At 39.0% G+C, this 72,089-nt stretch overlaps 3 protein-coding genes across 3 annotated transcripts; all 3 read right to left on the bottom strand.

Annotated features, from left to right (window-relative positions):
• Positions 1 to 7,285: 7,285 nt before the first annotated feature.
• LOC114471892 (uncharacterized) lies at positions 7,286 to 12,598 on the bottom strand. Its single transcript, XM_028460881.1, has 4 exons — positions 11,617 to 12,598; positions 8,375 to 8,482; positions 8,234 to 8,271; positions 7,286 to 7,393 (listed from the first exon to the last, which is right to left on the bottom strand). The coding sequence occupies exons 1-4, from the start codon at positions 12,596 to 12,598 to the stop codon at positions 7,313 to 7,315; spliced, it is 1,209 nt and encodes a 402-aa protein (XP_028316682.1). The 3' UTR covers positions 7,286 to 7,312.
• Positions 12,599 to 42,885: 30,287 nt separating this feature from the next.
• Positions 42,886 to 62,971, bottom strand: LOC114471891 (uncharacterized). The gene is made up of 3 exons (XM_028460880.1): positions 61,990 to 62,971; positions 43,077 to 43,165; positions 42,886 to 42,993 (listed from the first exon to the last, which is right to left on the bottom strand). Exons 1-3 carry the CDS (start codon positions 62,969 to 62,971, stop codon positions 42,886 to 42,888), a joined length of 1,179 nt encoding a protein of 392 aa, XP_028316681.1.
• Positions 62,972 to 63,164: 193 nt separating this feature from the next.
• Positions 63,165 to 68,755, bottom strand: LOC114471889 (uncharacterized). Its single transcript, XM_028460879.1, has 5 exons — positions 68,709 to 68,755; positions 65,888 to 66,033; positions 64,929 to 65,049; positions 64,708 to 64,837; positions 63,165 to 63,662 (listed from the first exon to the last, which is right to left on the bottom strand). Exons 1-5 carry the CDS (start codon positions 68,750 to 68,752, stop codon positions 63,165 to 63,167), a joined length of 939 nt encoding a protein of 312 aa, XP_028316680.1. The 5' UTR covers positions 68,753 to 68,755.
• Between the last annotated feature and the right edge of the window lie 3,334 nt (positions 68,756 to 72,089).

Here is a 72,089-nt window from a genome sequence, read left to right as displayed (position 1 = left end):
TTCAGCAATACCTTTGATATTTGCCACTGTTTCGTCTTTGTCAATAGAAAGATGCCTCGTTCCTCCACCACTTACAGCCTTCACCTGTTTGTACCTTTCCTCTTCCTCATCAAAATCCATCCAGCCAACCTCAATTCGTCTCAATTTCCGTTTGGCATTTGTATTTCCTGCCCACTAAGATGATTTCTTTTTTGGAGGCATCCCCTCAGCTCCAGACAGTCTTTGTCGTAGCTTTGAAAGTATGGATTCTTTCCTGGATGGTGATTTTTGCGACAGTGCTGCTTGTCTGCAGAAGGCCACAGTAGAGACTCTATCTCCAATGACAGTTTCATCAATCTGTAAAAATAAAATATACTCCAAGTCAAGAAATAAATGAATTAGTACATACAAATGCACAATATATCAATCAATCTTTTATCTGTATAGAGCCAAATCATAACCAATGGTATCTCAAGACACTTTACAGTAGAGCAGTCTTAAGGACGGACTCTTCATTTTATGGATACACACATATGCATATATACGTTATACACATACATATGTATCCCACACCCAACATGAATTCATTATGGCGGCAAGGAAAACCTTCTGTTAAGCAGCAGGCACCTTGTGTGGATCCCATTCCTATGATGAACAGCCATCCACGTTATGCTGTGTTGGGTGTGTGCAGAGGAAAGGGTGGAGACAGAGTTGTTGAGACTCTGTAGCTCCACACTGAGGATCCCACGGACCTGCAAGACAAAAGCCAGAAGGAGTACAGGAGAAAACACACAAGGGAAGAAGCAGACATAGAGGGAGTGTTAGAGAGAGGAATGGGACCCTCTCCGGTCCCTCTCTAACCTAAATGACCTCTCTCTTAACGCCCTCTCCAACCTCTCTCCAACCGAGCATGCCAGACCCCCCCCCCCCCCGGCAGTCTATGCCTATTGCATCTTAACTATGAGCTATGAGCTGGTTCCTAACTAAAAGCTTTACCAAAGAGGAATGTTTTGAGCCTAACCTTAAAGGTAACGAGTGTGTCTGCCCCCCGAATGGGAAGCCAATGCAGAGAGGCTAATAAAGGAGTAATGTGATCTATTCTCCTAGTTTTAGTCAGTACACGTGCTGCAGCATTTTGAACCAGCTGAAGTGTCTTAAGTGACTTGCTCGGGCAGCCTGCTAAAAGAGAATTACAATAATCCAGTCGAGAGGTAACAAAAGCATGGACTAGCTTTTCGGCGTCAGGATAGATCTGATTTTAGCAATGTTACGGAGTTATTTAGAAGTAAATTACATTTGATATGTAATGTTAGGGTAATACAGTCCTCCCGACTTGATAAGTATTAATCAATATAGGATGCAACATGTTCTCTTGTTGCTCAGCAACCATCTAACCATGCCTTTATTTTGTGACTTTGCCTACCTTCTCTCTCTATATATATAATTATCAGATTTTATAATATATAATTATTATGGCAAGCCGTTCAGAAAATTATATATATACTGTATATGAAAATGTATTAATATATATGAAAGTGAATTAATATATATGTATATATATGTACATAGTCAGCCACCAAATTGTGCAAGTTCTCCGACTTATAAAGATGAGAGAGGCCTGTAATTTTCATCATAGATATACCTCGACTATGAAAGACAAAATAAGAAAAAAAATCCAGAAAATCTCATTGTAGGATTTTTAATGAATTAATTGGTAAATCCCTCAGTAAAATAAGTATTTGGTCACCTACAAACAAGCAAGATTTCTTGCTCTCACAGACCTGTAACTTCTTCTTTAAGAGGTTCTTTGTTATCAGTATAAAAGACACCTGTCCACAACCTCAAACAGTCACACTCCAAACTCCACTATGGCCAAGACCAAAAAGCTGTCAAAGGACACCAGAAACTAAATTGTAGACCTGCACCAGGCTGGGAAGACTGAATCTGCAATAGGTAGCAGCTTGGTGTGAAGAAATCAACTGTGGGACCAATTATTAGAAAATGGAAGACATACAAGACCACTGATAATCTCCCTTTATCTGGGGCTCCACTCAAGATCTCAAGAACAATGAGCAAAAATCCCAGAACTACACGGGGGGACCGAGTGAATGACCTGCAGAGAGCTGGGACCAAAGTATCAAAGGCTACCATCAGTAACACAGTACGCTACCAGGGACTCAAATCCTGCAGTGCCAGACGTGTCCTCCTGCTTAAGCCACTACATGTCCAGGCCAGTCTGAAGTTTGCTAGAGAGCATTTGGATGATCCAGAAGAGGATTGGCTGAATGTCATATGGTCAGATGAAACCAAAATAGAACTTTTTTGGTAAAAACTCAACTCGTCGTGTTTGGAGGAGAAAGAACATCATACCTACTGTAAAGCATGGGGGTGGTAACATCATGCTTTGGGGCTGTTTCTCTGTAAAGGGACCAGGACGACTGATCCATGTAAAGGAAAGAATGAATGGGGCCATGTATCGTGAGATTTTGAGTGAAAACCTCCTTCCATCAGCAAGGGCATTGAGGGTGAAACGTGGCTGCATCTTTCATTACGACAATGATCCCAAACACATCGCCCGAGCAACGAAGGAGTGGCTTCGTAAGAAGCATTTAAAGATCCTGGAGTGGCCTAGTCAGTCTCCAGATCTCAACCCCATAGAAAATCTTTGGAGGGAGTTGAAAGTCCGTGTTGCTTAGCGACAGCCCCAAAACATCACTGCTCTAGAGGAGATCTGTATGGAGGAATGGACCAAAATACAAGCAACAGTATGTGAAAACCTTGTGAAGACTTACAGAAAATATTTGACCTCTGTCATTGCCAAAAAAGGGTACATTACAAAGTATTGAGATGAACTTTTGTTATTGACCAAATACTTATTTTCCACCATAATTTTCAAATAAATTCGTTAAAAATCCAACAATGTGATTTTCTGGATTTTTTTTTTCTCATTTTGTCTCTCATAGTTGAGGTATACCTATGATTAAAATTACTGGCCTCTCTCATCTTTTTAAGTGTGAGAACTTGCACAATTGGTGGCTATATATCAATACTATAATCTATACTATCTATACTATAATTCAAGGGAGGTCTGTGTGGATGTGTGTCTGGATGTGTATGTGTGGAGCAAATATCTCCCCGACGCGGTGCCAGTTCGACCTGAAACTCGGTCGACGAGTTCCAAATACCCCGATTCTGTGTATCTGTTATTTTGGAGACGACATCCGGCATCCATTTTGAAGAATTCATCCACGTTCCAAATACCCCGAGTGTGTGCATCTTGGTGACGCAAAATGGTCAAAACATTAATTTTCTAATTATGGCTGCCTCGGTAAGAGCGCGCCACTTCCGTTTCCGGGTTCATGACGTCACCGTGTCACCGGGTTAAAAAAAAAAAAGGTCGATATTGAAAAACGTTTTTGTACCGCTAAAAGTCATTTAAGTTAATATTTCATGGTTATTTATTGTTATTCCCGTGACTCCAAACTTACTTTAAATCTGGGGTCACAGACTTCACTTCCTCCTTCGTCTCCATGAGTGTGGGCGGTGCCTGTGCTGATGGTCGTTACCTTATCGCAAACATTCTGCTTCTTCAGACAGATGAATGTAACGTTTTTGTGAGCGGATGGGTCCACTATGATTATTGTTTGTTCTGCGCAACGGTGAGTGTTTCTTCTCATATTCTACTATGTGCTAAGAAAGATGCTAGCAGCTACAATGTAAACAAACACACACGGCTGATGCGCGTGCGTGCACTACATCGGGATGTACATGGTGAACTCACACATAGGGCTTTTCCACCAAGAGCGCAGAGGTTTTTTTGGAGCTGGAGTTGGTGCCAGAGCTACTTCAGAGCTAGACCTGTTTAGCTGAAGAACCGGTTTGGTTTTCCACCGCAGCAGCGGCAAGTTGGAGCCACGTCCTTGCGTCACCACAATACGTCTGTACGTCACTGATTACGTAACAGTTTACCAATGAGCACTTGCGCCATAAAGAAGCCCATGTTTTGACTGTTGACATTGTATGAATACTGTCTTATCCTACGTAAAGATTCTGCTGAACAAATGTAACCATCTTCATTGGAGTCACAGGAATCTGCGACAACATTTGTGAACACAGGTAATTATCAAAGATGTTTTATTGCTTAACAATGACCGTGTTAGCATTTGCTAAGCTACTTAGCTTCAACTACGCCTGCATAAGTACAGCAGATAAAGACAATAAGTTGATTTTGATGTTTGTTTATCATTATAGATGCTCTTAATGCTGACTGTGCACGTCCGTGAACATGCTGCTACTGGGACTCAATACGACCGAGATCTGTTATTGTTGTTAATTACAGTTGGAGCCCAGTCTAAAAAAAAAGCACTTAAGACTAAGCTGACTAAAATGTTAAAAGTGGTTGTTGATAAAAAGCTAATTTGCATAAGCAATGTTTTGCTTTGTTTTTTTTTTTTTTTTTTTAAATGTATACTTTAAAGGGGACATATCATGCTAAATCCACTTTTTTAGCCCCTAAATGTATTTTGTTGTATATTTAGAGTGCTTAGAAGTACAGAAAAAATCAAATTAGTCTCTTCAGGTGCTCCGTAGATATCTTTATATTCTGTTTTGCTCATATTTTTTAATCTGTTTTGATTTTTCTATTCTCTATTACATTTTTTGAACTATTACATCACAGTATTTGCAGCGGAACTGCCAAATTAGTACATCAACTCCAGGTCCAACACTTTGAGCAATCCGCCATTTTTTTTTCTTAATTTTATTTTGTAGTCCAAGCTCAAGGATGCCGAAGTTACGAGAGGATAAGTCAAAATGTTCGGTTGTTGGATGTAGTAACCCACACGCTTCATTACAACATCTCCCAGCATCAGAACCTTTTCGAAGTGCTTGGTTGAGTTTTATTTTTCATGGAAATGTACCCACACCTGTGGGTAAGGTCATTTTTGTGTGCGCGAAGCACTTCAAGGATGACTGCTTCATCAACCTCCGCCAGTATAAAGAAGGATTTGCCGAAAGACTTTGTCTGATTGAGGGTTCAATTCCTTCTATCTTTGGAAACGACGAACAGAGTACTTCGGTAAGCTGTAAATAACGCTAAAAAGTTTGATGATAAGACGTCCCTGTCATTGTTTTGTTAGCATTAGCAGTTGCACCGTCTTCAGACTTCATATGTTAGCGCTGTGTGCTCGTTTTAGATCCTTGATGATTTGGCCTACGTGATTTAATTTAAGTCTAAAGTTTTCATTAGTCATTTCATTTTGCCGTTTTTGTCTCTGAAAAGACTGTATTAAAATGCATTTCGTGAGGATAGCTTGGCGCTAGCGTTAGCTCGGTGCTTGTGTTAGCTCACTTGTTAGGGTTCTGTAGGTTCATCATCTTCATTTTCATCTCGCTCCGCCGGGTCCGACTCTGGCTCGAACATGTAAAGCTGGATGGACAAGTCTTCCTTTGTTGACATTTTGTAAATAACCTCTGAATAAAAAGTTTATGCGCCGCTACATAGCCGTATCGCTTCTACCAAACTACAAAAATGGCCGAGCAGGGTGAAGTTGAACCGAGTGTCACCTGAAGAGGGGGCGGGGTGTGGAGTGTCTCATTTGCATTTAAAGAGACCGCACCAAAACGAGTTGCTCTCAGAAGCACATCAAAAAAGGGGTAGAAAAGGGGTGGAGCTATAATAATGAGGAATTCAGACCCAAGTATTGCAGTTCCGCTTTATATAGACCACAACTGTGATGATTTATATGTAAAAAGGAAGGATTTAAAACCATGATATGTCCCCTTTAAGATAAATTTGTTATGTTCAATGCCCCGAATTTAGGTTAAGGTTTTTGATTTATTTTTAGTTTTATTGAACGTGTACCTGTGTCAACCAATAGGAGAGAGATGGGCGGAGCCAAACTCAGCTTTAAGCAATGAAGTAGAGCAGATGTGAGTGAACCAGTCCGGTAAAAAAACACTATTTAATCCAGTGGATGCAGAGTCTACCAGCTTGGATTGGATTTTGTTGATGCGTTTGAATGGACCAGAGACACCCTCTTTGGACCCTACTGTGAAGTATAAAGAAGTTTGTACATCGTTGGATCTGCCTGTTGTTCCGGTGAGGCCCTGCTGTTTCAGTGAAGGCCTGCTGCTCAGGTGAAAGCCTGTTAGCTGAACTCAACACCGCCATCATCGAGGTTTGGGCCTCGTGCGGCTGCAGCCTATCTCAGCCCATATCATCACTTCTAATCCAAGGTTTTGTGAGTACACTTCAAGGCACAAGGTGCACGTGCTATTATTTTATTTTATTTTTTCCAAAGCTTGCTTGGCAAGTGAAGAGGCCATTTTTATGTTTGTAAGGCCACAACGATCACAAGCAACATCAGGCCTGCAACAAAAACTGAACTGAGATCTATTAGGTTGAACACAAAAACAATAGGGGAGTATTCAAAAACTGATTTTAAAATTGACCAAAATACCTGAACCATTGTTTTATTCATTTTGTCAATTTATTTATTTTTGTACTAAACTTCGATTGTTTTTGCAAGTTATTTCCCTGTGAGTGTGTGGTTTATTTTTTGTTATTTTAGAGGTTACGTTGATAGTTAAATGTGTATACTTTAATATAGATTTTTCTTAGTAAAAGTTAAAAAAAGTATAGTTAACTGGGTTTTTCTTTTGCTGAGTGGAGGCACCTTTAAAAAATATTTAGAAGCTGTAGGACTATTTCTTTGGTTTTTTGTATCTCCTGTTTACTATTTTATTTATTTATTACAAAGTAAGAGTACCCAGGACCCCGCCCATTGTTTACCACCAATCTAAATAGAATTAAAACAGTGGTTACCTGGGACGGGTGTTACACTTACTTAAAATCATCGCCCTAAATGAAAAAAAGGAATAAAAGATCATTTAAGACAATGTAATTTTCAAATTTTTTTTTAAATTGTATGTATGCAATTTATCAAACTGGTTCCAAGTACAATTAACATCAAACAAAAGGGCTGATATGTTCTCATTGTCACACACAGTCTTTTTACTTTGTTTAACTAAAGTGGTGCAGCATTAGCATTAGCAACACTTGCTACATCAGGGCTCTACACTAACTTTTCCAGTGGTGGCACTGGTGCGACTAACTTTCTCAGTTGGTCGCACCAGCACAGAATTTAGTCGCACCTTTATTTCCTTTCTTTGAGCGGGGGTGGGGGTAGTGTACAGCATAGCCATGCATGCTGATGAATAGTTGACTTAACTGGCCTACTGTAGTTTTGTATGAAGTAAAGACTGACAATGACTAGAGATATATTTGCTGTTTAATTCTTAAAGTGTGCTCTGAAGCTCCACAAAGAGGAAGTCAGACTTTCTTCCGGGCTGGAGGGCGGTGGTTAGCTGAAGATGTTTGACGCTGGTTAAGAACACCTTTCACATCTCCTTTCTGAACAAAAACAATAATACATGTGAGAAATATTAAACTGTTACATGGGTACTTTAAAATGATGCTATTTATTTATTATTTTACATTCTACAACTTTTTAGATCTATTATTATTGTTAATTACAGTGATTTATAATCAATATATTATTATTATTAGTTTGTGTCTGGCAACAAATTATTACTTGAATGATCACTTTGATATGGTGCTATTTATTTATTACTTTCAAATTTATATATTTTTTGTCTTTTAAAAGAACAATAATAATATTATTAATAATAATAATAATAATTATTGTTATTAGTTAATTAATGGATCATTGAAATAACTTATATGTATTGTTAATTTATTATTAATTAACTAATTAATAATAATAACTTTTATTTCTTAATTTATTAGTGAGGATGCGGGAGGCATCCTTGCTAGGCTAATGCTAGGCTAACACTATTGTTAGGCTAACACTAATGCTAGGTTAGTGCTAACATTGTTGTTTGGCTAATGCTAACTTATGCTAATGCTAGCTAATGACATTTATTGGTAACTAATGCTAATACTAGTTATAGCTAAGCTAATGCAGTGCAGCGCACCTGCATCTTCACTTGAATTTTCATGGGGAAATGCAAATATTCTAGTTTTTATTAGTTCTTATTTTGGGGTATACACCATGTAGAGAAGTTAGAGAAATGAGGAACTTTAAATTACTTATTACGTTTTTTAATCTGTACTGTAACTATAAAAACTCTTTATTTATTTATAAATAATTGTCCCTCTGTAATGATGCAATTCTTGTAAACCTTTGATTGAGTGTTTCAAAATCAAAAAGACCTTTTTAGAAGTACTTACACATGATGGAGTGGGTACAAAACAACGTTTCTGCACACCTGCAATGAAAAAAGAAGCAGAGATTCTTATTTTTCAGTTGAAATGTCATCATATAACATTTTAAAACTGTACATTGTTTTTTCTATGTATACAATCACTTACACTGCAGCTCACGATTGAGTCTTTCTAGAGAGAGGAGGATTTCCTGCTCCTCAAAGGAGATGTCGATGACTGGCTGCCTCTGTGTTTCAACACTTTCCAGGTCAGACCCTGTAAATCATACGCACATAGGTTATATAGCACATGGAATACTGGAAATGACATTGTATAACTTTATAGAATATATGTTAAGAATGTATATAGAGAAAAACCTTCCTACCTTCATTTCGAAAGTCCCAGCCGTCTATATTTGATGACTTGAGTTGCTGTGCATTCAGGTTTATTGGCTACAGGAAATAAAGAAAACATATTATTAATATTATTATTATTATTGCTATTAACCACAATATAGACTGTAGAGTATCAATGCAGATTATACAGCAATCATCTTTTATCACAACGGTGTCACGAAAATGTGATTGACTGATAATCCGAGGGTGACTTTCATGTCAGAATTTAGAATAATGAGCAATTGGTATATTTAAACTCTGATTTCATCAGTTCCTCATTTTATTATTGTTTGGTTTAAAGCGTTAATGTGTGTATTTTTGTTGCCATTTTGTGATCATTGTTCTGTGCTTTTGTGGTCATTTTGTACACTTTATTTGACTCACATTTGTTGTCAATTTAGGTGTGTTTTGGGGATTATTTTTGGGTGCTTTTGTTTTCATTTTGTGTATTTTTATTGTCATTTTGTGTATTTGACCCTCATTTGTTGTCCATTGGTGTGTTTTTGAGTTATTTATATATTTCACTGTCACTTTGTTTGTTTTTGGGGTCAATTTGGGCATTTACCCGTGGCCACCAGTTGCCCTTGTCTGTTCAAGGCCATTCACATGTATAAATGGGGATGTAAACAATAACAGTGAGCACATACAGAAGGTTTCTCCCATTTATTAAGTATGAAAACCTGCTCTGTAAAGTTGAGCCACAATATCTTGTCTTGAGAAGCGTTGCTGATCACTTTTATAAACAAAAATGCACAAAGAGGCTTCAAACCTGACTCTACAAGTTCAAACTCACCCACTGAGACTGACTAGGCTTTTGCAACTCAACACACACACACACACACACACAGTGGTGCCGCCAACCGGAATCCTGTACGCACTGTTCAAGGTGTGGAAGAAAAGTATAATTTAAAGGGTTTTTTTTATTGTTTGTGGGAGGGGATAATACAGTTGCATGTTTGTAATAGGCTAAACATGCTGAGTGCACCTGTTTTTTTAAGCCAATTATTTGAAGCCTAACATAAAGGCCAATGATTGTCATTTATGACATTAGGTTGCTTTCATGTGACATCACATTGCTGCATTGCGAGAGCGCAAAATTCAGATGGAGGGCAGGAAGTGAAGTAGCTTGAGAATGTGAAATAATCAAAATTCCCATGTTTTGTGTAGTTTACGGCTGCTCCAATCGTTCTAACCAAGAAAAGGAAAAGAGATTTTATAGAGAACCAAAGATTGTCGTTCACAAAGGTGACAAATTTAAAAAGCTCACAGAAAAAGTGGATTTTAAACTTAAGTCTGCGGTCAGGAGAAGAAGAATCTGCTAATGCCAGTGTTTGTAGCGGTTGTTAAGTAGGTAGCTTGTCATTAAAAACTCATTTTCTAAGTAATGATAATTGTTAGTATGTGACAAACAAACCTCTTGTATCCTTGACTGTCAGGCTAATGTTTGAAATCTAATCCTGGCAGCGCCACTGCACACACACACTTACACTGACATACAGGCATCTGCATGCATGTACCTGAGGGGTCAGATGTCTGTTCCCTGGAGGCCAAGGCTGAGTGCAAGGGTTTCTAAAGCCGCTTCCTGGTGGTTTATATCCTTTAGTTGATGTTTTACCTACAAAAAAAAAAAAAAAAATTATTTCAAATTGTTAGTACCTCGAGTTTCCAAAAACAAAACTATAAATCATTGAATATGTTTGTCAGTATTGTGTTGAACTTGCTTGCAGTGAAGGCGTATTGTGAGTGCAGTCTAACAGGTGCTGCTTACATTATGTCATGCAATTCAAATTCCTAGAATCATTTTCTTTTTTACCTTAGGGGTCTTTTACTTTGAAAATGTTTTTTGTCGAACATCTACGAAAAATAGTAAAAAATGACACAAATGTGCCTAACGAAAACGAAATCAACCCAATGATGAGGATATAGATTTTAAAATAGGAGGAAACAAAAACAATAATACTGCATTTCTAAATTAATATTCTAAATATCATGATATCAGTATTGTATATAAAACAAACCAAGGCAATTGTGCAGTTACAGTAATACAATGTCCCACTCTGTACTATACACTACAAACTCACTGAGTTTATATACTCTCTACTATATATGACAAGTATGATTAGGATGATCGTTCCCACTGAAGTATATTTCCAAGTTTCCCAGGATGCATTTGGAACTTACGACGACAAAAACCTGAAGTACACTGAAGCTAAATATCTCTGTTGATTCTCCACTTTTGAAAGTTCTGAAAGCATTTTAAGTGAGAAAGTGACCAAAAAGAATATCAACATGTGCTCATTTGTTACATAAAACCTGCGTAAACACATTTAATGCCGACCCTCCATTGTTCTACTGACCAAGCTTCCGGTTAACTTCAAAACAAGAGCCCTATTTACAAAAGCGTTGAAATAAATGGTAAATGGACTTGATTTTATATAGCGCTTTATAACCACACTGAAGCAGGCTCAAAGCGCTTTACACATCAGCTCGATTACCAAATCACTCTCACATTCACACACCAGTGGGACAGGACTGCCATGCAAGGCGCTAGTCAACCAATGGGAGCAACTTAGGGTTCAGTGTCTTGCCCAAGGACACTTTGACACATTGTCAGGTACTGGGATCGAACCCCCAACCTCTCGATCAGAAGACGACCCACTACCACCTGAGCCACGGTCGCCCAAATAAACTAATGGAAGAAAAGAAGAGATTCTTTTATTTTGAAAAGGGGATGTTTGATTTTTAGCTTGAAGCCGATCCCAGGACCATTTTACTGTCTGTTCGCAATGCATCATGGGACTGTTGAGTATGACGAGTGTGTCTACCATGCATTCTTAAAAAATGTCCCAATATAGTTTACATCTGGGTATTTCTCGTGTACTTAATCTTTCCATACTATCTAATGTGAACACACACATACTAAATTTGACGTTAGACTTAGTATGAGTAGTTTCCAACACAGCCCTTGTCTGCTTTGCTTTTAGTTGTTGTGTAAATAACTAAGATATACTTTACCTTCCTTTGGCGTCAGGCCTCTACGAAGTCCTTGCCAGAGCTGAGTAACCTCTTCGTCTGTGGGAGTGAGCTGTAACTTCTTTGAAGATGTCTCTCTTGCTCTGCTGTGGGCGTCCTGGTGTAACGAGGTGTGTGGGGTCTTAGAGTTGTCCTCTGAGAATGTGGGGGTGAATGCTGATGGTAGAGGTGCATATGCAGCATGGCTTCTGTCTGCTGGGGTTACATATGATGCTTGAGCCGCACCATATGGAGCCTTTGGATCACATGCTGTCCATCCTTTCACCGCCCTCGTTCGAGGTGGTAGACGGGGAATCATGCACTTCCCTTTGCTTTTGGCAATCCGACTCAGCTCGGCGGCGGATTGAGGTCGTACCAGAATGCGCTTTGGTGTTGTGGAGGAAACAGGAAATGCTCTGGCTGCGGCGGCATGCTCTCTCCGGGGGACCTCAAGGCCAGCTCTCCTGTTGCAGTCCTGTGGCACCGTGACCTCATTTGTTTCATCTAGGACCAAGCTGACTTGAACCTCGACATCTGTCAAGGTATTTTTTGTACGGTGAGAAGCCGTGGAGTCTGCAAGCCTGGGAGCTCCTGGGGGTGTGGTCGCAAGTGGCTGGTGGTCCTCGTAGTCGTTTCTTAACTGAATAAATTCAGCCGACTTGTTGGAGTTCTGCTTCTGAGCCTCTTCCTCCAAATGCAGCCAACGAACCTTCTTTCTCACTGCATTGCTGCCTTCTGTTTTCTTAAACTTTGCTTCTGTTATTTCAATGCTGTCCCTTATTGTCTCTTGTTTTTTAAAGCCCAAATGTCCTGACTTTTTTTCAGATTGATTTATTTTAAGGATTCCTTTAGTGCACCCGACCTCATCCGATATATCCGAACATCCCCCTGAAATCTGACTCACGTGTGATTCCTCCTCAGGACCAGCAGCAGCGTCCGAGTGTGACTTCAACGTGCTCGCACTTTGTAGCGATTTTGAGTTCATTTCTGCTTGGGGTTGTAAGTTTGAAATCTTGTTGAGGTTATTGATGGATGCACTGAGGTATTGCTGCTGAGTTAACCGATGATGCTTCTCTTGTGCCTTTTGCTGATCGTTCTCTTCTTTTACAACATTGTTTGTCAGGCTGTTGTTCAGGAAGATATTTGCAGCCCTGTTTTGCGCTGTTGCCGGCTCTGCTGATCACCTACAATCCCATGTACTTTACCCTACGTCATCTCCGATACTTGCTGTTTGTTCCACTCTGAGAGCGGTTGTGTTCACGGCGCTCCTAAACAAACTAATGCATTTTGTTCTACAAATAGGAAATGTACCAATTACACAAATACATAATGCTTCAGAAACAAACACAGCATGTTTCACACATACAAAGAAGCATGTCTTCAAGTACAAAAGCAACAACATACAACTACAAAAAACTCGACTTTGGCCACTAATTTTCTCACTTTGCAGATCCACACATAAATGCCAGTAAATTTTCTAAGAAATGTCCTGTTTTTTAGTTTGTACTTAAAGGATTTTTTCCACTTGCTGTATTTGGTTGATTGGTGTGTTTTTTATTTGCAAAACAAAACAGTATAGCATTCGTTTGTAAACAATGTTTTTTGCAAACCACACTGAGTTTGTTAGTGAATCTTGAGTAAAACCCGTTTTATGCATTTGTGAGGTTTGACATGACTTTAGAACGGACACGGTACCTGTGGGCTGGGATCCTGTTCTGGTTTCGTTTTGTTCTGCTCCTGAACAACGTCAGTGTTGGACTCCACAGCAGAAGGCAATGGGTAATGATGGGACTTAGAAACAGTGGCTGGTTCGATAGGAATTAAGCTGCTTGATGAGAAAAACAAAGAAGAGTTATGGATTAATCAATCCATAATCAATCAAAAACTTTAGTGAGAATATTAGTACAACTGCTCACCTGGCTCTGATGGTTTCCATAGACATGAAGGAGGACTGGGAATGGGGCATATTGAAAGACCCTGTAATTTGTTTCATTGCATCGTCCAGATTGATGACCTTTCCACTGAAGGCTGGAATAGCTAAGAATAATAATTAATAAAAAAGAAAAGACATCAGTGAGTAGATATGCATGACAAAGTGCAAAAAACAGGTGCGTTTCGGATGCGACACCTGCAATTTAAAAAAAAAACTAAAATTAATCTTCCCAGTTTTTACAGAGGGATTCATTTTTAGATTGATTGAATGGTGATCAAGCCAATCATAGCCAGCCATTTGACAAAACCGTCATTCTGAGAAGGTAAACAAAGAGTTACAGTAACAGTGATGAGTAAAGTGTAAGTAAATTGGCAAAAAATTTGTAACAGGTGGCAAAAAAATGGTCCAAAAGTGGCAAGAAAAGAGTGAAAAGTGACTGAAATGGGCCAATAGCAGTAAAGAGTGCCAGAAAAAAATTGACAAAAAGAAGAAACGAGTGGTATGTAATGGCAAAAGGTACTTATATGGATGAAAATTGACAAAAATTGGATAAAAGTGTCAAAAAGAATTAACAAAAATGACAAACAATTAGGAAAAAGTAATATGTATTGACAAAAGGAAGCTAAAATTGAAATCTTCCAAAAGAGTTTGGCGTAAAGGGGCAAAAACGGGACAGAGGAAGTTGCAATAAGGGCCAAAAAAAGGTAAGATGTTAAAAGGTTTCTAAATTTTAAGGTTTTCTGTGGGATTTATAATTAAAATTAAGACATGAGGAGCCACATGTTGAGTATCCCTGACTAATAACAGCTTCATCATGGTTTTAGTAAATTAATTTAATAAATTAAATTTGACGGTAGCCCTGCCCTTAGAACACCCTCACTTTTAAAATCACTGCTCCACCCCTGGTAAGAGATCGACTTTTTAAATTTCAAACGACTCACTTGGTCTACGTTTCTGTGCAGGAGGCTGATTGGCTCTCCGGCAGCGCTCGGTGGCGTCCTGGATCTGCTCCCGGCGTTGCTGTAGGATCTTTTCCTCTCGACGCCTCTCCTGCATGTTCCACTGTCTGCGTCTATCGTCCAACTTCCTGTGAATAAAGGAAACAACAGACATTTGAATTTGAATTTATTGATTATTTCAAAGGGACGAAGCACATTAATAAACAGACATGCTGTAAATTATGGGGCAATGATTGTAAAGTTGTGCATTCTAAAATAAACAAATTTATAGCAACAAACCATATTTAAAAAATGTTTACTTTTGACCAGATTTACAGCCATATTTGTAATTTTTTCTGGTAAAAATATAATGTCAATGGTAAATCTAAATATAATCTTAAATCTAAACCTAAATGTTAAATATTAAATCTAAACGTTAAATTTTAAATCAAAATGTTACATTTAAAAATAAATGTGAAATCTAAATGCTAAATGTAAAATTGTGCCGTTAGATTCAACATTCAGATCTAACATTTAGATTTAACATTCATAATGAAATGTATCATTTAGATTTAACATTTGGATTTAATAATTAACATTTAGATTTAATATTTAACATTTAGATTTAACATTGACATATATTTCTTTTACAAGAGAGAAATATCACAAATTTCACAAATATTTCTGTAAATCTAGTCAAAAGTAACATGAGAAAATTCACACGTTTTTAAAACGTTTATTTTAGCATGCACAACTTTACAATCGACACCCCATACTTAATGAGCCAGAGTTAGCCAAAAGAGGCTCGTTTTCAACTGGTGTTTGTGGCAAGATTTTAAAAGGCAAACTTGAATATAAAAGGTATTCAAATAAAGAGAGAATACAACATGATTAAAAAGAACAGACAAAATATTTACAGATAAAAAAAGAGCACCAAGCCTGGACTAAAACTCTCAGAATTGCCAAATTACACCTAATGTGGCCAAACTTTATAGTGAGAAACACCAGTAAAGCCCTGAACCAGAACTAGAGCACTACAACATGCAGCACAGCATTGTTGATTTACACAGTAATCATTTAGTCTTATGACTAAAATTTAGTTTCAGCCACACTCCAAACTCCACTATGGCCAAGACCAAAAAGCTGTCAAAGGACACCAGAAACTAAATTGTAGACCTGCACCAGGCTGGGAAGACGGAATCTGCAATAGGTAAGCAGCTTGGTGTGAAGAAATCAACTGTGGGACCAATTATTAGAAAATGGAAGACATACAAGACCACTGATAATCTCCCTTTATCTGGGGCTCCACTCAAAATCTCACACCGTGGGGTTAAAATGATCACAAGAACAATGAGCAAAAATCCCAGAACCACACGGGGGGACCTAGTGAAAGTAACAAAGACTACCATCAGTAACACACTATGCCACCAGGGACTCAAATCCTGCAGTGCCAGACGTGTCCTGCTTAAGCCACTCCATGTCCAGGCCCGTCTGACGTTTGCTAGAGAGCATTTGGATGATCCAGAAGAGGATTGGGCGAATGTCATATGGTCAGATGAAACCAAAATAGAACTTTTTGGTAAAAACTCAACTCGTCGTGTTTGGAGGAGAAAGAACATCATACCTACTGTAAAGCATGGGGGTGGTAAGATCATGCTTTGGGGCTGTTTCTCTGCAAAGGGACCAGGATGACTGATCCATGTAAAGGAAAGAATGAATGGGGCCATGTATCGTGAGATTTTGAGTGAAAACCTCCTTCCATCAGAAAGGGCATTGACGGTGAAATGTGGCTGCATCTTTCAGCACGACAATGATCCCAAACACATCGCCCGGGCAACGAAGGAGTGGCTTCGTAAGAAGCATTTAAAGATCCTGGAGTGGCCTAGTCAGTCTCCAGATCTCAACCCCATAGAAAATCTTTGGAGGGAGTTGAAAGTCTGTGTTGCTTAGCGACAGCCCCAAAACATCACTGCTCTAGAGGAGATCTGCATGGAGGAATGGACCAAAATACCAGCAACAGTATGTGAAAACCTTGTGAAGACTTACAAAAAATATTTGACCTCTGTCATTGCCAAAAAAGGGTACATTACAAAGTATTGAGATGAACTTTAGTTATTGACCAAATACATATTTTCCACCATATTTTCAAATAAATTCGTTAAAAATCCTACAATGTGATTTTCTGGATTTTTTTTTCTCATTTAGTCTCTCATAGTTGAGGTATACCTATGATTAAAATTACTGACCTCTCTCATCTTTTTAAGTGTGAGAACTTGCACAATTGGTGGCTATATATCAATACTATAATCTATACTATCGATACTATAATTCAAGGGAGGTCTGTGTGGATGTGTGTCTGGATGTGTATGTGTGGAGCAAATATCTCCCCGACGCAGTGCCAGTTCAACCTGAAACTCGGTCGATGGGTTCCAAATACCCCGAGTGTGTGTATCTGTTATTTTGGAGTAATTTGGTCATTTCAAAATGTTTATTTAAATTTTATTTCACTTCTGGACGGCCCCGAAATGAAACCTATTCAACTTTTGACCTCAGGGTGTGAGGGGGCGCTAGCGCACCATGTATTGAGAGACGACTTCCGACATCCATTTTGAAGAATTCATCCACGTTCCAAATACCCCGAGTGTGTGCATCTTGGTGACGCAAAATGGTCAAAACATTAATTTTATAATTACGGCTCCCTCGGTAAGAGCGTGCCACTTCCGGTTCCGGGTTCATGACGTCACCGTGTCAAAAAAAAAAAAGGTCGATATTGAAAAACGTTTTTGTACCGCTAAAAGTCATTTAAGTTAATATTTCATGGTTATTTATTGTTATTCCCGTGATTCCAAACTTACTTTAAATCTGGGGTCACAGACTTCACTTCCTCCTTCGTCTCCATGAGTGTGGGCGGTGCCTGTGCTGATGGTCGTTACCTTATCGCAAACATTCTGCTTCTTCAAACAGAACGTTTTTGTGAGCGGATGGGTCCACTATGATTATTGTTTGTTATGCGCAACGGTGAGTGTTTCTTCTCATTTTCTACTATGTGCTAAGAAAGATGCTAGCAGCTACAATGTAAACAAACACACACGGCTGATGCGCGTGCGTGCACTACATCGGGATGTACATGGTGAACTCACACATAGGGCTTTTCCACCAAGAGCGCGGAGGTTTTTTTTGCCACGTCCTTGCGTCACCACAATACGTCTGTACGTCACTGATTACGTAACAGGTTACCCATGAGCACTTGCGCCATAATGAAGACCATGTTTTGACTGTTGACATCGTATGAATACTGTCTTATCCTACGTAAAGATTCTGCTGAACAAATGTAACCATCTTCATTGGAGTCACAGGAATCTGCGACAACATTTGTGAACACAGGTAATTATCAAAGATGTTTTATTGCTTAACAATGACCGTGTTAGCATTTGCTAAGCTACTTAGCTTCAACTACGCCTGCATAAGTACAGCAGATAAAGACAATAAGTTGATTTTGATGTTTGTTCATCATTATAGATGCTCTTAATGCTGACTGTGCACGTCCGTGAACATGCTGCTACTGGGACTCAATACGACCGAGATCTGTTATTGTTGTTAATTACAGTTGGAGCCCAGTCTTAAAAAAAAAAGCACTTTAAACTAAGCTGACAAAAATGTTAAAAGCGGTTGTTGATAAAAGCTAATTTGCATAAGCAATGTTTTGCTTCTTTTTTTTTTATTATTTTTAAATGTATACTTTAAGATAATTTTGTTATGTTCAATGCCCCTAATTTAGGTTAAGGTTTTTGATTTATTTTTAGTTTTATTGAACGTGTACCTGTGTCAACCAATAGGAGATAGATGGGCGGAGCCAAACGAGTCCTCAGCTTTAAGCAAAGAAGTAGAGCAGATGTGAGTGAACCAGTCCGGTAAAAAAAAACATATTTAATCCAGTGGATGCAGAGTCTACCAGCTTGGATTGGATTTTGTTGATGCTTTTGAAGTGAGTATTGATTGTATTTAGATGCTCAGACAGAAAGTGTGTGCAGAATGTGGATACTGATCACGGTGTTTCATATGCTAAAGCGGCTAACGCTAGTTGGTGGTACGGCCTGTATGAAGTGTATGGACGTGTTAAGTTTGTGAAAGACTAAGGAGAGTTTTTTTTAATATATGCAGTGGACCAGAGACACCCTCTTTAGACCGTGAAGTATAAAGAAGTTTGTACATCGTTGGATCTGCCTGTTGTTCCGGTGAGGCCCTGCTGTTTCAGTGAAGGCCTGCTGCTCAGGTGAAAGCCTGTTAGCTGAACTCAACACCGCCATCATCGAGGTTTGGGCCTCGTGCGGCTGCAGCCTATCTCAGCCCATATCATCACTTCTAATCCAAGGTTTTGTGAGTACACTTCAAGGCACAAGGTGCACGTGCTATTATTTTATTTTATTTTTTCCAAAGCTTGCTTGGCAAGTGAAGAGGCCATTTTTATGTTTGTAAGGCCACAACGATCACAAGCAACATCAGGCCTGCAACAAAAACTGAACTGAGATCTATTAGGTTGAACACAAAAACAATAGGGGAGTATTCAAAAAATGATTTTAAAATTGAACTAAATACCTGAACCATTGTTTTATTCATGTTGTCAATTTATTTATTTTTGTAAGTTAATTTCCAGTGAGTGTGTTTATTTTTTGGTATTTTAGAGGTTACGTTGATAGTTAAATGTGTATACTTTAATATAGATTTTTCTTAGTAAAAGTTAAAAAAAAAAAATAGTATAGTTAACTGGGTTTTTCTTTTGCTGAGTGGAGGCACCTTTAAAAAAAATATTTAGAAGCTGTAGGACTATTTCTTTGGTTTTTTGTATCTCCTGTTTACTATTTTTTTTTATTTAATACAAAGTAAGAGTACCCAGGACCCCGCCCATTGTCTACCACCAATCTAAATAGAATTAAACAGTGGTTACCTGGGACGGGTGTTGCACAGTGATTTATAATCAATATATTTTTATTATTAGTTTGTGTCTGGCAACAAGTTATTACTTGAATGATCACTTTGATATGGTTCTATTTATTTATTACTTTCAAATTTATATATTTTTTTGTCTTTTATAAGAACAACAACAATATTATTAATATTATTAGTAATTATTATTAGTTAATTAATGGATCATTGAATTAACTTATATGTATTATTAATTTATTATTAATTAACTAATTAATAATAACTTTTATTACTTAATTTATTGGTGAGGATGCGGGAGGCATCCTTGCTAGGCTAACACTATTGTTAGGCTAACACTAATGCTAGGTTAGTGCTAACATTATTGTTTGGCTAATGCTAATGTTAGGCTAATGACATTTATTGGTAACTAATGCTAATACTAGTTATTGCTAAGCTAATGCAGTGCAGCGCACCTGCATCCTTACTTGAATTTTCATGGGGAAATGAAAATATTCTAGTTTTTATTAGTTCTTATTTTGGTGTATACACCATGTGGAGAAGTTAAAGAAATGAGGAACTTTAAATTACTTATTACGTTTTTTAATCTGTACTGTAACTGCAAAAACTATTTATTTTATTATAAATAATTGTCCTTCTGTAATGATGCAATTCTTGTAAACCTTTGATTGAGTGTTTCAAAATCAAAAAGACCTTTTTAGAAGTACTTACACATGATGGAGTGGGTACAAAACAACGTTTCTGCACACCTGCAATGAAAAAAGAAGCAGCGATTCTTATTTTTCAGTTGAATTGTCATCATATAACATTTTAAAACTGTACATTGTTTTTTCCATGTATACAATCACTTACACTGCAGCTCACGATTGAGTCTTTCTAGAGAGAGGAGGATTTCCTGCTCCTCAAAGGAGATGTCGATGACTGGCTGCCTCTGTTTCAACACTTTCCATGTCAGACCTTGTAAATCATACGCACATAGGTTATATAGCACATGGAATACTGGAAATGACATTGTATAACTTTATAAAATATATGTTAAGAATGTATATAGAGAAAAACCTTCCTACCTTCATTTCGAAAGTCCCAGCCGTCTATATTTGATGGTTTGAGTTGCTGTGCATTCAGGTTTATTGGCTACAGGAAATAAAGAAAACATATTATTATTATTATTATTACTATTGCAATTAACCACAATATAGACTGTAGAGTATCAATGCAGATTATACAGCAATCATCTCGGCCAGGGAAGGGCAACTTTTATCACAACGGTGTCACAAAAATGTGATTGACTGATCATCCGAGGGCGACTTTCATGTCAGAATTTAGAATAATGAGCAATTGGTATATTTAAACTCTCATTTCATCAGTTCCTCATTTTATTATTGTTTGTTTTAAAGCGTTCAAATGTGTGTATTTTTGTTGCCATTTTGTGATCATTTTTCTGTGCTTTTGTGGTCATTTTGTACAGTATTTTACTCACATTTGTTGTCAATTTAGGTGTGTTTTGGGGTTTATTTTTGGGTGCTTTTGTTTTCATTTTGTGTATTTGACCCTCATTTGCTGTCCATTGGTGTGTTTTTTCAGTTATTTATATATTTCACTGTCATTTTGTTTGTTTTTGGAGTCAATTTGGGCATTTACCCGTGGCCACCAGTTGCCCTTGTCTGTTCAAGGCCATTCACATGTATAAATGGGGATGTAAACAATAACAGTGAGCACATACAGAAGGTTTCCCCCATTTATTAAGTATGAAAACCTGCTCTTTAAAGTTGAGCCATAATATCTTGTCTTGAGAAGTGTTGCTGATCACTTTTATAAACAAAAATGCACAAAGAGGCTTCAAACCTGACTCTACAAGTTCAAACTCACCCACTGAGACTGACTGACTAGGCTTTTGCAACTCAACACACACACACACATAGTGGTGCCGCCAACCGGAATCCTGTACGCACTGTTCAAGGTGTGGAAAGAAAGTATAATTTAAAGGGTTTTTTAATTGTTTGTGGGAGGGGATAATACAGTTGCTGGTTTGTAATAGGCTAAACATGCTGAGTGCACCTGTTTTTTTTAAGCCAATTATTTGAAGCCTAACATAAAGGCCAATGATTGTCATTTATGACATTAGGTTGCTTTCACGTGACATCACATTGCTGCATTGCGAGAGCTCAAAATTCAGATGGAGGGCAGGAAGTGAAGTAGCTTGAGAATGTGAAATCAAAATTCCCATGTTTTGTGTAGTTTACGGCTGCTCCAATCGTTCTAACCAAGAAAAGGAAAAGAGATTTTATAGAGAACCAAAGATTGTCGTTCACAAAGGTGACAAATTTAAAAAGCTCACAGAAAAAGTGGATTTTAAACTTAAGTCTGCGGTCAGGAGAAGAAGAATCTGCTAATGCCAGTGTTTGTAGCGGTTGTTAAGTAGGTAGCTTGTCATTAAAAACTCATTTTCTAAGTAATGATAATTGTTAGTATGTGACAAACAAACCTCTTGTATCCTTGACTGTCAGGCTAATGTTTGAAATCTAATCCTGGCAGCGCCACTGCACACACACACTTACACTGACATACAGGCATCTGCATGCATGTACCTGAGGGGTCAGATGTCTGTTCCCTGGAGGCCAAGGCTGAGTGCAAGGGTTTCTAAAGCCACTCCCTGGTGGTTTATATCCTTTAGTTGATGTTTTACCTACAGAAAAAAAACAACAAATTATTTAAAATTGTTAGTACCTCGAGTTTCCAAAAACAAAACTATAAATCATTGAATATGTTTGTCAGTATTGTGTTTAATTTTCTTCCAGTGAAGGCGTATTGTGAGTGCAGTCTAACAGGTGCTGCTTACATCGTGCAATACAAATTCCTAGAATCGTTTTCTTTTTTACCTTAGGGGTTTTTTACTTTGAAAATGCATGAAAATATTTTTTGTCAAACATCTACAAAAATTAGTAAAAAATGACACAAATGTGCCTAACGAAAACGAAATCAACCCAATGATGAGGATATAGATTTTAAAATAGGAGGAGGAAACATAAAACAATATAACTGCATTTCTGAATTAATATTCTAATTATAATGATATAAGTATTGTATATACAACAAACCAAGGCAACTGTACAGTATTAGACATGGGCATCTTTGATCAAAGTGGAAATGTCCCACTCCGTACTATACACTACAAACTCACTGAGTTTATATACTCTATACTTTAATTGACAAGTACGATTAGGATGATCGTTCCCACTGAAGTATATTTCCAAGTTTCCCAGGATGCATTTGGAACTTACGACTACAAAAACCTGAAGTACACTGAAGCTAAATATCTCTGTTGATTTTCCACCTTTGAAAGTTCTGAAAGCATTTTAAGTGAGAAAGTGACCAAAAAGAATATCAACATGTGCTCTTTTGTTACATAAAACCTGCGTAAACACATTTTATGCCGACCCTCCATTGTACTACTGACCAAGCTTCCGGTTAACTTCAAAACAAGAGCCCTATTTACAAAAGTGTTGAAATAAACTAATGGAAGACAAGAAGAGATTCTTTTATTTTGAAAAGGGATGTTTGATTTTTAGCTTGAAGCCGGTCCTAGGACCATTTTACATTCCGTTCGCAATGCATCATGGGACTGTTTAGTATGACTAGTGTGTCTACCATGCATTTTCAAAAAATGTCCCAATATAGTTTACATATGGGTATTTCTCGTGTACTTAATCTTTCCATACTATCTAATGTGAACACACACATACTAAATTTGACGTCAGACTTAGTATGAGTAGTTTCCAACACAGCCCTTGTCTGCTTTGCTTTTAGTTGTTGTGTAAATAACTAAGATATACTTTACCTTCCTTTGGCGTCAGGCCTCTACGAAGTCCTTGCCAGAGCTGAGTAACCTCTTCGTCTGTGGGAGTGAGCTGTAACTTCTTTGAACATGTCTCTCTTGCTCTGCTGTGGGCGTCCTGGTGTAACGAGGTGTGTGGGGTCTTAGAGTTGTCCTCTGAGAATGTGGGGGTGAATGCTGATGGTAGAGGTGCGTATGCAGCATGGCTTCTGTCTGCTGGGGTTACATATGATGTTTGAGCCGCACCATATGGAGCCTTTTGATCACATGCTGTCCGTCCTTTCACCGCCTTCGTTCGAGGTGGTAGACGGGGCATGATGCTCTTCCCTTTGCTTTTGGCAATCCGATTCAGCTCGGCGGAGGATTGAGGTCGTACCAGAATGCGCTTTCGTGTTGTGGAGGAAACAGGAAATGCTCTGGCTGCGGCGGCATGCTCTCTCCGGGGGACCTCAAGGCCAGTTCTCCTGTTGCAGCCCTGTGGCACCGTGACCTCATTTGTTTCATCTACGACCAAGCTGACTTGAACCTCGACATCTGTCAAGGTATTTTTTGTAAAATGAGAAGCCGTGGCATCTGCAAGCCTGGGAGCTCTTGGGGGTGTGGTCGCAAGTGGCTGGTGGTCCTCGTAGTCGTTTCTTAACTGAATAAATTCAGCCGACTTGTTGGAGTTCTGCTTCTGAGCCTCTTCCTCCAAATGCAGCCAATGAACCTTCTTTCTAACTGCATTGCGGCCTTCTGTTTGTCCTGACTTTTCTTCAGATTGATTTTTTTTAAGGATTCCTTTAATGCACCCGACCTCATCCGATATATCCGAACGTCCCCCTGAAATCTGAGTCACGTGTGATTCCTCCTCAGGACCAGCAGCAGCATCCGAGTGTGACTTCAACGTGCTCGCTCTTTGTAGCGATTCTGAGTTCATTTCTGCTTGGGGTTGTAAATTTGAAATCTTGTTGAGGTTATTGATGGATGCACTGAGGTATTGCTGCTGAGATAATGGATGATGCTTCTCTTGTGCCTTTTGCTGATCGTTCTCTTCTTTTACCACATTGTTTGTCAGGCTGTTGTTCAGGGAGATATTTTGAGACTGAAACAATATTATGTTGCTGTTTTTGTCAGGCAAATGATCTTTTTCGGCTAACTGATCAATCACCGGTTTGTCATCAAGGATCACTTTCTGTTTGAGATCTTGCAAAGCTTCTAGTTTGGGACTTAAAACCTCAGATGACCTGGCGTGCATCACAAAGGGCTCACCAATATCTCCACAAAAGTTGTAGTTGTGTGGAGCTTTCTGAAACTCTTCATGACTTAGTGTTTCAAAGGGCGTAAACTCCCATGAAGGTTTAGAAACAAGGCGCCATTCAGTTTTGTCTTGGTTGTTGTGATTGCGTTTTGTCGGTTTCTTTGACGCCTCAACGCCGACAAGGGTCAACCCTGCATAGGGAGCTAAGTCCAATGTTGGATTGTACTGGCTGTGCAGGTCTGAAGAGGCTTTCTCCGTGTTCATTAACGATGAAAAGACCTGCTGATCTTTGTTTGTGTCGCAGACATCGTCCTCACACTCCAAACTGTCTTTAAACAAGCGGCAGTCTGACTGATGAAACAGAAAGCAAAGCCAAGATGATTAGAGAAAAAGTAATTATAGCTAATTATTCATATTGTTTTTCCTTTCTATTATTCATTAACACAGCTAATTTGGACAGTTGGATAGAGCTTTGGTAGACTGTAACATTCAAGTTAACATCAATGTGTGAAGTTGGTTTTACAATGGTTTAGTCCCGGACTCGGTCCGAATGGGTAAAGGACAAATGATAATTTTATTAACTTGTTTTGGCTCGGTTTGCATTAGAAACTGATCTTCTGATTCGTTCAAAACAACCTCTGGTGCAGTTGCATGAACTAACTGCTTGAGGGCGCCATTACTAGAGTAGAGACTTCTCTCTGCAGAAAAATAGAAACCTGAAGAAGAGGCTCTCATCTATGTGTCAAAGCGAGCGCTTAAGAGTGCACAGAAACTTGTGCCGTCTCTGTTTGTTCTTTCACAACATTCAACAATGAAGCAGCAACAAGTTGACATGCTTTTTGGTGGTTTTAAAGCCCTGTTTTGCACTGTTGCCGGCTCTGCTGATCACCTACAGTATTAATGTTTGAGCTAACACATTTTCATTATTTATCTCACTTTTCTCATATTTAGCACATTTTCTTAACACATTTAACCACATATATAGAGGTTAAAAAAAAGCATTAAATCTAAATATTTAAATCTAAATATAAATGTGATATATAACATTTAGATTTAAATATTTAGATATAGATTTACCATTTAGATTTAAATATTTAGATTTAATGCTTTTTTTTTTACCTCTATATGTGGTTAAATGTTGTGCTTAATGTAGGAAAATGTGCTAAATATGAGAAAAGTGAGATAAATAATGAAAATGTGTTAGCTCAAACTTTTATGCTACATTTTTACACTTGGCACCGCATGCTTTTTTAACATGGCTTTGGCCTGTTTTAACGTTTATTTCTACCTTAAGACTGAGGTCCTCACCTCCATGCCAGCAGCTCTTCCTGCACTGTAGCCTCCTAATGCCAGTTTTAATTAACCATGAATTTGAAATGAAAATTAACAAGAATTTTGACAAAATACATTTGTCAATATTTCATTTCAACCCACTCTCCATCATTTGTTTGGGGACATGTCTCATGTTGTAGGTGTTTGTTTCAGATGTTGATGGCTTGATGACAAAGGCAGGGGGCTCCCACTTAAAACACTGTGGCCCAAGGCAGTGCTACCTTTACCTCAGCTCTAATTGTCTGCAACAGAAAGGTCATTAAAAGTTAATCATGTAAAAAATATTAAAAATTACTATTACATACAAAAATAATCAAATAAGAAAAGTTCAAATGAACATCAGATTAGACAAGGCATTTGTTTCATTTACTATGTATTTATGCTGATATAACCTACAAGTGCAAATCAGCTCCTAGCAGTGTTCATAACACTGCTAGTAGCTGAATAAGAGTTTAAATTAATTTAAGTTAATGTCTAGCACAGACACACACGTCGGCGTGGACGATATGAGGGAAAAAATCATATCACGATTTATTCTTTGTAAAATCACGATCACGTCGTGATTTTTTTCCTTCAAATCATTTAGACTATTTTAAAGTTATTTACCAATAAAACAAACCAATTCACTTACTTAAAATCATCGCCCTAAATGGAAAAAAAGGAATAAAAGATCATTTAAGACAATGTAATTTAAAATATTTTTTTTAAATTGTATGTAAGCAATATATCAAATTGGTTCCAAGTACAATTAACATCAAACAAAAGGGCTGATATGTTCTCATAGTCACAGTCTTTTTACTTTGTTTGACTAAAGTGGTGCAGCATTAGCATTAGCAACACTTGCTACATCAGGGCTCTATACTAACTTTTCCAGTGGTGGCACTGGTGCGACTAACTTTCTCAGTTGGTCGCACCAGCACAGAATTTAGTCGCACCTTTATTTCCTTTCTTTGAGCGGGGGTGGGGGTAGTGTACAGCATAGCCATGCATGCTGATGAATAGTTGACTTAACTGGCCTACTGTAGTTTTGTATGAAGTAAAGACTGACAATGACTAGAGATATATTTGCTGTTTAATTCTTAAAGTGTGCTCTGAAGCTCCACAAAGAGGAAGTCAGACTTTCTTCCGGGCTGGAGGGCGGTGGTTAGCTGAAGATGTTTGACGCTGGTTAAGAACACCTTTCACATCTCCTTTCTGAACAAAAACAATAATACATGTGTGAGAAATATTAAACTGTTACATGGGTACTTTAAAATGATGATATTTATTTATTATTTTACAATCTACAACTTTTTAGATCTATTATTATTGTTAATTACAGTTGGAGCCCAGTCTAAAAAAAAAAGCATTTTAGACTAAGCTGACTAAATTGTTAAAAGTGGTTGTTGATAAAAGCAAATTTGCATAAGCAATGTTTTGCTTTGTTTTTTTTTTTGTTTTTATTTTTTTGAATGTATACTTTAAGATAATTTTGTGATGTTCAATGCCCCTAATTAAGTTAAGGTTTTTGATTTTTTTTTTTAGTTTTATTGAATGTGTACCTGTGTCAACCAATAGGAGATAGATGGGCGGAGCCAAACTCAGCTTTAAGCAATGAAGTAGAGCAGATGTGAGTGAACCAGTCCGGTAAAAAAACACTATTTAATCCAGTGGATGCAGAGTCTACCAGCTTGGATTGGATTTTGTTGATGCGTTTGAATGGACCAGAGACACCCTCTTTGGACCCGACTGTGAAGTATAAAGAAGTTTGTACATCGTTGGATCTGCCTGTTGTTCCGGTGAGGCCCTGCTGTTTCAGTGAAGGCCTGCTGCTCAGGTGAAAGCCTGTTAGCTGAACTCAACACCGCCATCATCGAGGTTTGGGCCTCGTGCGGCTGCAGCCTATCTCAGCCCATATCATCACTTCTAATCCAAGGTTTTGTGAGTACACTTCAAGGCACAAGGTGCACGTGCTATTATTTTATTTTATTTTTTCAAAAGCTTGCTTGGCAAGTGAAGAGGCCATTTTTATGTTTGTAAGGCCACAACGATCACAAGCAACATCAGGCCTGCAACAAAAACTGAACTGAGATCTATTAGGTTGAACACAAAAACAATAGAGGAGTATTCAAAAAGTGATTTTAAAATTGAACAAAATACCTGAACCATTGTTTTATTCATGTTGTCAATTTATTTATTTTTGTACTAAACTTCAATTGTTTTTGCAAGTTATTTCCCTGTGAGTGTGTGGTTTATTTTTTGTTATTTTAGAGGTTACATTGATAGTTAAATGTGTATACTTTAATATAGATTTTTCTTAGTAAAAGTTAAAAAAAGTATACTTAACTGGGTTTTTCTTTTGCTGAGTGGAAGCACCTTTAAAAAATATTTAGAAGCTGTAGGACTATTTCTTTGGTTTTTTGTATCTCCTGTTTACTATTTTATTTATTTATTACAAAGTAAGAGTACCCAGGACCCCGCCCATTGTCTACCACCAATCTAAATAGATTTAAAACAGTGGTTACCTGGGACGGGTGTTACACTTACTTTAAATCATCGCCCTAAATGAAAAAAAAGGAATAAAAGATCATTTAAGAAAATGTAATTTTCAATTTTTTTTTAAATTGTATGTATGCAATTTATCAAACTGGTTCCAAGTACAATTAACATCAAACAAAAGGGCTGATATGTTCTCATAGTCAGTCTTTTTACTTTGTTTAACTAAAGTGGTACAGCATTAGCATTAGCAACACTTGCTACATCAGGGCTCTATACTAACTTTTCCAGTGGTGGCACTGGTGCGACTAACTTTCTCAGTTGGTCGCACCAGCACAGAATTTAGTCGCACCTTTATTTCCTTTCTTTGAGCGGGGGTGGGGGTAGTGTACAGCATAGCCATGCATGCTGATGAATAGTTGACTTAACTGGCCTACTGTAGTTTTGTATGAAGTAAAGACTGACAATGACTCGAGATATATTTGCTGTTTAATTATTAAAGTGTGCTCAGAAGCTCCACAAAGAGGAAGTCAGACTTTCTTCCGGGCTGGAGGGCGGTGGTTAGCTGAAGATGTTTGACGCTGGTTAAGAACACCTTTCACATCTCCTGTCTGAACAAAAACAATAATACATGTGTGAGAAATATTAAACTGTTACATGGGTACTTTAAAATGATGCTATTTATTTATTATTTTACATTCTACAACTTTTTAGATCTATTATTATTGTTAATTACAGTGATTTATAATCAATATATTATTAGTTTGTGTCTGGCAACAAATTATTACTTGAATGATCACTTTGATATGTTGCTATTTATTTATTACTTTCAAATTTATATATTTTTTGTCTTTTAAAAGAACAACAATAATAATATTAATAATAATAATAATAAAAATAATTATTATTAGTTAATTAATGGATCATTGAAGTAACTTATATGTATTGTTAATTTATTATTAAATAACTAATTAATAATAACTTTTATTACTTAATTTATTAGTGAGGATGCGGGAGGCATCCTTGCTAGGCTAATGCTAGGCTAACACTATTGTTAGGCTAACACTAATGCTAGGTTAGTGCAAACATTGTTGTTTGGCTAATGCTAACTTATGCTAATGCTAGCTAATGACATTTATTGGTAACTAATGCTAATACTAGTTATTGCTAAGCTAATGCAGTGCAGAGCACCTGCATCTTCACTTGAATTTTCATGGGGAAATGCAAATATTCTAGTTTTAATTAGTTCTTATTTTGGTGTATACACCATGTAGAGAAGTTAGAGAAATGAGGAACTTTATATTACTTATTACATTTTTTAATCTGTACTGTAACTGTAAAAACTATTTATAAATAATTGTCCCTCTGTAATGATGCAATTCTTGTAAACCTTTGATTGAGTGTTTCAAAATCAAAAAGACCTTTTTAGAAGTACTTACACATGATGGAGTGGGTACAAAACAACGTTTCTGCACACCTGCAATGGAAAAAGAAGCAGAGATTCTTATTTTTCAGTTGAATTGTCATCATATAGCATTTTAAAACTGTACATTGTTTTTTCCATGTATACAATCACTTACACTGCAGCTCACGATTGAGTCTTTCTAGAGAGATGAGGATTTCCTGCTCCTCAAAGGAGATGTCGATGACTGGCTGCCTCTGTGTTTTCCATCAGAATCCAGCTCATCTTCATCACTGGGATGTTTCTTCATCAGTTCTTCATACAGACTGACACAGCTCACACATGGAGAAGATGATTTATGGAATATGACATTTAGACTTTTCCTTTTCTAAACAGTATGATGCATACATCCCAACCCAAATTTCAAGTATTTTTTAGTTTAACTTGAGGTCATTTCTGTCAATAAATTGCTAATGTATTATTATTATAACTATTACTATTATTATTTTACATCAGGTTTTTGTTATGGTTCATGTTGATTTATTGATCATTTACAACCTAATGGTTCCCAGTGCTCTCCCAGTAGGTGTGACGTGGACATCTGCACACATAATGGTTTATAAGTGAATGCACTCGTTCATGTGTGTAGTTATGTGTGCTAAGCATAACTACATACATACATATATATATATTGTACAGTGTAATAAAATGTTATTTCTTGTCTATACAGTGTGAGTATTTATTAGTGGAGTACCTATACCAGGCTTAACTCTTAACTACACTCATCCATGAACCCTCACCAATTCATTTAATTTAATTTGGAACATAAAGACAACAGCAGTGTATTTACTACAATGAAAATGCTAATAATAGTAATTTAGAAAACAATCAAACAAAGCAAAGTGAGAATAAATGATTAAAATCCTGCACATGAAGCCTGTACATATTAAAAAAGGAGTAGGAGGAAGTAGAAACGTATATGATCATAACCCTTGTACTAACAAATAACTTTGGGCTTTAAAGTGAGGCAGTAACAAAGCTTTACTTCACTAAATTTGGCCCTCAAAGAGTTGTACATTTCAAAATGTGACCCCATGCTGTGAACAATTCCTGGTGCGAACGCTGATTATGTTTATATATATATATACTATAGGATGTTTTATGTTCTGTTTTATTTATTTGTTGTTTCAAGGGCTCTTACAGAAAAAAACTAATAAACAAATGAATACCAAAAGCAGAAACAAATCTATTGGGAGTAAATATTTTTTTACTGTATTTTTTTAAATATTTCAAATAATCAAGACACTTTAGCCCTTCAGAATGTTAATTGTTATCTTGTTTAAAATAATTTAGTTGGTTTAAACATGGCATTAAAGGCTTGTTTCTTGTTCTATTTAGATTGTTAAAAAAATCATTATTTGCTTTTAGTCTTGGTATTTTATTTTTTAATAACGTTGCACGGTTTAATGTAGTTTAAACGAAGAATTTGAACTCGCCGTTTTGCTTCTTTTTACTTTAAATGAGCCCAAAAAGTAATCAATTTATCATGTTTGACTTTGTGTCGGATTTCTTCTGTTTCACAATTTATTTCATACCCAGTAACTCATTTTTTCTGTGCTAAAAAAAAGTAGGTTGGTAGGTTTTTTGTTGTTATACTGTAATTTCTCATGAAATGCACTAGGTGACAGCAGATCTCATTATATCCTCAAAGGTTTGCAGTGATTCTGTAAAAAAAAAAATTGTTTGGGTCTCAATCCAAAAACACAGGAACCTCATCAGCGAGAGAGATACTATATATACTTTTCTTAATTGAAAGTGTGCCAAAGTGTCAAATAAAAAAGATCCACAGTGCTTCTAACACCAACAAGGGCAACATGTGGCTCAGGGGCCACATGTGGCCTTTAGTCTAATTTTGTGCGGACCCAAAGTAACTCTACAAAATAACATAAACCACAGCAACACAAAATTACACAAAATGACTCTAAAAATTTAAAAAAAGACAACAAAACTTCACAAAATGATGACAAAAATCAGCCAATCAACCCACTCCAAAGACAGACGAAATCACAAAAAAAAACAGAAATACACAAAATGACACAAAAATAAGTTTAAACTAGACAAGACCTGTATTTGCAAGGCGAATGCGTATTTGGCAATTAACAATTGGCAAAAATAACAACCTGTATCTGGATTTGTTGACAAGTTATATAATGCAGGAAAAACAAAAGACTGACCATGACCTTGAATATGACCTTGAGCGAAGGTCAAAGCACACAAAACGACTACAAAAATAACAGAAAAATACACAAAATAGTCCGTCAGCGCACGTTTCTCAAAGATCCTCTGGAATTTATCACGACTGTACTTGGTCAGCGTTATAAATATCATTACTAGTAGTATTGGTACACATTCAGAGCCATAAATGCAATGGTACTAATAATTTGCCAATTAACTTCTTTCGGTGTTTCAGTTTTTGGCAAGAATTTTAATTTGGGTGCATCCCTAGTATTCAAGGTGCAGAATAGAACACACTGGTAGTTTGGTTCATCTGCTATGCAGGATTCTTTGGCCACGAGCACTAACCAGTAACTACTAATGGAAAAAGTGCTGAATCACTGCATGCCATTTGTATTTTTATAATGGAATTACATTAAAGCAATAATTGGAAATTCTGTGATATGTGTCTTAATGGTTCTTTGTATTTAACACAAGGATTAATTCCACTATGTTTGTTATATTTTCTATCTCTCCAGGATGAACTTGATGAAGTAGTGAAGACCTGGAATTCTCACCCAATTCGTGCACAATCAACACATGATTTGGTTACAGGACGACCAGCCATTATGTATTTATACCCAGAAATGCATAATGCTGAAGACTGACTGAAGCCGGTTTGTGTGGAGGAGATCACTGTTTGTTTGGAGGAATGTACTCCAAACAAACAGTTTCCATGTGATGACAGTGTTTGAACTTTGCTGCCTCTTGGTGTCAGAAAATGAATGGGATGCTCCAGCTGATGCTTATGCTGCATGTGATTTGTACATCCAGTTAAGAGAAAAAATGATGCAGACTGTGTAAAATATACAACTATAGTTCTCACACATTGGAGACTATAAAATAAAAAATGTTATACTTTGTGGTCAGCCAGTGTCTGTAAAAAGATGCATTAATAGGGAACCTACATTATTTGATAATAAAAACTTAATCTTGATTTGCATTGCTGCTATTGTGTGTTATGTTCTGTTGGGAGTTTAGGTATTCTGTGTCTTTGTTTATTTTAAGTCTGTCATGAGTCTGCTTAGTTAGTCATTGTTTACCTCCTTATTCACTCCCTGTTCCTTGATTTTGCCTGTTCCTGTTCATGTTTTTCTGCCTGCCCAGTTTTTCTACTCTCCACAGCTGCTCCTCATTTTCTCGTCAAGTCAGAGGAGGTTTTATATACTCCCTCAGTTCAGTCAGTCGGTTGCGGGATCTGTGTGTGTTTGTTTGTATGGTGTCTCTCCTCCTCGTGTCCTGCTGAGTTTTGTTCCCTGTACCTCCTGCCTCGTTGGATTTAAGTTACTTTTGTTTGGTAAATAAACATGGACTGGTTCCAAGAACGCTATTCCTGCATCCTGCCTCCATCTTTCCCTGCATTTGGGTCCATACCCACAACTAACCGTGACAGAATGATCCCGCCTCAAGTGGACCCAGCGGAGATAGATTTGGCTGAGATGGACACGGCAGAAAGGACTGCCTACTGGCAGAGCTACCTGCTGGAGGCCAGGGAGGCGCTGTTGTATGAATGGGAGGACGAGCCTGTTAGGGATTCCTACTGGGGAACTCGACTGGCTTTGGGAGGACCCCGGAGCTTACAACGAGGTAGAGGTCGTTCGAAAAGGAAGGGTCAGCCCCGCCAGTCTCGAAGTTCCCAGGTTAGCATCCCTGTATCCCCTAGCTTCCAGGCTAGCGTTCCTGTGTCTCCTAGCTCCCAGGCTAGCGTTCCTGTGTCTCCTAGCTCTCAGGCTAGCGTCCCTGTGTCTCCTAGCTCTCAGGCTAGCGTCCCTGTATCTCCTAGCGTCCGGGCTAGCGTCCCTGTATCTCCTAGCGTCCGGGCTAGCGTCCCTGTATCTCCTAGCGTCCGGGCTAGCGTCCCTGTATCTCCTAGCGTCCGGGCTAGCGTCCCTGTATCTCCTAGCGTCCGGGCTAGCGTCCCTGTATCTCCTAGCGTCCGGGCTAGCGTCCCTGTATCTCCTAGCGTCCGGGCTAGCGTCCCTGTATCTCCTAGCTCCCGGGCTAGCGTCCCTGTATCTCCTAGCTCCCGGGCTAGCGTCCCTGTATCTCCTAGCTCCCGGGCTAGCGTCCCTGTATCTCCTAGCTCCTAGTCCCGGCTCCCCGCACCCGGCCGCCGCCTGCCCTGCCGCCAGTCCCGGCTCCCCGCACCCGGCCGCCGCCTGCCCTGCCGCCAGACCCGGCCGCCGCCTGCCCTGCCGCCAGTCCCGGCTCTCCGCACCCGGCCGCCGCCTGCCCTGCCGCCAGTCCCGGCTCCCCGCACCCGGCCGCCGCCTGCCCTGCCGCCAGACCCGGCCGCCGCCTGCCCTGCCTCCAGTCCCGGCTCCCCGCACTGGGCTCCCCGTCACCGCCGGTGCCGGCTCCCCGCACCAAGGTCGCCACCGGTGCCGGCTCCCCGCACCAGGCCGCCAACTCCCAGGTTTCCTGTCTCGTCTGAGCCCTCTTCGCCGGAGGTCTTCCCGTCTGCCTCGTCTGAGCCCTCTTCGCCGGAGGTCTTCCCGTCTGCCTCGTCTGAGCCCTCTTCGCCGGAGGTCTTCCCGTCTGCCTCATCTGAGCCCTCTTCGCCGGAGGTTTTCCCGTCTGCCTCGTCTGAGCCCTCTTCGCCGGAGGTCTTCCCGTCTGCCTCGTCTGAGCCCTCTTCGCCGGAGGTCATCCCGCCTGCCTCGTCTGAGCCCTCTTCGCCGGAGGTCATCCCGCCTGCCTCGTCTGAGCCCTCTTCGCCGGAGGTCATCCCGCCTGCCTCGTCTGAGCCCTCTTCGCCGGAGGTCTTCCCGCCTGCCTCGTCTGAGCCCTCTTCGCCGGAGGTCTTCCCGCCTGCCTCGTCTGAGCCCTCTTCGCCCGGCCCGCCGAAGGTCTTCCCGTCTGCCTCGCCGGCTCCGCCTCATGGGAGGCCGCCGGACTCCTGGTCCCCTGCTTCTCCGGCTCCGCCTCATGGGAGGCCGCCGGACTCCTGGTCCCCTGCTTCGCCGGCTCTGCCTCATGGGAGGCCGCCGGACTCCTGGTCCCCTGCTTCGCCGGCTCCACCTCATGGGAGGCCGCCGGACTCCTGGTCCCCTGCTTCGCCGGCTCCGCCTCATGGGAGGCCGCCGGACTCCTGGTCCCCTGCTTCGCCGGCTCCGCCTCATGGGAGGCCGCCGGACTCCTGGTCCCCTGCTTCGCCGGCTCCGCCTCATGGGAGGCCGCCGGACTCCTGGTCCCCTGCCTCGCCGGCTCCGCCTCATGGGAGGCCGCCGAACTCCTGGTCCCCTGCCTCGCCGGCTCCGCCTCATGAGAGGTCGCCGGACTCCTGGTCCAGTTTCATGGGAGGCTGCCTTGACGGGGTTTCGACCCTCCTCCGGACCCCCGTCCACTCACCCGGGTTTGGTTTTTGGGGTGGTTTGAATTTTTTTTTAGGAGCGTTTGGAACCCGCTCCTTAAAGGGGGGGTTATGTTATGTTATGTTCTGTTGGGAGTTTAGTTATTCTGTGTCTTTGTTTATTTTAAGTCTGTCATGAGTCTGCTTAGTTAGTCATTGTTTACCTCCTTATTCACTCCCTGTTCCTTGATTTTTCCTGTTCCTGTTCATGTTTTTCTGCCTGCACAGTTTTTCTACTCTCCACAGCTGCTCCTCATTCCCTCGTCAAGTCAGAGGAGGGTATATATACTCCCTCAGTTCAGTCAGTCGGTTGCGGGATCTGTGTGTGTGTGTTTGTATGGTGTCTCTCCTCCTCGTGTCCTGCTGCGTTTTGTTCCCTGTACCTCCTGCCTCGTTGGATTTAAGTTACTTTTGTTTGGTAAATAAACATGGACTGGTTCCAAGAACGCTATTCCTGCATCCTGCCTCCATCTTTCCCTGCATTTGGGTCCATACCCACAACTAACCGTGACAATGGTGTATGATACAGATGCATGAAGCCATTTTATTTGTTCTGGCAAGGAGGTTTTCTCATTAATTCCAGTTTTTACAGTTTTGCTATGAGTATTTTGTTTTTAAATAGAATGGGAAAAGTCTTGCTACAGTTTATCTGTAACAGTTGGAAAGAAGTTTGAAATACAAAACATTTGTTTAACTGATTGTTTGCTTTTTCAGATGTGACTTTACACAGCTTACACACAGGAAATGTTTTTTGATAGACATTTATCAAGTATAAATAACACAATGAAGCCCAAACTAATCAGTGAATATCACTGAAATCTAGATGACATTGCACGTTGTTGGTGTTTTGCCCTTGAAGGTTGATTAAAAGTTTTCACTCAAACTACATGTAAATTGAAACAAAACAAAAAGAAGTGAGACTTAACAGCCTTTTACAAGAATGGTACAGCTTTTAAGCATGTTCATAAGTCTTAGAAGTGCTTTTGTAATTTGAAGAGTTTTTTTAATCAAATGCTACAATATTGGTGAAATTGTTTAAAATTCTTTTGTTTTAAACTAAACAAATGTGTTGACTATCACAGAATGTGTAATGTTAATCTTCAGTAACTACAATAAAGAGTAAGGAGATGTGTGTACAGGAAATCTGAATTGTAATTATATATTATTAAAACAACTGAAAATCACCTGACAAGATTTGACATTCTGATATTGTGAAGGTTTTTGACTTTACTGTCCAGCTATTGAAGACTGTGCTAAGATTTCTGTCATTTATCATTCAGGACATGATGGAAGTGCAGGAGAAATCTCAACATTTTTTAATGATCAGTTTTTGTTCTGTGTCATACAATTCAAAGTTACATCATCAATTTTAAGAAACAAAACCACAATTTGTTAAATATAGTGGGTTTTTTTTTTATTTTCCATTACAATTGTTAAAGATTTTAAAATGTTTTGTTTCTATTAATAACAATTACACAGCTAAAGGTGTTTCAACTAGGCCTCAACAATGGCTCAGCTTAAAAACTACAAATGGCAATGTTAAAATACAAACCCTGGTTTAAATGGCCTCTGAATGGTTTACACACATAGGAAACAAATGACAAGTTTCATATCCAAGTAATTTGTAAACTGCACTTGAAACAATACAGTAACTTAAAATAGAAATATAAATGCACAAATTTAAATTATGTGCAATAATAGTGAAATGTCAAACAAAAACAGTAAAAATCAAACTTCCAACAAAATGCAGCTTTGGTTGAATGAACAATGATATCAGCTAAACCAGTCTGTAAATTAAAAAAATATTTTTAAACATGAGTCCAAAGTGGTAAATCAAATTAAACAAAAGACCTGAACTCAGTTGCAAAAAATAGTGCAAATAATCTGTGAGATTCTTGTAAATTATAAAACTAAAAGGCTGTTGAGAGTCTTCTGGAGCAAAAATTACGAAAAGTTTGATTTCTGACTCTTTGTATTGCATTTAAAACTTTTCATCTATATCACAAAAGAATAGTTTTTGACACAGCTGCAATTTCAGTGCATTTTTTGGCCCACATTTGAGTGCTGGTCGAATATCTGAATTGTATTTTCAGCACTAAACAATATCCATAACCCATACATTGCTTTCCAGCCCTGCATTAAAATCCGAACGAAAATCTGGGAAGTTATCGTAGTTGTCAGCTATGTGAAGGATTTTGCCACATGTGTGTGCAACAGGTCTTCTTGTAAACTCAGACAAATCCTGAAATTCCACATAGATGCTGTCTGTTACAGTAAAATCAGATCCTGTGCAGAAGCAAAGTAAGTTTTGGAGTTTTACATCATCTAGCTCTCTTATGTATTTTTTTAGATGTTTACCTACTTCTTTTTGCTTTGGAGATAAATCCTGAGGAAACTTCAGCAGCTGACAGACCTTTTTTGTCGTTGGTCTTAGGTCAGACAGCAACTTGGTAAGTTCTTCTGGACTGAGAGTAAGATTATCATGCATTACTTCCCTCCAACAGTCAATAACGAACATTGGTTTTTGGACTAGCTCTTTGTGAGCTATCTCTGCAAGTATTGCAGGAAAAAAGTCTCAGCTGTGATCCTTTTCCTACAGTTATAACAGTCAAGAACTTCTAGTAGATCATCAATGTCTACTGATAATGCTTCCAGTAAAACCTCACGTTCTTGAGTGCTCACAAACTGCAGAAAATTAATCTTAAAATTGCTGTACACACAAAAGCATTTCCTCAAGAAAGGGAAGAGCAAGTTGGTTTGGAAAATACTGGCAATCTTGATATCCTTTCAAAAGGATTCTGCCAACTGCCTTCCATGTCTCTGCAGAGAAATCATGGTGAATAAATGGCACCTGAACTGCTCCACCAAGTGTGCAACGCTCATAGAATTCATGCCAGAAGCAGCTGACAACATCTCAGTAGGCCAGAACCACTCCCTGCCTCTTCAGAGGTGTCTGGAAGTATCCGTTTCACCTGCAGTGTTTTGCTCAAAATCTTATCATCAGAGAAAGCAGCGATCATGTCCTGTAATGTGTTTGAGTGGTGGATAGTGATTGTTACTACATCCTGTGAATTATCAGGACTGTATGGCTGAAGCACACCCTCACATATCAATGTCTCATCTGTATCTCCTTCAACATCAAATACTGGACCAAATGTAACTTCTGACTCTACTGAAGATTCGAGCACAGAAGGATCACTGTATGAAGACCACATGACATCTACTGTTTCTGTTTCATTGATCTCAGTTCTGTTTTCTGAAACAAGGATCACCTCTGATGTCTCACTGGCCTCATCATCAGCATCATCTTTTGCCTTTGTTACTATGTAGAAACGCAACATTGTTAGCCGTGTTGCTTCATACATAGTAGCCACTGATTTGAATGTCTCATCTGTAAAGCAATTCTGTTTGAAGTCCCACAACTCAAACTCAAAATTGTTTTCGAGCCCTTTGGGAGATGTTCCATTTGGGAAAAAAAGTTTCTTTCCTTCCTGCAAAATGTCCTTTATTCCTGCTTCAGCGCTAATCTGAATCTTTCTGGTGCCACCGCCCTGCTTAGTCTTAACTTGTTTGGCAAGTTCTCCATTGTTGTGTATCCATCCATTTCAAAATTTCGTGTTTGTTTTTTCTTTTTGTTTGACTAGTTGCTACAGTAGAGCTCTTTTCCTGAGGATTTTCCTTTCTTGATTTCATCATCTCATGAAGCTTATCGAGAAGTCCTTTCTTTCTATTCAAAAGTGGCCGCCTGCTCTTGCAGAATTTTAAAACGGCAATTCAATCTCTATAAGATGGAATATAGTTTGCCAGAACTTTGTCATCCATGAGACAAATGACGTCAATGTCGATCTGGAGAGAAAACGTGAAAGAGCACATTTGAATCTGATCAGAACGCAAACAGTAAGATTGTTCATGCAATATTCTCTAAACTTCATATTAAACATTGTACTTGGTATCATTTGAAAATATCTGTTTTACCCGTACAAGAAGAATATTTCACTAATAAATACATATATACACATACATTTATATACATGTAATAACAGTAATGTACGGAGCCCCAGACATGACATGGTAAAAAAAAATACTAATTTGTGCGCACAAAATACTAATTAATAACATTCCTGGTCAGCTGGGTAAGCAAATTGAGCGCACCTTCTCTAAAGTATTTAAAGTCGAGGCAGTAGAGGGGCTAAAGTTACACGATGGACAGGAATAGTATGATTGAGTTTTATTTTTGGCTGGGAATGAGCTACAAAGACATTCTGAAAAGCCTAACATTGCAAGGAACCATTATTACGGAGAGGCATTTAAACAGAATATTGAGAGCCAGGTTGCTTTACCGGCGGAGGTACGACTTGGACGCCGGGATAGATTTCATTGTTGACCAACTGCAAGGCCCTGGAAAGGATCACGGTTACCGGTGGATGTATACAAAGTGTAAACAACACGGTATTTCTATCAGAAGAGAAGACGTCAGGATCCTCCTCTCTCTACTGGACTCCATCGGTTCTCACGTTCATCAGACCAGACGTCTCAGAAGGAGGCAATATTTTGCTCAGGGACCAAACTTTGTGTGGCACATAGACTCATACGACAAACTGAAGCCATATGGGATATGCATTAATGGCTGCATTGACGGGTTCTCGTGCAACATCATTTGGCTGCCGGCCACCCTCACTAACAGTGACCCGAAAGTGATCGGGGGGTACTTCGTGGAAGCAGTGGAGCGCTGTGGGGGCTGCAACAGGCTCGTACGAACTGACATGGGCACTGAGAACGTAGTGGTGAGAGACATTCAGCGGTATTTACGGAGAAATGATGTGGATGTGAAGCTACATCACAGGGGCAAGTACCGCGAACCAGAGAATTGAGAGCTGGTGGGGAGTGATGAGAAAAGAAGGAATCGAACCCTGGATCACGCTTCTAGCAGAAATGAAGGATGAGGGATTCTTCGCTGGGGATTTCGTTAACAAAGCTTTGTCACAGTTCTGTTTTATGCCATTCATTCAGGTAAATAGCCACTGTGAGTTTATGTTTATTTAATATGTGTCATGTACTGATTCTTTAGACCACAGTTTCTCAAACTGTGGTATGCGTACCACAGCAGGCTCCATCTAGTGGTACGCCAAATAGTCAATTAAATATACGTAAATACAAAAAAAGTGTTTTATTTTTCTATTTTTAAACACAGTGTTAATGTTCAAACTGTATGTATCACAATGCAATTTAAGGTACTTTTATTTTCTTACCCATTGCAAAGGTATGTAGAGAATAAAGAGGACTATATTTCACTTATTGTAGGCCCTAATCACTGTTTAAAAATACACTGTATACCAGCTGTCACTTAATCATTATTGTTTCTTCAACAGGAGGTATTAAATGACATCCGGAGTGTTTGGAATGCTCACCGTATAAGGCCCACCAAGAACACTAACGTGCCCAGTGGGATACCTGACGTCATGTACATGGCCCCTCACCTTTGGGGTGCAGAAGAATGTCTTGTTCCACTGACTGAAGATTTGACCACATGTAGAGACAGGTGCACATTTTTTAGTTCAGTCCCATGTGATGTGGACATGTTTGATTTGTGCACAATAATAATGGAGGAATCAAGCTTGGAGTTCCCATCTACCTTGTCCCAGGCACTTGATTTATATTTTCATCTGAGGGACACGGTTCGTTCTCAGTTATTTGAGGCTATTTGAATGGACAATAAATCGTGTGGTACATTTGGTACTTTAGTACATTTTTTTAATAGCATAATATACATATTACTTTTTATATTTGTGTGATCATCTTGTGTCTTTGTTTAAACCAAAATAATCAGAAAAGACTGTATAACTTACTGTTTTCAATTTTACCTATTTGTCAGTAAATTAGCTCATCATTAAGTATTGATAGCTATAGTTCGCTACAAAATAAGAAATGTTTAACTTAAATAGTTGTACAAGTTAGACAAAATCTATCTTTTGGGGCTAGAGTCATTATTCTTCAATAAATATTAAACTTGTCAAACTGTAATAGCTTCAAAAGTTGTTCATAAAGTTTGGTTGTTACACGTTTTTGGTATTTTGCTTTAGGGTAAAGTTCAAACAAAAATAAACTGATTTCTTATTGGCATCATCTAAATGGTAACACAAAAAATATCCACCTAACCATCCATAACAAGGACAATAGCACCCTGGACAGCAACCACACAGACTGGCAATGACATCATGATTCTAATGTTATGATCAATTAGACAAGAAAACCAAATAGACGACTGTATAGTGCATCATTATGATGGTTGTATCAACAATGCTCTGTATGTTTCCTGAGCCTCTGTTTTTATAATGATGGAAGAAAATAAAACAATTGAATGTTTGATGAAGAATTGTGTCTTTCATTATCAGTCACAGCACATTTATAATGCTAGAAAGTGATGTCATAAATAACTATGGGTGGTGTCATTAGAATTGTTCAAGTGTAAAGATGTATTGAATGTAACTGAGAGGATATCAACATTTTGAACCAACTTGAATGGTTTATTCATTGGTCTGTTTTCAAAATACGCCACATTGAAAAACAGGTTGTATTTTGTACATAATAACAGGATAAGAATTATTGTTATTTATTTAAACTTCTTTAAAGTGTAAACCACTTTTTACCATGAAAACATCAGTCAAGGCTCACTTCCTTTTTTCTACTGGGGTTGCTACAAAAAACGGTAATAATAATATGAAACATGCTTAATCAATTGGATTTTGGTATTTGAAGTGGAGCTGTACATATGCCTAGTCAGTGTACCTGCAGTAGACAGCGCTCAGAATTCTCCCAGTTTGTAGAACAGTAACTGTACGCTATATTTGGAATATTTTCAGCTCTTCACCTGCTCATAAAGTAGTAGTTTCCTGTGGCACTAACCAGAGTAATACAGGATGTTTTGTTGCGATATTGCTGTCCCCGTCCCCAGCAATGTTTGCTCTGCTTCTGTCCCGTCACTCCCCTCTACTTCTGCAAACTGGGAGGGCGCCGAGTGCTGTCTACTGCAGGTAAGACACCGACTAAGCATACACACCTCATACAAACCCCATTTCAAAAAACCCAAACCATCCCTTTAAGCTTACCATTTGACTGTGAAAGAACACAGCAACCCCTTTAAAGGCAGATGAAATAAAATGTCAAACATAAAAAAGCAACAATGGAGTACATATTACAAATAGCAAAACCATCCATTCGAACAAGGAGCTGTCACATCCTTCATGCTATTGTTAATATTACTACCTACACCACACCCATTACCCACATTGAGCTTGTGAGAATGATGTTAAATTCCCTGCAAAAATCTGGATAGCTGTAGTAGCCAATGGGCAGCTTTAGTACACATCCACATGTGTGGGACTGTGGTCTACGGAGGAAATCTGTGGTTTCTATGAACTCAATTAGTATGGCCTTATCCAAGAGATCAGATCCTGTACAGAACCGCAGGAAAAGCTGAAGATGGTTGCAATCAATTTCCCCGATGTACCTGATCAAGTCAGTGAGACAGTGACCTCTTCTTACAATCAGCGTTACAGGACAAGATTGTGGTTCAGGAAGTGCTTGAGCTGGAACACCGGCTTCCCCTGCAAGCACCGGTGGCAGATCCACTGTTTGAGGAGGTGCATCATCCTCTTTTTCTGGAAAGAGTGTTTCGAGGTTTGGTTCATCCACTGCTACATAACTTATATAATGAGGGTTGGCTTATTTCGTGATCACCTACCTCCACTCCTGAGGGCTGCTGTCCTGTTGTCTTTTTGGTGCACAGATAAAGTCGCAGCATTCTGACTTTGCTTTGGCTATACAACTCGTCTACAGTATTGGACACATCAACATGTATCTGTTGTAGGAAGATGAGATGAGTTATTATTAATGGGTTATATAACTAAGAATATTAATTATGATTATTAATATTACTTCAAATTTGCGGGCTGCCACTCCTTTTAACAGGAGAAATATGTCTAAGTTTTTAGACTAAACTCATCAATGTGAAACCAGGGAAAAGTGAATTCTACCAGACATCTACACCATCATCACAGCTTTAATGAATCAGAGGAATCAAAGATTATGTTTAACCTTTTATTCAAAAGTCAACAATTAACACAGTCAAAATATCAATTGAAATGGGATAATTAAATCATGATAAAATGCATTTCTAGGCTAATAAAAGTGAGGATTATATGTAATAAAGTGAAATCACTAATCTAGGAGGATGCTAGTCTACTAAATATTGAATAAAAATGCAGGATACATATTCAATAATAAGATCATAAAATCAAAGAATAAAATAAAGAGAGCTCATAACAAAGAGAGGAGGACGGACAAGGGGGAGACGAACAAACATGATTGAGATGTACTGTGTGTGCAGCATGTTGTTAATGCGTGTAAGTTTGTAGTTATGGAAATATGTATGTGATCTATTGTAGGTAAAGTTGCTGATGAGAGTTCATTCTTGTACCTTGAAGATGTCAGGGTTGGACCTGGAGGTGCTGTTTGAGCAATGCAGCAGGACGTGCCACCGTTGGTTCTGTTTCGGTTCAACAGAGTGTAGCCCCTTCAGCCGATCCGGGCGGTTAGGCCTTCGCAGCTGGCTTCGATAATGGCTCTTGGCTAACCCCAACGGGTCGCGGGCCGGGCTTCCTTACGGCTGTTACGCACGTCACTGGGTGCGGAATTCGTCCGAACCAAGCAGCTGTTGATTACAAAATCTAACTGTTTCAACTAAAAATAAAAATGAAATGAAAGACTGGAAACATGAGGGAAGACGGGTGAGCATGAACGCCCGCGTCCAAAAACTATAGTTTCTGGTTGCGCGTCTTTTTTTAAAGGACGTTTGGCGACGCCTTTTGGAGGAGGCGTCTGGGTGGATCCTTCTGTGATCATGTCGGTGATTGGTCAATGTCTCTGCTTTCAGCTTGTGGGTGTGTCTTGGGTGTGTGTAAGTGTAAGACAGAGACAGACAACAAGGGATGATTCTAAACATAAAAGAATGCCTAATAATTAATTCCACATATTTCAAAACATCTTTTCAACATCATATCCTGAAATATCATGTATTACGAAAGAGTTTGATACCAAACATGACTGGAAAATATCCTCGAATCACTTTAGGAACTAATTAATGCATTTTGCTTGTAATTATTCATAAACATAAATGTCAAAAATCATGTTATGCCTCCTCTTAACTATATGATCGCAGTAGATACCTCAAACTAACTTTTGTGATGTTTTCTGGTATTTTTAAGCACTTTTAAATGATAAACACTTTAAAATAGCATTCTGTTGTTGTTAAATTACATGACACGAGTGCAGACACATTTGCAATTTCAATTATAGTAGAAATCATTCCAAAAATGTTTTCATTTGTAACTTTTCAGTCCAGCACATGTCCTTTGTTCTTATTTGAGCAGGAGAACTGGGGTTATTCCATTGTCCTGTGTAACCATTGGTTTGGGTTCGGGAGGTGACAACATCTGCAGGGGGTCAAAGGGGTCATTGGGACAGTTCTTTGATGTTACAGCATCCAGAGGTATCTGTTTGAAAAAGGGGGAAGGAGAGGGATGTTCTTCTTTTGATTGTAATGTAGCAGGGAGATGATAACAGGAGACGACTGGTCTGGGATCCTTCTATCTTTTTGTTCGGCAGGAAGGGAAGAAGACCCCCCTTGGGGCACGTTTGCATTTCACAGCAAGAGGTAGACACTCTGACTCCACGGACTGGTGAAGCCGGTGTTCTAAGTCAGGTCAACTTGGGGTTTAGTTCCCTACACTGTGAGCTCTCAATATGAGTTGAATAGTGTGAAAGACTTTTGTTTTTTTATTGAATGGCCTTTGGGGAAAAAAAGGTTTTCAGCAATACCTTTGATATTTGCCACTGTTTCGTCTTTGTCAATAGAAAGATGCCTCGTTCCTCCACCACTTACAGCCTTCACCTGTTTGTACCTTTCCTCTTCCTCATCAAAATCCATCCAGCCAACCTCAATTCGTCTCAATTTCCGTTTGGCATTTGTATTTCCTGCCCACTAAGATGATTTCTTTTTTGGAGGCATCCCCTCAGCTCCAGACAGTCTTTGTCGTAGCTTTGAAAGTATGGATTCTTTCCTGGATGGTGATTTTTGCGACAGTGCTGCTTGTCTGCAGAAGGCCACAGTAGAGACTCTATCTCCAATGACAGTTTCATCAATCTGTAAAAATAAAATATACTCCAAGTCAAGAAATAAATGAATTAGTACATACAAATGCACAATATATCAATCAATCTTTTATCTGTATAGCGCCAAATCATAACCAATGGTATCTCAAGACACTTTACAGTAGCGCAGTCTTAAGGACGGACTCTTCATTTTATGGATACACACATATGCATATATACGTTATACACATACATATGTATCCCACACCCAACATGAATTCATTATGGCGGCAAGGAAAACCTTCTGTTAAGCAGCAGGAACCTTGTGTGGATCCCATTCCTATGATGAACAGCCATCCACGTTATGCTGTGTTGGGTGTGTGCAGAGGAAAGGGTGGAGACAGAGTTGTTGAGACTCTGTAACTCCACACTGAGGATCCCACGGACCTGCAAGACAAAAGCCAGAAGGAGTACAGGAGCAAACACACAAGGGAAGAAGCAGACATAGAGGGAGTGTTAGAGAGAGGAATGGGACCCTCTCCGGTCCCTCTCTAACCTAAATGACCTCTCTCTTAACGCCCTCTCCAACCTCTCTCCAACCGAGCATGCCAGACCCCCCCCCCCCGGCAGTCTATGCCTATTGCATCTTAACTATGAGCTATGAGCTGGTTCCTAACTAAAAGCTTTACCAAAGAGGAATTTTTTGAGCCTAACCTTAAAGGTAGAGAGGGTGTCTGCCCCCCGAACCATCGTTGGTAGATGGTTCCAGAGAAGTGGGGCCTGATAACTGAAAGCTCTTCCTCCTATACTACTTTTAGAGACAAATGGAACAACGAGTAGGCCAGCATTTTGAGAGCGTAGTGTTCTGGGGGGATTGTATGGCACTACAAGCTCCTTGAGATAGACTGGTGCCTGTCCATTTAGGGCTTTATAAGTGAGAAGAAGAATCTTGAATTCTATTCTATATTTTATGGGAAGCCAATGCAGAGAGGCTAATACAGGAGTAATGTGATCTCTTCTCCTAGTTTTAGTCAGTACACGTGCTGCAGCATTTTGAACCAGCTGAAGTGTCTTAAGTGACTTGCTCGGGCAGCCTGCTAAAAGAGAATTACAATAATCCAGTCGAGAGGAAACAAAAGCATGGACTAGCTTTTCGGCGTCAGGATAGATCTGATTTTAGCAATGTTACGGAGTTATTTAGAAGTAAATTACATTTGATATGTAATGTTAGGGTAATACAGTCCTCCCGACTTGATAAGTATTAATCAATATAGGATGCAACATGTTCTCTTGTTGCTCAGCAACCATCTAACCATGCCTTTATTTTGTGACTTTGCCTACCTTCTCTCTCTCTATATATAATTATCATATTTTATAATATATAATTATTATGGCAAACCGTTCAGAAAATTAAATATATACTGTATATGAAAGTGTATTAATATATATGAAAGTGAATTAATATATATGTATATATATATAAGTATATAGTCAGCCACCAAATTGTGCAAGTTCTCCCACCTATAAAGATGAGAGAGGCCTGTAATTTTCATCATAGATATACCTCGACTATGAAAGACAAAATAAGAAAAAAAATCCAGAAAATCTCATTGTAGGATTTTTAATGAATTAATTGGTAAATCCCTCAGTAAAATAAGTATTTGGTCACCTACAAACAAGCAAGATTTATTGCTCTCACAGACCTGTAACTTCTTCTTTAAGAGGTTCTTTGTTATCAGTATAAAAGACACCTGTCCACAACCTCAAACAGTCACACTCCAAACTCCACTATGGCCAAGACCAAAAAGCTGTCAAAGGACACCAGAAACTAAATTGTAGACCTGCACCAGGCTGGGAAGACTGAATCTGCAATAGGTAGCAGCTTGGTGTGAAGAAATCAACTGTGGGACCAATTATTAGAAAATGGAAGACATACAAGACCACTGATAATCTCCCTTTATCTGGGGCTCCACTCAAGATCTCAAGAACAATGAGCAAAAATCCCAGAACTACACGGGGGGACCGAGTGAATGACCTGCAGAGAGCTGGGACCAAAGTAACAAAGACTACCATCAGTAACACAGTACGCCACCAGGGACTCAAATCCTGCAGTGCCAGACGTGTCCTCCTGCTTAAGCCACTACATGTCCAGGCCAGTCTGAAGTTTACTAGAGAGCATTTGGATGATCCAGAAGAGGATTGGGTGAATGTCATATGGTCAGATGAAACCAAAATAGAACTTTTTTGGTAAAAACTCAACTCGTCGTGTTTGAAGGAGAGAGAACACCATACCTACTGTAAAGCATGGGGGTGGTAACATCATGCTTTGGGGCTGTTTCTCTGTAAAGGGACCAGGACGACTGATCCATGTAAAGGAAAGAATGAATGGGGCCATGTATTGTGAGATTTTGAGTGAAAACCTCCTTCCATCAGCAAGGGCATTGAGGGTGAAACGTGGCTGCATCTTTCAGCACGACAATGATCCCAAACACATCACCCGGGCAACGAAGGAGTGGCTTCGTAAGAAGCATTTAAAGATCCTGGAGTGGCCTAGTCAGTCTCCAGATCTCAACCCCATAGAAAATCTTTGGTCCGTGTTGCTTAGCGACAGCCCCAAAACATCACTGCTCTAGAGGAGATCTGCATGGAGGAATGGACCAAAATACAAGCAACAGTGTGTGAAAACCTTGTGAAGACTTACAGAAAATATTTTACCTCTGTCATTGCCAAAAAAGGGTACATTACAAAGTATTGAGATGAACTTTTGTTATTGACCAAATACTTATTTTCCACCATAATTTTCAAATAAAGTCGTTAAAAATCCAACAATGTGATTTTCTGGATTTTTTTTTCTCATTTTGTCTCTCATAGTTGAGGTATACCTATGATTAAAATTACTGGCCTCTCTCATCTTTTTAAGTGTGAGAACTTGCACAATTGGTGGCTATATATCAATACTATAATCTATACTATCTATACTATAATTCAAGGGAGGTCTGTGTGGATGTGTGTCTGGATGTGTGCGTGTGGAGCAAATATCTCCCCGACGCGGTGCCAGTTCGACCTGAAACTCGGTCGACGAGTTCCAAATACCCCGAGTCTGTGTATCTGTTATTTTGGAGTAATTTGGTCATTTCAAAATGTTTATTTTAAATTTATTTCACTTCTGGACGGCCCCGAAATGAAACCTATTCAACTTTTGACCTCAGGGTATGAGGGGGAGCTAGCGCACCATGTATTGAGAGACGACTTCCGACATCCATTTTGAAGAATTCATCCACGTTCCAAATACCCCGAGTGTGTGCATCTTGGTGACGCAAAACGGTCAAAACATTAATTTTATAAGTACGGCTCCCTCGGAAAGAGCGCGCCACTTCCGGTTCCGGGTTCATGACGTCACCGTGTCACCGGGTTAAAAAAAAAAAAAGGTCGATATTGAAAAACGTTTTTGTACCGCTAAAAGTCATTTAAGTTAATATTTCATGGTTATTTAATGTTATTCCCGTGATTCCAAACTTACTTTAAATCTGGGGTCACAGACTTCACTTCCTCCTTCGTCTCCATGAGTGTGGGCGGTGCCTGTGCTGATGGTCGTTACCTTATCGCAAACATTCTGCTACTTCAAACAGATGAATGTAACGTTTTTGTGAGCGGATGGGTCCACTATGATTATTGTTTGTTCTGCGCAACGGTGAGTGTTTCTTCTCATATTCTACTATGTGCTAAGAAAGATGCTAGAAGCTACAATGTAAACAAACACACACGGCTGATGCGCGTGCGTGCACTACATCGGGATGTACATGGTGAACTCACACATAGGGCTTTTCCACCAAGAGCGCAGAGGTTTTTTTGGAGCTGGAGTTGGTGCCAGAGCTACTTCAGAGCTAGACCTGTTTAGCTGAAGAACCGGTTTGGTTTTCCACCGCAGCAGCGGCAAGTTGGAGCCACGTCCTTGCGTCACCACAATACGTCTGTACGTCACTGATTACGTAACAGTTTACCAATGAGCACTTGCGCCATAAAGAAGCCCATGTTTTGACTGTTGACATCGTATGAATACTGTCTTATCCTACGTAAAGATTCTGCTGAACAAATGTAACCATCTTCATTGGAGTCACAGGAATCTGCGACAACATTTGTAAACACAGGTAATTATCAAAGATGTTTTATTGCTTAACAATGACCGTGTTAGCATTTGCTAAGCTACTTAGCTTCAACTACGCCTGCATAAGTACAGCAGATAAAGACAATAAGTTGATTTTGATGTTTGTTTATCATTATAGATGCTCTTAATGCTGACTGTGCACGTCCGTGACCATGCTGCTGCCGGGACTCAATACGACCGAGATCTATTATTGTTGTTAATTACAGTTGGAGCCCAGTCTAAAAAAAAAGCACTTAAGACTAAGCTGACTAAAATGTTAAAAGTGGTTGTTGATAAAAGCTAATTTGCATAAGCAATGTTTTGCTTTGTTTTTTTAAATGTATACTTTAAAGGGGACATATCATGCTAAATCCACTGTTTTAGCCCTTAAATGCATTTTGTTGTATATTTAGAGTGCTTAGAAGTACAGAAAAAATCAAATTAGTCTCTTCAGGTACTCCGTAGATATCTTTATATTCTGTTTTGCTCATATTTTTTAATCTGTTTTGATTTTTCTATTCTCTATTACGTTTTTTGCACTATTACATCACAGTATTTGCAGCGGAACTGCCAAATTAGTACATCAACTCCAGGTCCAACACTTCGAGCAATCCGCCATTTTTTTTTCTTACTTTTATTTTGTAGTCCAAGCTCAAGGATGCCGAAGTTACGAGAGGATAAGTCAAAATGTTCGGTTGTTGGATGTAGTAACCCAACACGCTTCATTACACCATCTCCCAGCATCAGAACCTTTTCGAAGTGCTTGGTTGAGTTTTATTTTTCATGGAAATGTACCCACATCTATGGGTAAGGTCATTTTTGTGTGCGCGAAGCACTTCAAGGATGACTGCTTCTGCAACCTCCGCCAGTATAAAGAAGGATTTGCCGAAAGACTTTGTCTGATTGAGGGTTCAATTCCTTCTATCTTTGGAGACGACGAACAGAGTACTTCGGACAGCTGTAAATAACGCTAAAAAGTTTGATGATAAGACGTCCCTGTCATTGTTTTGTTAGCATTAGCAGTTGCACCGTCTTCAGACTTCATATGTTAGCGCTGTGTGCTCGTTTTAGATCCTTGATGATTTGGCCTACGTGATTTAATTTAAGTCTAAAGTTTTCATTAGTCATTTCATTTTGCCGTTTTTGTCTCTGAAAAGACTGTATTAAAATGCATTTCGTGAGGATAGCTTGGCGCTAGCGTTAGCTCGGTGCTTGTGTTAGCTCACTTGTTAGGGTTCTGTAGGTTCATCATCTTCATTTTCATCTCGCTCCGCCGGGTCCGACTCTGGCTCGAACATGTAAGGCTGGATGGACAAGTCTTCTGTTGTTGACATTTTGTAAATAACCTCTGAATAAAAAGTTTATGCGCCGCTACATAGCTGTATCGCTTCTATCAAACTACAAAAATGGCCGAGCAGGGTGGAGTTGAACCGAGTGTCACCTGAAGAGGGGGCGGGGTATGGAGTGTCTCATTTGCATTTAAAGAGACCGCACCAAAACGAGTTGCTCTCAGAAGCACATCAAAAAAGGGGTAGAAAAGGGGTGGAGCTATAATAATGAGGAATTCAGACCCAAGTATTGCAGTTCCGCTTTATGTAGACCATAACTGTATGATTTATATGTAAAAAGGAAGGATTTAAAACCATGATATGTCCCCTTTAAGATAATTTTGTTATGTTCAATGCCCCGAATTTAGGTTAAGGTTTTTGATTTATTTTTAGTTTTATTGAACGTGTACCTGTGTCAACCAATAGGAGATAGATGGGCGGAGCCAAACTCAGCTTTAAGCAATGAAGTAGAGCAGATGTGAGTGAACCAGTCCGGTAAAAAAACACTATTTAATCCAGTGGATGCAGAGTCTACCAGCTTGGATTGGATTTTGTTGATGCGTTTGAATGGACCAGAGACACCCTCTTTGGACCCTACTGTGAAGTATAAAGAAGTTTGTACATCGTTGGATCTGCCTGTTGTTCCGGTGAGGCCCTGCTGTTTCAGTGAAGGCCTGCTGCTCAGGTGAAAGCCTGTTAGCTGAACTCAACACCGCCATCATCGAGGTTTGGGCCTCGTGCGGCTGCAGCCTATCTCAGCCCATATCATCACTTCTAATCCAAGGTTTTGTGAGTACACTTCAAGGCACAAGGTGCACGTGCTATTATTTTATTTTATTTTTTCAAAAGCTTGCTTGGCAAGTGAAGAGGCCATTTTTATGTTTGTAAGGCCACAATGATCACAAGCAACATCAGGCCTGCAACAAAAACTGAACTGAGATCTATTAGGTTGAACACAAAAACAATAGAGGAGTATTCAAAAAATGATTTTAAAATTGAACAAAATACCTGAACCATTGTTTTATTCATGTTGTCAATTTATTTATTTTTGTACTAAACTTCGATTGTTTTTGCAAGTTATTTCCCTGTGAGTGTGTGGTTTATTTTTTGTTATTTTAGAGGTTACGTTGATAGTTAAATGTGTATACTTTAATATAGATTTTTCTTAGTAAAAGTTAAAAAAAAAAAGTATAGTTAACTGGGTTTTTCTTTACCACGTGCTGACGTGGTGACGTATCGATCATTTCCTGTTTACACTCTACCGCTGTTTGCAGCGCTCTACTACTGTGTTCTGCTAACTCTAATCAAACTTGTTGTCATTGATATTTTAGCCTTGAAAACACTTGTTTTAATTTTTTACCGTACAGTTAAACGTACGAAGGTTAAGTAAAAAGCAATCTCGCCTCTTATAGGCAGTACAATCTCCTTTAAACTTCCTTTTGTCCTTAGCTTAGCTTAGCTTAGCTTAAATTTAGCACCTATGGCTTCTCTCTCCTCCCCTCCGCTCTCCTGCCCGGTGTGTCAGATGTTTAGTTACTCCTCGTCCTCCTTTAGGGACAATGGTAGTTGCATAAAGTGTAGCGTACTGTTAGATATGGAGGCGAGGATCAACAATCTGGAGAAGCGGTTCCGCACCCCTGATACCAAAACCGAAGCTAGCAAGCAGGACCTAGCCGGTGCGGACCGTGCTAGCTCTAGCTTAGCCTCCCCCCCGGCCAGCAATGAGTGGGTTACTGTCCGTGGTAAGCATAGTCGAAGGTCAAAAAGCCGCTCGGGACACCACCATGTTCACGTCTCAAACAGGTTCTCCCCCCTCTGTGAGGACAACACACTCACCGGGGAACAAACTCTGATAATTGGCGACTCCATAGTGAGAAACGTGAAGCTAGCGAAGTCAGCGGGCATCGTGAGGTGCATCCCAGGGGCCAGAGCGGGCGACATAGAATCAAATCTAAAGTTGCTGGCAAAGAGTAATCGTAAGTTTGATAGGATAGTCCTCCATGTCGGCACTAATGACTCCCGACGTCGTCAGTCGGAAGCAACCAAAGTGAACATTGAATCAGTTTGTGCTTATGCTAAAACAATGTCGGACTCCGTAATTTTCTCTGGTCCCTTACCAAATCTGACCAGTGATGACATGTATAGCCGCATGTCATCATTTAACCGCTGGCTATCGAGGTGGTGTCCAGAAAACGAGGTGGGCTTCATTGATAATTGGAGATCCTTCTGGGGAAAACCGAACCTGATAGGAAGAGATGGAATCCATCCTACTTTGGAGGGAGCATCTCTACTATCAGAAAACATGGTACAGTCACTGTTATGACATCTCATGAATGAGACCATGTTACAGAGGCGGAGTCCTCCACGCCCCTCTGCGCTTGCCTTAGGACAGTTTCCCTCCCATTGCTATCAGGATAGCTGTGTTCATCGCCATGACAACTGTTGTGATGGTGATGAATATTATTTTATGGAGACGGTGTCAGTCCCCCGACCCATATTTCACAATGATTTTAACATAAAATCAAATAAAAGAGCTATCAATTATAAAAATCTGAAAAAAATTAAAATCTCAAATCTAGAAACACCAAAACATAAAACCATTAGATGTGCTCTATTAAATATTAGATCACTGAGATCCAAATCTCTACTAGTAAATGACCTTATCTCAGAAAATAACCTTGATTTATTCTGTTTAACTGAAACATGGCTGTATCAAGATGAATATGTTAGTTTAAATGAAGCCACTCCTCCCAGTCATTTAAATACTCATATGCCACGAGACATAGGCCGTGGAGGTGGTGTAGCAGCTATTTATCATTCCTCTCTCCTAATCTATCCTAAACCAAAGGCCAGTTACACTTCCTTTGAAAGCCTGGTTCTAAATTTATCTCATATCGAATCAAAAACCTGCCAGCCAGTCTTATTTGCGATAATTTACCGTCCTCCAGGCCCTTATTCTGAATTTCTATCAGAATTCTCTGAGTTTATATCAAACTTAGTCCTCAGTTCTGATAAAATACTGATAGTAGGAGATTTTAATATCCATGTGGACAAAGATAGTGATAGCCTGAGCTCAGCCTTTATGTCCCTAATAGACTCAGTTGGCTTTTTTCAAACTATTAATGAAGCTACTCATCGTTTAAATCATACTCTTGATCTTGTTCTAACATATGGCCTTGATATTAATGAACTAAAAGTCTACCCTGAAAATCCTCTGCTATCAGATCACTTTTTAATATCTTTTAACATTATCCTAGAGGATCTCGCACTGTGCAATAAAATAGTTACAAGTAGAAATCTATCCAACAGTGCTGTGGCTAAATTTAAAGAGGCCATTCCTGCTGCCTTAAACTCAGTGCACCATCCAATAAATAACTATGATATTAATTATAACCCCTCTCAACTGGATCTGCTTGTCGATAGCTCTGCTAGTCTACTAAAATCCACCTTGGACTCAATTGCCCCATTGAGGGAAAAAACTATTAAACGTCAGAGGAAAGCTCCGTGGTTTAGCTCTGAAACTCACACACTCAAACAAACAACCCGTAAATTAGAGAGAATGTGGCGCTCCAATAAAACAGAGGAGTCACGAATACTTTGGCAAGAAAGCCATAGTAAATACATGACAGCCTTACGACATAGTCGATCTACATACTATTCCTCACTAATTGAAGAAAATAAAAATAATCCGAGGTACCTTTTCAGCACTGTAGCCAGGCTAACACAAAGTCAGAGCTCTATTGAGCCCATGATTCCTCTAGCCCTCAGCTGTGAGGACTTTATGACATTTTTTAACGATAAAATTCACAAGATTAGAGATAAAATTAGCCACTCCCTGCCTTCACCTGGGCCTGCTGTACCATTAAATGTAAATAGGCCTAACCTAAACTGTTTCACACATATAGGACTTCAGGAACTTAAACTCTATTATTTCATCCTCCAAACCATCGACCTGCCTTTCAGATCCGATCCCAACTAAGCTGTTTAAAGAAGTTATTCCCCTAGTCTGCCCATCTTTGTTGGAGACAATAAATATATCCCTATCAATAGGCTACGTGCCACAGTCCTTTAAAGTAGCTGTAATCAAACCCCTTCTCAAAAAACCTACTCTTGATTCCAGCACTTTAGCAAACTACAGGCCTATATCTAATCTTCCTTTTATTTCAAAGATTCTTGAGAAAGTTGTGGCAGCTCAGCTCTGTGAATTTCTTCAAAACAACAGCCTGTTCGAGGACTTCCAGTCAGGCTTTAGAGCTCAACACAGCACAGAGACTGCTTTAGTTAAAGTAACTAATGATCTACTCTGGGCTTCAGATGAAGGACGACTCTCAGTGCTGGTTTTATTAGATCTTAGTGCAGCTTTTGACACTATAGATCACTATATTCTACTAGAGAGATTAGAGAAATTACTTGGAATCACAGGGACTGCCCTAAACTGGTTTAAGTCCTACCTATCTGATAGGTACCAGTTTGTACACGTGAATAATAAGTCTTCTGTGTACACTAAAGTAAGCTACGGGGTTCCTCAGGGCTCTGTGCTAGGTCCAATCCTCTTCTGTATCTATATGATCCCCCTTGGTAATGTTATGAGAAAATACTCTGTTAACTTCCACTGCTATGCTGATGATACCCAACTGTATGTATCAATGAAGTCAGGTGAGACAAATCAGCTATCTAAACTTGAGGCCTGTCTAAAGGACATTAGGGCCTGGATGGACCAAAATTTTCTTCTTCTCAACTCAGACAAGACTGAGGTCATTGTACTGGGCCCGCGACACCTTAGAGAAACCTATGCTAGCCAAACTGCCCTAGATGGCATTACTCTGGCACAAAGCACAACTGTTAGAAACCTTGGGGTTCTATTTGATCAGGACTTATCCTTCAACTCTCACATAAAACAAACTTCAAGAACTGCCTTCTTTCATCTCCGTAACATTGCTAAAATCAGATCTATCCTGTCTCAGGGCGACGCCGAAAAACTAGTCCATGCTTTTGTTACCTCTAGACTGGATTATTGTAATTCTCTTTTAGCAGGCTGCCCGAGCAAGTCGCTTAAGACACTTCAGCTGGTTCAAAATGCTGCAGCACGTGTACTGACTAAAACTAGGAGAAGAGATCACATTACTCCTGTATTAGCCTCTCTGCATTGGCTTCCCATAAAATATAGAATAGAATTCAAGATTCTTCTTCTCACTTATAAAGCCCTAAATGGACAGGCACCAGTCTATCTCAAGGAGCTTGTAGTGCCATACAATCCCCCCAGAACACTACGCTCTCAAAATGCTGGACTACTCGTTGTTCCATTCATCTCTAAAAGTAGTATAGGAGGAAGAGCTTTCAGTTATCAGGCCCCACTTCTCTGGAACCATCTACCAACCACGGTTCGGGGGGCAGACACCCTCTCTACCTTTAAGGTTAGGCTCAAAACATTCCTCTTTGATAAAGCTTTTAGTTAGGAACCAGCTCATAGCTCATAATTAAGATGCAATAGGCATAGACTGCCGGGGGGGGGGGTCTGGCATGCTCGGTTGGAGAGAGGTTGGAGAGGGCGTTAAGAGAGAGGTCATTTAGGTTAGAGAGGGACCGGAGAGGGTCCCATTCCTCTTTCAAACACTCCCTCTATGTCTGCTTACTCCCTTGTGTGTTTGCTCCTGTACTCCTTCTGGCTTTTGTCTTGCAGGTCCGTGGGATCCTCAGTGTGGAGTTACAGAGACTCAGCGGCTCTGTCTCCACCCTTTCCTCTGCACACACCCAACACAGCATAACGTGGATGGCTGTTCATCATAGGAATGGGATCCACACAAGGTTCCTGCTGCTTAACAGAAGGTTTTCCTTGCCGCCATGATGAATTCATGTTGGGTGTGGGATACATATGTATGTGTATATACGTATATATGCATATGTGTGTATCCATAAAATGAAGAGTCCGTCCTTAAGACTGCTCTACTGTAAAGTGCCTTGAGATACCATTGGTTATGATTTGGCGCTATACAAATAAAGATTGATTGATTGATTGATTTTGCTGAGTGGAGGCACCTTTAAAAAATATTTAGAAGCTGTAGGGCTATTTCTTTGGTTTTTTGTATCTCCTGTTTACTATTTTTTTTTATTTATTACAAAGTAAGAGTACCCAGGACCCCGCCCATTGTCTACCACCAATCTAAATAGAATTAAAACAGTGGTTACCTGGGACGGGTGTTACACTTACTTAAAATCATCGCCCTAAATGAAAAAAAGGAATAAAAGATCATTTAAGACAATGTAATTTTCAAATATTTTTTTAAATTGTATGTATGCAATTTATCAAACTGGTTCCAAGTACAATTAACATCAAACAAAAGGGCTGATATGTTCTCATAGTCACACACAGTCTTTTTACTTTGTTTAACTAAAGTGGTGCAGCATTAGCATTAGCAACACTTGCTACATCAGGGCTCTACACTAACTTTTCCAGTGGTGGCACTGGTGTGACTAACTTTCTCAGTTGGTCGCACCAGCACAGAATTTAGTCGCACCTTTATTTCCTTTCTTTGAGCGGGGGTGGGGGTAGTGTACAGCATAGCCATGCATGCTGATGAATAGTTGACTTAACTGGCCTACTGTAGTTTTGTATGAAGTAAAGACTGACAATGACTCGAGATATATTTGCTGTTTAATTCTTAAAGTGTGCTCTGAAGCTCCACAAAGAGGAAGTCAGACTTTCTTCCGGGCTGGAGGGCGGTGGTTAGCTGAAGATGTTTGACGCTGGTTAAGAACACCTTTCACATCTCCTGTCTGAACAAAAACAATAATACATGTGTGAGAAATATTAAACTGTTACATGGGTACTTTAAAATGATGCTATTTATTTATTACTTTACAATCTACAACTTTTTAGATCTATTATTATTGTTTATTACAGTGATTTATAATCAATATATTATTATTATTAGTTTGTGTCTGGCAACAAATTATTACTTGAATGATCACTTTGATATGGTGCTATTTATTTATAACTTTCAAATTTATATATTTTTTGTCTTTTAAAAGAACAATAATAATATTATTAATAATAATAATAATAATTATTATTATTAGTTAATTAATGGATCATTGAAATAACTTATATGTATTGTTAATTTATTATGAATTAACTAATTAATAATAATAACTTTTATTACTTAATTTATTAGTGAGGATGCGGGAGGCATCCTTGCTAGGCTAATGCTAGGCTAACACTATTGTTAGGCTAACACTAATGCTAGGTTAGTGCTAACATTGTTGTTTGGCTAATGCTAACTTATGCTAATGCTAGCTAATGACATTTATTGGTAACTAATGCTAATACTAGTTATTGCTAAGCTAATGCAGTGCAGCGCACCTGCATCTTCACTTGAATTTTCATGGGGAAATGCAAATATTCTAGTTTTTATTAGTTCTTATTTTGGGGTGTACACCATGTAGAGAAGTTAGAGAAATGAGGAACTTTAAATTACTCATTACATTTTTTAATCTGTACTGTAACTGTAAAAACTATTTATTTATAAATAATTGTCCTTCTGTAATGATGCAATTCTTGTAAACCTTTGATTGAGTGTTTCAAAATCAAAAAGACCTTTTTAGAAGTACTTACACATGATGGAGTGGGTACAAACAACGTTTCTGCACACCTGCAATAAAAAAAGAAGCAGAGGTTCTTATTTTTCAGTTGAATTGTCATCATATAACATTTTAAAACTGTACATTGTTTTTTCCATGTATACAATCACTTACACTGCAGCTCACGATTGAGTCTTTCTAGAGAGAGGAGGATTTCCTGCTCCTCAAAGGAGATGTCGATGACTGGCTGCCTCTGTGTTTCAACACTTTCCAGGTCAGACCTTGTAAATCATACGCACATAGGTTATATAGCACATGGAATACTGGAAATGACATTGTATAACTTTATAGAATATATGTTAAGAATGTATATAGAGAAAAACCTTCCTACCTTCATTTCGAAAGTCCCAGCCGTCTATATTTGATGACTTGAGTTGCTGTGCATTCAGGTTTATTGGCTACAGGAAATATAGAAAACATTATTATTATTATTGCTATTAACCCCAATATAGACTGTAGAGTATCAATGCAGATTATACAGCAATCATCTCGGCCAGGGAAGGGCAACTTTTATCACAACGGTGTCACGAAAATGTGATTGACTGATCATCCGAGGGTGACTTTCATGTCAGAATTAAGAATAATGAGCAATTGGTATATTTAAACTCTGATTTCATCAGTTCCTCATTTTATTATTGTTTGTTTTAAAGCGTTAATGTGTGTATTTTTGTTGCCATTTTGTGATCATTGTTCTGTGCTTTTGTGGTCATTTTGTACACTTTATTTGACTCACATTTGTTGTCAATTTAGGTGTGTTTTGGGGATTATTTTTGGGTGCTTTTGTTTTCATTTTGTGTATTTTTATTGTCATTTTGTGTATTTGACCCTCATTTGTTGTCCATTTGTGTGTTTTTGGAGTTATTTATATATTTCACTGTCATTTTGTTTGTTTTTGGGGTCAATTTGGGCATTTACCCTTGGCCACCAGTTGCCCTTGTCTGTTCAAGGCCATTCACATGTATAAATGGGGATGTAAACAATAACAGTGAGCACATACAGAAGGTTTCCCCCATTTATTAAGTATGAAAACCTGCTCTGTAAAGTTGAGCCACAATATCTTGTCTTGAGAAGTGTTGCTGATCACTTTTATAAACAAAAATGCACAAAGAGGCTTCAAACCTGACTCTACAAGTTCAAACTCACCCACTGAGACTGACTGACTAGGCTTTTGCAACTCAACACACACACACACACACACACACACAGTGGCGCCGCCAACCGGAATCCTGTACGCACTGTTCAAGGTGTGGAAAAAAATAACAATTTAAAGGGTTTTTTTTATTGTTTTTGGGAGGGGATAATACAGTTGCTGGTTTGTAATAGGCTAAACATGCTGAGTGCACCTGTTTTTTTAAGCCAATTATTTGAAGCCTAACATAAAGGCCAATGATTGTCATTTATGACATTAGGTTGCTTTCACGTGACATCACATTGCTGCATTGCGAGAGCGCAAAATTCAGATGGAGGGCAGGAAGTAAAGTAGCTTGAGAATGTGAAATAATCAAAATTCCCATGTTTTGTGTAGTTTACGGCTGCTCCAATCGTTCTAACCAAGAAAAGGAAAAGAGATTTTATAGAGAACCAAAGATTGTCGTTCACAAAGGTGACAAATTTAAAAAGCTCACAGAAAAAGTGGATTTTAAACTTATGTCTGCGGTCAGGAGAAGAAGAGTCTGCTAATGCCAGTGTTTGTAGCGGTTGTTAAGTAGGTAGCTTGTCATTAAATACTCATTTTCTACGTAATGATAATTGTTTGTATGTGACAAACAAACCTCTTGTATCCTTGACTGTCAGGCTAATGTTTGAAATCTAATCCTGGCAGCGCCACTGCACACACACACTTACACTGACATACAGGCATCTGCATGCATGTACCTGAGGGGTCAGATGTCTGTTCCCTGGAGGCCAAGGCTGAGTGCAAGGGTTTCTAAAGCCGCTCCCTGGTGGTTTATGTCCTTTAGTTGATGTTTTACCTACAAAAAAAAAAAAAAAAATTATTTCAAATTGTTAGTACCTCGAGTTTCCAAAAACAAAACTATAAATCATTGAATATGTTTGTCAGTATTGTGTTGAACTTGCTTGCAGTGAAGGCGTATTGTGAGTGCAGTCTAACAGGTGCTGCTTACATTATGTCATGCAATTCAAATTCCTAGAATCATTTTCTTTTTTACCTTAGGGGTCTTTTACTTTGAAAATGTTTTTTGTCGAACATCTACGAAAAATAGTAAAAAATGACACAAATGTGCCTAACGAAAACGAAATCAACCCAATGATGAGGATATAGATTTTAAAATAGGAGGAAACAAAAACAATGGAAACAAGAACAATAATACTACATTTCTGAATTAATATTCTAAATATCATGATATCAGTATTGTATATAAAACAAACCAAGGCAATTGTGCAGTTACAGTAATACAATGTCCCACTCTGTACTATACACTACAAACTCAATGAGTTTATATACTCTATACTTTAATTGACAAGTACGATTAGGATGATCGTTCCCACTGAAGTATATTTCCAAGTTTCCCAGGATGCATTTGGAACTTACGACGACAAAAACCTGAAGTACACTGAAGCTAAATATCTCTGTTGATTCTCCACTTTTGAAAGTTCTGAAAGCATTTTAAGTGAGAAAGTGACCAAAAAGAATATCAACATGTGCTCATTTGTTACATAAAACCTGCGTAAACACATTTAATGCCGACCCTCCATTGTTCTACTGACCAAGCTTCCGGTTAACTTCAAAACAAGAGCCCTATTTACAAAAGTGTTGAAATAAATGGTAAATGGACTTGATTTTATATAGCGCTTTATAACCACACTGAAGCAGGCTCAAAGCGCTTTACACATCAGCTCGATCACCAAATCACTCTCACATTCACACACCAGTGGGACAGGACTGCCATGCAAGGCGCTAGTCGACCACTGGGAGCAACTTAGGGTTCAGTGTCTTGCCCAAGGACACTTTGACACATTGTCAGGTACTGGGATCGAACCCCCAACCTCTCGATCAGAAGACCACCCACTACCACCTGAGCCACGGTCGCCCAAATAAACTAATGGAAGAAAAGAAGAGATTCTTTTATTTTGAAAAGGGGATGTTTGATTTTTAGCTTGAAGCCGGTCCCAGGAACATTTTACATTCCGTTCGCAATGCATCATGGGACTGTTGAGTATGACGAGTGTGTCTACCATGCATTCTTTAAAAATGTCCCAATGTAGTTTACATCTGGGTATTTCTCGTGTACTTAATCTTTCCATACTACTGTATCTAATGTGAACACACACACACACTAAATTTGACGTTAGACTTAGTATGAGTAGTTTCCAACACAGCCCTTGTCTGCTTTGCTTTTAGTTGTTGTGTAAATAACTAAGATATACTTTACCTTCCTTTGGCGTCAGGCCTCTACGAAGTCCTTGCCAGAGCTGAGTAACCTCTTCGTCTGTGGGAGTGAGCTGTAACTTCTTTGAACATGTCTCTCTTGCTCTGCTGTGGGCGTCCTGGTGTAACGAGGTGTGTGGGGTCTTAGAATTGTCCTCTGAGAATGTGGGGGTGAATGCTGATGGTAGAGGTGCATATGCAGCATGGCTTCTGTCTGCTGGGGTTACATGTGATGCTTGAGCCGCACCATATGGAGCCTTTGGATCACATGCTGTCCGTCCTTTCACCGCCCTCGTTCGAGGTAGTAGACGGGGAATCATGCTCTTCCCTTTGCTTTTGGCAATCCGACTCAGCTCGGCGGCGGATTGAGGTTGTACCAGAATGCGCTTTGGTGTTGTGGAGGAAACAGGAAATGCTCTGGCTGCGGCGGCAGGCTCTCTCCGGGGGACCTCAAGGCCAGCTCTCCTGTTGCAGTCCTGTGGCACCGTGACCTCATTTGTTTTATCTAGGACCAAGCTGACTTGGACCCTGACATCTGTCCAGGTCTTTTTTGTACGGTGAGAAGCCGTGGAGTGTGCAAGCCTGGGAGCTCCTGGGGGTGTGGTCGCAAGTGGCTGGTGGTCCTCGTAGTCGTTTCTTAACTGAATAAATTCAGCCGACTTGTTGGAGTTCTGCTTCTGAGCCTCTTCCTCCAAATGCAGCCAACGAACCTTCTTTCTCACTGCATTGCTGCCTTCTGTTTTCTTTAACTTTGCTTCTGTTATTTCAATGCTGTCCCTTATTGTCTCTTGTTTTTTAAAGCCCAAATGTCCTGACTTTTTTTCAGATTGATTTATTTTAAGGATTCCTTTAGTGCACCCGACCTCATCCGATATATCCGAACATCCCCCTGAAATCTGTGTCACGTGTGATTCCTCCTCAGGACCAGCAGCAGCATCCGAGTGTGACTTCAACGTGCTCGCACTTTGTAGCGATTCTGAGTTCATTTCTGCTTGGGGTTGTAAGTTTGAAATCTTGTTGAGGTTATTGATGGATGCACTGAGGTATTGCTGCTGAGTTAACCGATGATGCTTCTCTTGTGCCTTTTGCTGATCGTTCTCTTCTTTTACAACATTGTTTGTCAGGCTGTTGTTCAGGAAGATATTTGCAGCCTGAAACAATATTTTGTTGCTGTTTTTGTCAGTCAGGCAAATGATCTTTTTCGGCTAACTGATCAATCACCGGTTTGTCATCAAGGATCACTTTCTGTTTGAGATCCAGCAAAGCTTCTAGTTTGGGACTTAAAACCTCAGATGACCTGGCGTGCAACACAAAGGGCTCACCAATATCTCCACAAAAGTTGTAGTTGTGTGGAGCTTTCTGGAACTCTTCATGACTTAGTGTTTCAAAGGTCGTAAACTCCCATGAAGGTTTAGAAACAAGGCGCCATTCAGTTTTGACTTGGCTGTTGTGATTGCGTTTTGTCGGTTTCTTTGGCGCCTCAACGCCGACAGGAATCAACCCTGCATAGGGAGCTAAGTCCAATGTTGGATTGTACTGGCTGTGCAGGTTTGAAGAGGTTTTCTCCGCATTCTTTAAAAACGATGAAAAGACCTGCTGATCTTCGTTTGTGTCGCAGACATCGTCCTCACACTCCAAACTGTCTTTAAACAAGAGGCAGTCAGACTGATGGATGTCCTGAAACAGAAAGCAAAGCCAAGATGTTTAGAGAAAAAGTAATTATAGCTAATTATTCATATTGTTTTTCCTTTCTATTATTCATTAACACAGCTAATTTGGACAGTCGGATAGAGCTTTGGTAGACTTTTACATTCCAGTTAACATCAATGTGTAAAGTTGGTTTCACAATGGTTTAGTCCCGGACTCGGTCCGAATGGGTAAAGGACAAATGATAATTTTATTAACTTGGTTTGGCTCGGTTTGCATTAGAAACGGATCTTCTGATTCGTTCAAAACAACCTCTGGTGCAGTTGCATGAACTAACTGCTTGAGGGCGCCATTACTAGAGTAGAGACTTATCTCTGCAGAAAAACAGAAACCTGAAGAAGAGGCTCTCATCTATGGGTCAAAGCGAGCGCTTAAGAGTGCACAGAAACTTGTGCCGTCTCTGTTTGTTCTTTCACAACATTCAACAATGAAGCAGCAACAAGTTGACGTGCTGTTTGGTGGTTTTAAAGCCCTGTTTTGCGCTGTTGCCGGCTCTGCTGATCACCTACAATCCCATGTACTTTATCCTACGTCATCTCCGATACTTGCTGTTTGTTCCACTCTGAGAGCGGTTGTGTTCACGGTGCTCCTAAACAAACTAATGCATTTTGTTTTACAAATAGGAAATGTACCAATTACACAAATACATAACGCTTCAGAAACAAACATAGCATGTTTTACACATACAAAGAAGCATGTCTTCAAGAACAAAAGCAACAACATACAACTACAAAAAACTCGACTTTGGCCACTAATTTTTGACTTTGCAGATCCACACATAAATGCCAGTAAATTTTCTAAGAAATGTCCTGTTTTTTAGTTTGTACTTAAAGGATTTTTTCCACTTGCTGTATTTGGTTGATTGGTGTGTTTCTTATTTGCAAAACAAAACAGTATAGCATTCGTTTGTAAACAATGTTTTTTGCAAACCACACTGAGTTTGTTAGTGAATCTTGAGTAAGACCCGTTTTATGCATTTGTGAGGTTTGACATGACTTTAGAACAAACACGGTACCTGTGGGCTGGGATCCTGTTCTGGTTCCGTTTTGTTCTGCTCCTGAACAACGTCAGTGTTGGACTCCACAGCAGAAGGCAATGGGTGATGATGGGATGTAGAAACAGTGGCTGGTTCGATAGGAATTAAGCTGCTTGATGAGAAAAACAAAGAAGAGTTATGGAATAATCAATCCATAATCAATCAAAAACTTTAGTGAGAATATTAGTACAACTGCTCACCTGGCTCTGATGGTTTCCATAGACATGAAGGAGGACTGGGAATGGGGCATACTGAAAGACCCTATAATTTGTTTCATTGCATCGTCCAGATTGATGACCTTTCCACTGAAGGCTGGAATAGCTAAGAATAATAATTAATAAAAAAGAAAAGACATCAGTGAGTAGATATGCATGACAAAGTGCAAAAAACAGGTGCGTTTCGGATGCGACACCTGCAATTTAAAAAAAAAAACTAAAATTAATCTTCCCAGTTTTTATAGAGGGATTCATTTTTAGATTGATTGAATGGTGATCAAGCCAATCATAGCCAGCCATTTGACAAAACCGTCATTCCGAGAAGGTAAACAAAGAGTTACAGTAACAGTGATGAGTAAAGTGTAAGTAAATTGGCAAAAAATTTGTAACAGGTGGCAAAAAAATGGTCCAAAAGTGGCAAGAAAAGAGTGAAAAGTGACTGAAATGGGCCAATAGCAGTCAAGAGTGCCAGAAAAAAATTGACAAAAAGAAGAAACGAGTGGTATGTAATGGCAAAAGGTACTTATATGGATGAAAATTGACAAAAATTGGATAAAAGTGTCAAAAAGAATTAACAAAAATGACAAACAATTAGGAAAAAGTAATATGTATTGACAAAAGGAAGCTAAAATTGAAATCTTCCAAAAGAGTTTGGGGTAAAGGGGCAAAAACGGGACAGAGGAAGTTGCAATAAGGGCCAAAAAAAGGTAAGATGTTAAAAGGTTTCTAAATTTTAAGGTTTTCTGTGGGATTTATAATTAAAATTAAGACATGAGGAGCCACATGTTGAGTATCCCTGACTAATAACAGCTTCATCATGGTTTTAGTAAATTAATTTAATAAATTAAATTTGACGGTAGCCCTGCCCTTAGAACACCCTCACTTTTAAAATCACTGCTCCACCCCTGGTAAGAGATCGACTTTTTAAATTTCAAACGACTCACTTGGTCTACGTTTCTGTGCAGGAGGCTGATTGGCTCTCCGGCAGCGCTCGGTGGCGTCCTGGATCTGCTCCCGGCGTTGCTGTAGGATCTTTTCCTCTCGACGCCTCTCCTGCATGTTCCACTGTCTGCGTCTATCGTCCAACTTCCTGTGAATAAAGGAAACAACAGACATTTGAATTTGAATTTATTGATTATTTCAAAGGGACGAAGCACATTAATAAACAGACATGCTGTAAATTATGGGGCAATGATTGTAAAGTTGTGCATTCTAAAATAAACAAATTTATAGCAACAAACCATATTTAAAAAATGTTTACTTTTGACCAGATTTACAGCCATTATTGTAATTTTTTCTGGTAAAAATATAATGTCAATGGTAAATCTAAATATAATCTTAAATCTAAACCTAAATGTTAAATATTAAATCTAAACGTTAAATTTTAAATCAAAATGTTACATTTAAATATAAATGTGAAATCTAAATGCTAAATGTAAAATTGTGCCATTAGATTCAACATTCATAATGAAATGTATCATTTAGATTTAACATTTGGATTTAATAATTAACATTTAGATTTAATATTTAACATTTAGATTTAACATTGACATATATTTCTTTTACAAGAGAGAAATATCACAAATTTCACAAATATTTCTGTACATCTAGTCAAAAGTAACATGAGAAAATTCACACGTTTTTAAAACGTTTATTTTAGCATGCACAACTTTACAATCGACACCCCATACTGAATGAGCCAGAGTTAGCCAAAAGAGGCTCGTTTTCAACTGGTGTTTGTGGCAAGATTTTAAAAGGCAAACTTGAATATAAAAGGTATTCAAATACAGAGAGAATACAACATGATTAAAAAGAACAAACAAAATATTTACAGATAAAAAAAGAGCACCAAGCCTGGACTAAAACTCTCAGAATTGCCAAATTACACCTAATGTGGCCAAACTTTATAGTGAGAAACACCAGTAAAGCCCTGAACCAGAACTAGAGCACTACAACATGCAGCACAGCATTGTTGATTTACACAGTAATCATTTAGTCTTATGACTAAAATTTAGTTTCAGCCACACTCCAAACTCCACTATGGCCAAGACCAAAAAGCTGTCAAAGGACACCAGAAACTAAATTGTAGACCTGCACCAGGCTGGGAAGACGGAATCTGCAATAGGTAAGCAGCTTGGTGTGAAGAAATCAACTGTGGGACCAATTATTAGAAAATGGAAGACATACAAGACCACTGATAATCTCCCTTTATCTGGGGCTCCACTCAAAATCTCACACCGTGGGGTTAAAATGATCACAAGAACAATGAGCAAAAATCCCAGAACCACACGGGGGGACCTAGTGAAAGTAACAAAGACTACCATCAGTAACACACTATGCCACCAGGGACTCAAATCCTGCAGTGCCAGACGTGTCCTGCTTAAGCCACTCCATGTCCAGGCCCGTCTGACGTTTGCTAGAGAGCATTTGGATGATCCAGAAGAGGACTGGGCGAATGTCATATGGTCAGATGAAACCAAAATAGAACTTTTTGGTAAAAACTCAACTCGTCGTGTTTGGAGGAGAAAGAACATCATACCTACTGTAAAGCATGGGGGTGGTAAGATCATGCTTTGGGGCTGTTTCTCTGCAAAGGAACCAGGATGACTGATCCATGTAAAGGAAAGAATGAATGGGGCCATGTATCGTGAGATTTTGAGTGAAAACCTCCTTCCATCAGAAAGGGCATTGAGGGTGAAATGTGGCTGCATCTTTCAGCACGACAATGATCCCAAACACATCGCCCGGGCAACGAAGGAGTGGCTTCGTAAGAAGCATTTGAAGATCCTGGAGTGGCCTAGTCAGTCTCCAGATCTCAACCCCATAGAAAATCTTTGGAGGGAGTTGAAAGTCTGTGTTGCTTAGCGACAGCCCCAAAACATCACTGCTCTAGAGGAGATCTGCATGGAGGAATGGACCAAAATACCAGCAACAGTGTGTGAAAACCTTGTGAAGACTTACAGAAAATATTTGACCTCTGTCATTGCCAACAGAGGGTACATTACAAAGTATTGAGATGAACTTTTGTTATTGACCAAATACATATTTTCCACCATATTTTCAAATAAATTCGTTAAAAATCCTACAATGTGATTTTCTGGATTTTTTTTTTCTCATTTAGTCTCTCATAGTTGAGGTATACCTATGATTAAAATTACTGGCCTCTCTTATCTTTTTAAGTGTGAGAACTTGCACAATTGGTGGCTATATATCAATACTATAATCTATACTATCTATACTATAATTCAAGGGAGGTCTGTGTGGATGTGTGTCTGGATGTGTATGTGTGGAGCAAATATCTCCCCGACGCAGTGCCAGTTCAACCTGAAACTCGGTCGATGGGTTCCAAATACCCCGAGTGTGTGTATCTGTTATTTTGGAGTAATTTGGTCATTTCAAAATGTTTATTTAAATTTTATTTCACTTCTGGACGGCCCCGAAATGAAACCTATTCAACTTTTGACCTCAGGGTGTGAGGGGGCGCTAGCGCACCATGTATTGAGAGACGACTTCCGACATCCATTTTGAAGAATTCATCCACGTTCCAAATACCCCGAGTGTGTGCATCTTGGTGACGCAAAATGGTCAAAACATTAATTTTATAATTACGGCTCCCTCGGTAAGAGCGCGCCACTTCCGGTTCCATGACGTCACCGTGTCAAAAAAAAAAAAGGTCGATATTGAAAAACGTTTTTGTACCGCTAAAAGTCATTTAAGTTAATATTTCATGCTTATTTATTGTTATTCCCGTGATTCCAAACTTACTTTAAATCTGGGGTCACAGACTTCACTTCCTCCTTCGTCTCCATGAGTGTGGGCGGTGCCTGTGCTGATGGTCGTTACCTTATCGCAAACATTCTGCTTCTTCAAACAGAACGTTTTTGTGAGCGGATGGGTCCACTATGATTATTGTTTGTTATGCGCAACGGTGAGTGTTTCTTCTCATTTTCTACTATGTGCTAAGAAAGATGCTAGCAGCTACAATGTAAACAAACACACACGGCTGATGCGCGTGCGTGCACTACATCGGGATGTACATGGTGAACTCACACATAGGGCTTTTCCACCAAGAGCGCGGAGGGTTTTTTTGCCACGTCCTTGCGTCACCACAATACGTCTGTACGTCACTGATTACGTAACAGTTTACCCATGAGCACTTGCGCCATAATGAAGCCCATGTTTTGACTGTTGACATCGTATGAATACTGTCTTATCCTACGTAAAGATTCTGCTGAACAAATGTAACCATCTTCATTGGAGTCACAGGAATCTGCGACAACATTTGTGAACACAGGTAATTATCAAAGATGTTTTATTGCTTAACAATGACCGTGTTAGCATTTGCTAAGCTACTTAGCTTCAACTACGCCTGCATAAGTACAGCAGATAAAGACAATAAGTTGATTTTGATGTTTGTTCATCATTATAGATGCTCTTAATGCTGACTGTGCACGTCCGTGAACATGCTGCTACTGGGACTCAATACGACCGAGATCTGTTATTGTTGTTAATTACAGTTGGAGCCCAGTCTAAAAAAAAAAAGCACTTTAAACTCAGCTGACAAAAATGTTAAAAGCGGTTGTTGATAAAAGCTAATTTGCATAAGCAATGTTTTGCTTTTTTTTTTAATATTATTTTTAAATGTATACTTTAAGATAATTTTGTTATGTTCAATGCCCCTAATTTAGGTTAAGGTTTTTGATTTATTTTTAGTTTTATTGAACGTGTACCTGTGTCAACCAATAGGAGATAGATGGGCGGAGCCAAACGAGTCCTCAGCTTTAAGCAATGAAGCAGAGCAGATGTGAGTGAACCAGTCCGGTAAAAAAAACCATATTTAATCCAGTGGATGCAGAGTCTACAGCTTGGATTGGATTGTGTTGATGCTTTTGAAGTGAGTATTGATTGTATTTAGATGCTCAGACAGAAAGTGTGTGCAGAATGTGGATACTGATCACGGTGTTTCATATGCTAAAGCGGCTAACGCTAGTTGGTGGTGCGGCCTGTATGAAGTGTATGGACGTGTTAATTTTGTGAAAGACTAAGGAGAGTTTTTTTTAATATATGCAGTGGACCAGAGACACCCTCTTTTGACCGTGAAGTATAAAGAAGTTTGTACATCGTTGGATCTGCCTGTTGTTCCGGTGAGGCCCTGCTGTTTCAGTGAAGGCCTGCTGCTCAGGTGAAAGCCTGTTAGCTGAACTCAACACCGCCATCATCGAGGTTTGGGCCTCGTGCGGCTGCAGCCTATCTCAGCCCATATCATCACTTCTAATCCAAGGTTTTGTGAGTACACTTCAAGGCACAAGGTGCACGTGCTATTATTTTATTTTATTTTTTCAAAAGCTTGCTTGGCAAGTGAAGAGGCCATTTTTATGTTTGTAAGGCCACAACGATCACAAGCAACATCAGGCCTGCAACAAAAACTGAACTGAGATCTATTAGGTTGAACACAAAAACAATAGGGGAGTATTCAAAAAGTGATTTTAAAATTGAACAAAATACCTGAACCATTGTTTTATTCATGTTGTCAATTTATTTATTTTTGTAAGTTATTTTCCAGTGAGTGTGTTTATTTTTTGGTATTTTAGAGGTTACATTGATAGTTAAATGTATATACTTTAATATAGATTTTTCTTAGTAAAAGTTAAAAAAAAAAAAGTATAGTTAACTCGGTTTTTCTTTTGCTGAGTGGAGGCACCTTTAAAAAATATTTAGAAGCTGTAGGACTATTTCTTTGGTTTTTTGTATCTCCTGTTTACTATTTTTTTTTATTTATTACAAAGTAAGAGTACCCAGGACCCCGCCCATTGTCTACCACCAATCTAATTAGAATTAAACAGTGGTTACCTGGGACGGGTGTTACACAGTGATTTATAATCAATATATTTTTATTATTAGTTTGTGTCTGGCAACAAGTTATTACTTGAATGATCACTTTGATATGGTTCTATTTATTTATTACTTTCAAATTTATATATTTTTTTGTCTTTTATAAGAACAACAACAATATTATTAATATTATTAGTAATTATTATTAGTTAATTAATGGATCATTGAATTAACTTATATGTATTATTAATTTATTATTAATTAACTAATTAATAATTACCTTTATTACTTAATTTATTGGTGAGGATGCGGGAGGCATCCTTGCTAGGCTAACACTATTGTTAGGCTAACACTAATGCTAGGTTAGTGCTAACATTATTGTTTGGCTAATGCTAATTTATGCTAATGTTAGGCTAATGACATTTATTGGTAACTAATGCTAATACTAGTTATTGCTAAGCTAATGCAGTGCAGCGCACCTGCATCCTTACTTGAATTTTCATGGGGAAATGAAAATATTCTAGTTTTTATTAGTTCTTATTTTGGTGTATACACCATGTGGAGAAGTTAAAGAAATGAGGAACTTTAAATTACTTATTACGTTTTTTAATCTGTACTGTAACTGCAAAAACTATTTATTTTATTATAAATAATTGTCCTTCTGTAATGATGCAATTCTTGTAAACCTTTGATTGAGTGTTTCAAAATCAAAAAGACCTTTTTAGAAGTACTTACACATGATGGAGTGGGTACAAAACAACGTTTCTGCACACCTGCAATGAAAAAAGATGCAGAGATTATTATTTTTCAGTTGAAATGTCATCATATAGCATTTTAAAACTGTACATTGTTTTTTCCATGTATACAATCACTTACACTGCAGCTCACGATTGAGTCTTTCTAGAGAGATGAGGATTTCCTGCTCCTCAAAGGAGATGTCGATGACTGGCTGCCTCTGTGTTTCAACACTTTCCATGTCAGACCTTGTAAATCATACGCACATAGGTTATATAGCGCATAGAATTCTGGAAATGACATTGTATAACTTTATAAAATATATGTTAAGAATGTATATAGAGAAAAACCTTCCTACCTTCATTTCGAAAGTCCCAGCCGTCTATATTTGATGGTTTGAGTTGCTGTGCATTCAGGTTTATTGGCTACAGGAAATAAAGAAAACATATTATTATTATTATTATTACTATTGCTATTAACCACAATATAGACTGTAGAGTATCAATGCAGATTATACAGCAATCATCTCGGCCAGGGAAGGGCAACTTTTATCACAACGGTGTCACAAAAATGTGATTG

Source organism: Gouania willdenowi, chromosome 11 (assembly GCF_900634775.1).
Source record: "Gouania willdenowi chromosome 11, fGouWil2.1, whole genome shotgun sequence".
Classification (NCBI taxonomy): Eukaryota; Metazoa; Chordata; class Actinopteri; order Blenniiformes; family Gobiesocidae; genus Gouania; species Gouania willdenowi.
The sequence above is the reverse complement of the archived record's forward strand: the minus strand, read 5'-3'. Positions and strand labels throughout refer to the sequence as shown.

Coding starts and splice junctions, on each gene's coding strand:
- LOC114471892 (XM_028460881.1), bottom strand. CDS start 12,598: ATGAACTCAAAATCGCTACAAAGTGCGAGCACGTTGAAGTCACACTCG. Junction 8,483..11,616: donor AGGCCTGACGCCAAAGGAAG/GTAAAGTATATC, acceptor TATGATTTACAG/GGTCTGACCTGGAAAGTGTT. Junction 7,394..8,233: donor TTGTACCCACTCCATCATGT/GTAAGTACTTCT, acceptor GTTTTTGTTCAG/AAAGGAGATGTGAAAGGTGT.
- LOC114471891 (XM_028460880.1), bottom strand. CDS start 62,971: ATGAACTCAGAATCGCTACAAAGTGCGAGCACGTTGAAGTCACACTCG. Junction 43,166..61,989: donor AGGCCTGACGCCAAAGGAAG/GTAAAGTATATC, acceptor CCAATACTGTAG/ACGAGTTGTATAGCCAAAGC. Junction 42,994..43,076: donor AGCAGCCCTCAGGAGTGGAG/GTAGGTGATCAC, acceptor CACTCTTTCCAG/AAAAAGAGGATGATGCACCT.
- LOC114471889 (XM_028460879.1), bottom strand. CDS start 68,752: ATGGAGACGAAGGAGGAAGTGAAGTCTGTGACCCCAGATTTAAA. Junction 65,050..65,887: donor TGCACAGAAACGTAGACCAA/GTGAGTCGTTTG, acceptor TATTATTCTTAG/CTATTCCAGCCTTCAGTGGA. Junction 64,838..64,928: donor ATGGAAACCATCAGAGCCAG/GTGAGCAGTTGT, acceptor CTCATCAAGCAG/CTTAATTCCTATCGAACCAG.